This window comes from Leptodactylus fuscus, chromosome 1 (assembly GCF_031893055.1).
Source record: "Leptodactylus fuscus isolate aLepFus1 chromosome 1, aLepFus1.hap2, whole genome shotgun sequence".
NCBI lineage: Eukaryota > Metazoa > Chordata > Amphibia > Anura > Leptodactylidae > Leptodactylus > Leptodactylus fuscus.
Genome location: NC_134265.1, coordinates 292,123,091 through 292,195,179, shown reverse-complemented (window position 1 = coordinate 292,195,179; position 72,089 = coordinate 292,123,091).

Here is a 72,089-nt window from a genome sequence, read left to right as displayed (position 1 = left end):
AAAGCCAGGTCAGGGCATTGTCTCGGCGGCTCAGCGGATAGCAACGCAGCCTAGCGCCGCCGCCACCCTGGGTTCGAATCCCGGCAAGGCGTTTGCGACGAAAGTATGTTTTGGCAAAATCCATCCGTTTACCCAACAGACTTGGAACTTTATTTTTCGCCCTTCAGAATCTCGGATGCCGGTCCTGGACATGACCATAGACATGAAAAAGTAAATCTTAAGACAAGCAATAATCTCTCATAGCTCCACAGCTCAGGGTCGAGGGGATCGGTAGGGAAGCAGACTGAATCAGTAATGCATGCATAACGGAAAGCCAGGTCAGGGCATTGTCTCGGCGGCTCAGCGGATAGCAACGCAGCCTAGCGCCGCCGCCACCCTGGGTTCGAAGCCCGGCAAGGCGTTTGCGACGAAAGTGTGTTTTGGCAAAATCCATCCGTTTACCCAACAGACTTGGAACTTTATTTTTCGCCCTTCAGAATCTCGGATGCCGGTCCTGGACATGACCATAGACATGAAAAAGTAAATCTTAAGACAAGCAATAATCTCTCATAGCTCCACAGCTCAGGGTCGAGTGGATCGGTAGGGAAGCAGACTGAATCAGTAGGGCAGCACACGGGCAGGCTGCATCAGCACGGTGGTTCGGTGGCTCAGCGGATAGCAATGCAGCCTTGCGGTAACGTCATTCTGGGTTCGAATCCCGCCATGGGTTGATGATTTAATGGTCCGTTCTGACGTTGAAGATGATCTCCTGCATGGCCGTATACCTCTTGTTCAACCGTCAGACTTTTAACTTTCCTTTACACCCATTACAAACATTTGTCCTAACTATACAGGTCAGAGCAGCACCGAGAAGTAGTCAGCTAGCACGGTGGCTCAGTGGATAACAGCGCAGCCTTACAACGCTGGGGTCGTGAGTTCGAATCCCGCCGTGGGGAGCGGTTCGGTAAGTTGATGTCGGTACAGGGAAGCGCTCTGACTGTAAGAGGGGTCGATGGAGTGGTTCGATGGGCATTGTCTGAAGAGTTGGGTGCCTTAGAGGCGCTCATTGGGAGCAGCCAGTAAGATGGGGGGGTGGGTCTATAGGGGTTCAGACGTGGCGAGAGGACTGTAAGAAGGTACCCTGTGACATAGAAGCGAACCTTGGGGCGTAGCCTGTGTGGAAGGGGTAAATTGTGGGGAGAAGCCAGGAAGGTAGGCTAAGCCGTAGGGGTGTGGACGCGACGGAGGTGGCCCATAGCAACGAGGACTGGGACATGTGGGTAAGACAGAGGACGGCTATGGGTGGGGAGTGAGAAGGCACCCTGTGAGATAGAGGAGAAGCTTGGGTGAATGGTCGGAAGTAGCCTGTAAAATAGGCTGAGCCGTCAGGGTGTAGATGCCGTAATGGAGATGGCCAAGAGGAAGGCACTGTGTGAGATAGAGGAGGACCTTGGAAGATAGGGAGCAGGAGCAAGCGTGGGAGCAGACTGTAAAAGAGGCTGGTCTGGGACAGAAGTACTGAGTGTACAATGGGGAAGCCTTGTTCACGCCCCCGTCACAGGATCATCGTCAATCACGCCGCCCTACAGACTCAGCCCCCTCGACTATTTTCCTCTATCGCTGACTCAGCCACGTCGCCAACCTCACCACCCGCCCACACTATTGCCTTCTAGCGCTCCCTTCCGGACTACGCCGCATCTCTTAGCTCAACCACGTTGCTCACCCACACCATGGTCCCCTATCGTTCTCCCCACCTCCACCACCCTACCTCAGGAACATCGCCAACCTAATCTCCCCCTAATTTTTCCTCTCCCCTATCGCTTCCCCCAGACCGGGCACATCATCTTTCACTTACTTTTTCTCATGGAACGTTCTTAGTGTCTCTCCACCCAATTTGTCGCTCTTTCACGCAGTAGTCTCCTTGGCGGGATTCGAACTCAGGACGCCGGCGTTGTAAGACGGAGCTGCTATCCTCTGAGCCACCGCGCTAGCTGAGGAATCTTCTGGACAAGACAATATACATCAAAAAAGTCCTATACAAGCAATAGTCTATCCGAACTATCCAGCTCAGGGATCAGTAGGGCAGCTCATTGAATCAGTAGCTCAGCACATTGACTAAGGAAAGGAGAAAGGCACAGCGGTTTAGTGGCTCGGTGGACAGCAGCGCAGCTCAGCTGCGACGGGGTCTTTGGTTCGAAACCCAGCCCACAAACCACCTGCCAACCATCAGACTTTGAACTTTATTTTTAGCCCTTCACAATCTCAGATGCCGGTCCTGGACATGACCATAGACATGAAAAAGTAAATCTTAAGACAAGCAATAATCTATCATAACTCGACAGCTCAGGGTCGAGTGGATCGGTAGGGAAGCAGACCGAATCGGTAGGGAAGCAAACTGAATCAGTAGGGCAGCACACGGGCAGGTAGCACCAGCACGGTGGCTCGGCGGCTCAGCGGATAGCAACGCAGCCTAGCGACGCCGCCATCCTGGGTTCGAATCCCGGCAAGGCGTTTGCGCCGAAAGTGTATTTTGGCAAAATCCATCCGTTTACCCATCAGACTTGGAACTTTATTTTTAGCCCTTCAGAATCTCGGATGCCGGTCCTGGACATGACCATAGACATGAAAAAGTAAATCTTAAGACAAGCAATAATCTCTCATAGCTCCACAGCTCAGGGTCGAGTGGATCGGTAAGGAAGCAGACTGAATCAGTAATGCATGCATAACGGAAACCCAGGTCAGGGCATTGTCTCGGCGGCTCAGCGGATAGCAGCGCAGCCTAGCGCCGCCGCCAACCTGGGTTCGAATCCCGGCAATGCGTTTGCGACGAAAGTGTGTTTTGGCAAAATCCATCCGTTTACCCAACAGACTTGGAACTTTATTTTTCGCCCTTCAGAATCTCGGATGCCGGTCCTGGACATGACCATAGACATGAAAAAGTAAATCTTAAGACAAGCAATAATCTCTCATAGCTCCCCAGCTCAGGGTCGAGTGGATCGGTAGGGAAGCAGACTGAATCAGTAATGCATGCATAACGGAAAGCCAGGTCAGGGCATTGTCTCGGCGGCTCAGCGGATAGCAACGCAGCCTAGCGCCGCCGCCACCCTGGGTTCGAATCCCGGCAAGGCGTTTGCGACGAAAGTATGTTTTGGCAAAATCCATCCGTTTACCCAACAGACTTGGAACTTTATTTTTCGCCCTTCAGAATCTCGGATGCCGGTCCTGGACATGACCATAGACATGAAAAAGTAAATCTTAAGACAAGCAATAATCTCTCATAGCTCCACAGCTCAGGGTCGAGGGGATCGGTAGGGAAGCAGACTGAATCAGTAATGCATGCATAACGGAAAGCCAGGTCAGGGCATTGTCTCGGCGGCTCAGCGGATAGCAACGCAGCCTAGCGCCGCCGCCACCCTGGGTTCGAAGCCCGGCAAGGCGTTTGCGACGAAAGTGTGTTTTGGCAAAATCCATCCGTTTACCCAACAGACTTGGAACTTTATTTTTCGCCCTTCAGAATCTCGGATGCCGGTCCTGGACATGACCATAGACATGAAAAAGTAAATCTTAAGACAAGCAATAATCTCTCATAGCTCCACAGCTCAGGGTCGAGTGGATCGGTAGGGAAGCAGACTGAATCAGTAGGGCAGCACACGGGCAGGCTGCATCAGCACGGTGGTTCGGTGGCTCAGCGGATAGCAATGCAGCCTTGCGGTAACGTCATTCTGGGTTCGAATCCCGCCATGGGTTGATGATTTAATGGTCCGTTCTGACGTTGAAGATGATCTCCTGCATGGCCGTATACCTCTTGTTCAACCGTCAGACTTTTAACTTTCCTTTACACCCATTACAAACATTTGTCCTAACTATACAGGTCAGAGCAGCACCGAGAAGTAGTCAGCTAGCACGGTGGCTCAGTGGATAACAGCGCAGCCTTACAACGCTGGGGTCGTGAGTTCGAATCCCGCCGTGGGGAGCGGTTCGGTAAGTTGATGTCGGTACAGGGAAGCGCTCTGACTGTAAGAGGGGTCGATGGAGTGGTTCGATGGGCATTGTCTGAAGAGTTGGGTGCCTTAGAGGCGCTCATTGGGAGCAGCCAGTAAGATGGGGGGGTGGGTCTATAGGGGTTCAGACGTGGCGAGAGGACTGTAAGAAGGTACCCTGTGACATAGAAGCGAACCTTGGGGCGTAGCCTGTGTGGAAGGGGTAAATTGTGGGGAGAAGCCAGGAAGGTAGGCTAAGCCGTAGGGGTGTGGACGCGACGGAGGTGGCCCATAGCAACGAGGACTGGGACATGTGGGTAAGACAGAGGACGGCTATGGGTGGGGAGTGAGAAGGCACCCTGTGAGATAGAGGAGAAGCTTGGGTGAATGGTCGGAAGTAGCCTGTAAAATAGGCTGAGCCGTCAGGGTGTAGATGCCGTAATGGAGATGGCCAAGAGGAAGGCACTGTGTGAGATAGAGGAGGACCTTGGAAGATAGGGAGCAGGAGCAAGCGTGGGAGCAGACTGTAAAAGAGGCTGGTCTGGGACAGAAGTACTGAGTGTACAATGGGGAAGCCTTGTTCACGCCCCCGTCACAGGATCATCGTCAATCACGCCGCCCTACAGACTCAGCCCCCTCGACTATTTTCCTCTATCGCTGACTCAGCCACGTCGCCAACCTCACCACCCGCCCACACTATTGCCTTCTAGCGCTCCCTTCCGGACTACGCCGCATCTCTTAGCTCAACCACGTTGCTCACCCACACCATGGTCCCCTATCGTTCTCCCCACCTCCACCACCCTACCTCAGGAACATCGCCAACCTAATCTCCCCCTAATTTTTCCTCTCCCCTATCGCTTCCCCCAGACCGGGCACATCATCTTTCACTTACTTTTTCTCATGGAACGTTCTTAGTGTCTCTCCACCCAATTTGTCGCTCTTTCACGCAGTAGTCTCCTTGGCGGGATTCGAACTCAGGACGCCGGCGTTGTAAGACGGAGCTGCTATCCTCTGAGCCACCGCGCTAGCTGAGGAATCTTCTGGACAAGACAATATACATCAAAAAAGTCCTATACAAGCAATAGTCTATCCGAACTATCCAGCTCAGGGATCAGTAGGGCAGCTCATTGAATCAGTAGCTCAGCACATTGACTAAGGAAAGGAGAAAGGCACAGCGGTTTAGTGGCTCGGTGGACAGCAGCGCAGCTCAGCTGCGACGGGGTCTTTGGTTCGAAACCCAGCCCACAAACCACCTGCCAACCATCAGACTTTGAACTTTATTTTTAGCCCTTCACAATCTCAGATGCCGGTCCTGGACATGACCATAGACATGAAAAAGTAAATCTTAAGACAAGCAATAATCTATCATAACTCGACAGCTCAGGGTCGAGTGGATCGGTAGGGAAGCAGACCGAATCGGTAGGGAAGCAAACTGAATCAGTAGGGCAGCACACGGGCAGGTAGCACCAGCACGGTGGCTCGGCGGCTCAGCGGATAGCAACGCAGCCTAGCGACGCCGCCATCCTGGGTTCGAATCCCGGCAAGGCGTTTGCGCCGAAAGTGTATTTTGGCAAAATCCATCCGTTTACCCATCAGACTTGGAACTTTATTTTTAGCCCTTCAGAATCTCGGATGCCGGTCCTGGACATGACCATAGACATGAAAAAGTAAATCTTAAGACAAGCAATAATCTCTCATAGCTCCACAGCTCAGGGTCGAGTGGATCGGTAAGGAAGCAGACTGAATCAGTAATGCATGCATAACGGAAACCCAGGTCAGGGCATTGTCTCGGCGGCTCAGCGGATAGCAGCGCAGCCTAGCGCCGCCGCCAACCTGGGTTCGAATCCCGGCAATGCGTTTGCGACGAAAGTGTGTTTTGGCAAAATCCATCCGTTTACCCAACAGACTTGGAACTTTATTTTTCGCCCTTCAGAATCTCGGATGCCGGTCCTGGACATGACCATAGACATGAAAAAGTAAATCTTAAGACAAGCAATAATCTCTCATAGCTCCCCAGCTCAGGGTCGAGTGGATCGGTAGGGAAGCAGACTGAATCAGTAATGCATGCATAACGGAAAGCCAGGTCAGGGCATTGTCTCGGCGGCTCAGCGGATAGCAACGCAGCCTAGCGCCGCCGCCACCCTGGGTTCGAATCCCGGCAAGGCGTTTGCGACGAAAGTATGTTTTGGCAAAATCCATCCGTTTACCCAACAGACTTGGAACTTTATTTTTCGCCCTTCAGAATCTCGGATGCCGGTCCTGGACATGACCATAGACATGAAAAAGTAAATCTTAAGACAAGCAATAATCTCTCATAGCTCCACAGCTCAGGGTCGAGGGGATCGGTAGGGAAGCAGACTGAATCAGTAATGCATGCATAACGGAAAGCCAGGTCAGGGCATTGTCTCGGCGGCTCAGCGGATAGCAACGCAGCCTAGCGCCGCCGCCACCCTGGGTTCGAAGCCCGGCAAGGCGTTTGCGACGAAAGTGTGTTTTGGCAAAATCCATCCGTTTACCCAACAGACTTGGAACTTTATTTTTCGCCCTTCAGAATCTCGGATGCCGGTCCTGGACATGACCATAGACATGAAAAAGTAAATCTTAAGACAAGCAATAATCTCTCATAGCTCCACAGCTCAGGGTCGAGTGGATCGGTAGGGAAGCAGACTGAATCAGTAGGGCAGCACACGGGCAGGCTGCATCAGCACGGTGGTTCGGTGGCTCAGCGGATAGCAATGCAGCCTTGCGGTAACGTCATTCTGGGTTCGAATCCCGCCATGGGTTGATGATTTAATGGTCCGTTCTGACGTTGAAGATGATCTCCTGCATGGCCGTATACCTCTTGTTCAACCGTCAGACTTTTAACTTTCCTTTACACCCATTACAAACATTTGTCCTAACTATACAGGTCAGAGCAGCACCGAGAAGTAGTCAGCTAGCACGGTGGCTCAGTGGATAACAGCGCAGCCTTACAACGCTGGGGTCGTGAGTTCGAATCCCGCCGTGGGGAGCGGTTCGGTAAGTTGATGTCGGTACAGGGAAGCGCTCTGACTGTAAGAGGGGTCGATGGAGTGGTTCGATGGGCATTGTCTGAAGAGTTGGGTGCCTTAGAGGCGCTCATTGGGAGCAGCCAGTAAGATGGGGGGGTGGGTCTATAGGGGTTCAGACGTGGCGAGAGGACTGTAAGAAGGTACCCTGTGACATAGAAGCGAACCTTGGGGCGTAGCCTGTGTGGAAGGGGTAAATTGTGGGGAGAAGCCAGGAAGGTAGGCTAAGCCGTAGGGGTGTGGACGCGACGGAGGTGGCCCATAGCAACGAGGACTGGGACATGTGGGTAAGACAGAGGACGGCTATGGGTGGGGAGTGAGAAGGCACCCTGTGAGATAGAGGAGAAGCTTGGGTGAATGGTCGGAAGTAGCCTGTAAAATAGGCTGAGCCGTCAGGGTGTAGATGCCGTAATGGAGATGGCCAAGAGGAAGGCACTGTGTGAGATAGAGGAGGACCTTGGAAGATAGGGAGCAGGAGCAAGCGTGGGAGCAGACTGTAAAAGAGGCTGGTCTGGGACAGAAGTACTGAGTGTACAATGGGGAAGCCTTGTTCACGCCCCCGTCACAGGATCATCGTCAATCACGCCGCCCTACAGACTCAGCCCCCTCGACTATTTTCCTCTATCGCTGACTCAGCCACGTCGCCAACCTCACCACCCGCCCACACTATTGCCTTCTAGCGCTCCCTTCCGGACTACGCCGCATCTCTTAGCTCAACCACGTTGCTCACCCACACCATGGTCCCCTATCGTTCTCCCCACCTCCACCACCCTACCTCAGGAACATCGCCAACCTAATCTCCCCCTAATTTTTCCTCTCCCCTATCGCTTCCCCCAGACCGGGCACATCATCTTTCACTTACTTTTTCTCATGGAACGTTCTTAGTGTCTCTCCACCCAATTTGTCGCTCTTTCACGCAGTAGTCTCCTTGGCGGGATTCGAACTCAGGACGCCGGCGTTGTAAGACGGAGCTGCTATCCTCTGAGCCACCGCGCTAGCTGAGGAATCTTCTGGACAAGACAATATACATCAAAAAAGTCCTATACAAGCAATAGTCTATCCGAACTATCCAGCTCAGGGATCAGTAGGGCAGCTCATTGAATCAGTAGCTCAGCACATTGACTAAGGAAAGGAGAAAGGCACAGCGGTTTAGTGGCTCGGTGGACAGCAGCGCAGCTCAGCTGCGACGGGGTCTTTGGTTCGAAACCCAGCCCGCCAACCATCAGACTTTGAACTTTATTTTTAGCCCTTCACAATCTCAGATGCCGGTCCTGGACATGACCATAGACATGAAAAAGTAAATCTTAAGACAAGCAATAATCTATCATAACTCGACAGCTCAGGGTCGAGTGGATCGGTAGGGAAGCAGACCGAATCGGTAGGGAAGCAAACTGAATCAGTAGGGCAGCACACGGGCAGGTAGCACCAGCACGGTGGCTCGGCGGCTCAGCGGATAGCAACGCAGCCTAGCGACGCCGCCATCCTGGGTTCGAATCCCGGCAAGGCGTTTGCGCCGAAAGTGTATTTTGGCAAAATCCATCCGTTTACCCATCAGACTTGGAACTTTATTTTTAGCCCTTCAGAATCTCGGATGCCGGTCCTGGACATGACCATAGACATGAAAAAGTAAATCTTAAGACAAGCAATAATCTCTCATAGCTCCACAGCTCAGGGTCGAGTGGATCGGTAAGGAAGCAGACTGAATCAGTAATGCATGCATAACGGAAACCCAGGTCAGGGCATTGTCTCGGCGGCTCAGCGGATAGCAGCGCAGCCTAGCGCCGCCGCCAACCTGGGTTCGAATCCCGGCAATGCGTTTGCGACGAAAGTGTGTTTTGGCAAAATCCATCCGTTTACCCAACAGACTTGGAACTTTATTTTTCGCCCTTCAGAATCTCGGATGCCGGTCCTGGACATGACCATAGACATGAAAAAGTAAATCTTAAGACAAGCAATAATCTCTCATAGCTCCCCAGCTCAGGGTCGAGTGGATCGGTAGGGAAGCAGACTGAATCAGTAATGCATGCATAACGGAAAGCCAGGTCAGGGCATTGTCTCGGCGGCTCAGCGGATAGCAACGCAGCCTAGCGCCGCCGCCACCCTGGGTTCGAATCCCGGCAAGGCGTTTGCGACGAAAGTATGTTTTGGCAAAATCCATCCGTTTACCCAACAGACTTGGAACTTTATTTTTCGCCCTTCAGAATCTCGGATGCCGGTCCTGGACATGACCATAGACATGAAAAAGTAAATCTTAAGACAAGCAATAATCTCTCATAGCTCCACAGCTCAGGGTCGAGGGGATCGGTAGGGAAGCAGACTGAATCAGTAATGCATGCATAACGGAAAGCCAGGTCAGGGCATTGTCTCGGCGGCTCAGCGGATAGCAACGCAGCCTAGCGCCGCCGCCACCCTGGGTTCGAATCCCGGCAAGGCGTTTGCGACGAAAGTGTGTTTTGGCAAAATCCATCCGTTTACCCAACAGACTTGGAACTTTATTTTTCGCCCTTCAGAATCTCGGATGCCGGTCCTGGACATGACCATAGACATGAAAAAGTAAATCTTAAGACAAGCAATAATCTCTCATAGCTCCACAGCTCAGGGTCGAGTGGATCGGTAGGGAAGCAGACTGAATCAGTAGGGCAGCACACGGGCAGGCTGCATCAGCACGGTGGTTCGGTGGCTCAGCGGATAGCAATGCAGCCTTGCGGTAACGTCATTCTGGGTTCGAATCCCGCCATGGGTTGATGATTTAATGGTCCGTTCTGACGTTGAAGATGATCTCCTGCATGGCCGTATACCTCTTGTTCAACCGTCAGACTTTTAACTTTCCTTTACACCCATTACAAACATTTGTCCTAACTATACAGGTCAGAGCAGCACCGAGAAGTAGTCAGCTAGCACGGTGGCTCAGTGGATAACAGCGCAGCCTTACAACGCTGGGGTCGTGAGTTCGAATCCCGCCGTGGGGAGCGGTTCGGTAAGTTGATGTCGGTACAGGGAAGCGCTCTGACTGTAAGAGGGGTCGATGGAGTGGTTCGATGGGCATTGTCTGAAGAGTTGGGTGCCTTAGAGGCGCTCATTGGGAGCAGCCAGTAAGATGGGGGGGTGGGTCTATAGGGGTTCAGACGTGGCGAGAGGACTGTAAGAAGGTACCCTGTGACATAGAAGCGAACCTTGGGGCGTAGCCTGTGTGGAAGGGGTAAATTGTGGGGAGAAGCCAGGAAGGTAGGCTAAGCCGTAGGGGTGTGGACGCGACGGAGGTGGCCCATAGCAACGAGGACTGGGACATGTGGGTAAGACAGAGGACGGCTATGGGTGGGGAGTGAGAAGGCACCCTGTGAGATAGAGGAGAAGCTTGGGTGAATGGTCGGAAGTAGCCTGTAAAATAGGCTGAGCCGTCAGGGTGTAGATGCCGTAATGGAGATGGCCAAGAGGAAGGCACTGTGTGAGATAGAGGAGGACCTTGGAAGATAGGGAGCAGGAGCAAGCGTGGGAGCAGACTGTAAAAGAGGCTGGTCTGGGACAGAAGTACTGAGTGTACAATGGGGAAGCCTTGTTCACGCCCCCGTCACAGGATCATCGTCAATCACGCCGCCCTACAGACTCAGCCCCCTCGACTATTTTCCTCTATCGCTGACTCAGCCACGTCGCCAACCTCACCACCCGCCCACACTATTGCCTTCTAGCGCTCCCTTCCGGACTACGCCGCATCTCTTAGCTCAACCACGTTGCTCACCCACACCATGGTCCCCTATCGTTCTCCCCACCTCCACCACCCTACCTCAGGAACATCGCCAACCTAATCTCCCCCTAATTTTTCCTCTCCCCTATCGCTTCCCCCAGACCGGGCACATCATCTTTCACTTACTTTTTCTCATGGAACGTTCTTAGTGTCTCTCCACCCAATTTGTCGCTCTTTCACGCAGTAGTCTCCTTGGCGGGATTCGAACTCAGGACGCCGGCGTTGTAAGACGGAGCTGCTATCCTCTGAGCCACCGCGCTAGCTGAGGAATCTTCTGGACAAGACAATATACATCAAAAAAGTCCTATACAAGCAATAGTCTATCCGAACTATCCAGCTCAGGGATCAGTAGGGCAGCTCATTGAATCAGTAGCTCAGCACATTGACTAAGGAAAGGAGAAAGGCACAGCGGTTTAGTGGCTCGGTGGACAGCAGCGCAGCTCAGCTGCGACGGGGTCTTTGGTTCGAAACCCAGCCCACAAACCACCTGCCAACCATCAGACTTTGAACTTTATTTTTAGCCCTTCACAATCTCAGATGCCGGTCCTGGACATGACCATAGACATGAAAAAGTAAATCTTAAGACAAGCAATAATCTATCATAACTCGACAGCTCAGGGTCGAGTGGATCGGTAGGGAAGCAGACCGAATCGGTAGGGAAGCAAACTGAATCAGTAGGGCAGCACACGGGCAGGTAGCACCAGCACGGTGGCTCGGCGGCTCAGCGGATAGCAACGCAGCCTAGCGACGCCGCCATCCTGGGTTCGAATCCCGGCAAGGCGTTTGCGCCGAAAGTGTATTTTGGCAAAATCCATCCGTTTACCCATCAGACTTGGAACTTTATTTTTAGCCCTTCAGAATCTCGGATGCCGGTCCTGGACATGACCATAGACATGAAAAAGTAAATCTTAAGACAAGCAATAATCTCTCATAGCTCCACAGCTCAGGGTCGAGTGGATCGGTAAGGAAGCAGACTGAATCAGTAATGCATGCATAACGGAAACCCAGGTCAGGGCATTGTCTCGGCGGCTCAGCGGATAGCAGCGCAGCCTAGCGCCGCCGCCAACCTGGGTTCGAATCCCGGCAATGCGTTTGCGACGAAAGTGTGTTTTGGCAAAATCCATCCGTTTACCCAACAGACTTGGAACTTTATTTTTCGCCCTTCAGAATCTCGGATGCCGGTCCTGGACATGACCATAGACATGAAAAAGTAAATCTTAAGACAAGCAATAATCTCTCATAGCTCCCCAGCTCAGGGTCGAGTGGATCGGTAGGGAAGCAGACTGAATCAGTAATGCATGCATAACGGAAAGCCAGGTCAGGGCATTGTCTCGGCGGCTCAGCGGATAGCAACGCAGCCTAGCGCCGCCGCCACCCTGGGTTCGAATCCCGGCAAGGCGTTTGCGACGAAAGTATGTTTTGGCAAAATCCATCCGTTTACCCAACAGACTTGGAACTTTATTTTTCGCCCTTCAGAATCTCGGATGCCGGTCCTGGACATGACCATAGACATGAAAAAGTAAATCTTAAGACAAGCAATAATCTCTCATAGCTCCACAGCTCAGGGTCGAGGGGATCGGTAGGGAAGCAGACTGAATCAGTAATGCATGCATAACGGAAAGCCAGGTCAGGGCATTGTCTCGGCGGCTCAGCGGATAGCAACGCAGCCTAGCGCCGCCGCCACCCTGGGTTCGAAGCCCGGCAAGGCGTTTGCGACGAAAGTGTGTTTTGGCAAAATCCATCCGTTTACCCAACAGACTTGGAACTTTATTTTTCGCCCTTCAGAATCTCGGATGCCGGTCCTGGACATGACCATAGACATGAAAAAGTAAATCTTAAGACAAGCAATAATCTCTCATAGCTCCACAGCTCAGGGTCGAGTGGATCGGTAGGGAAGCAGACTGAATCAGTAGGGCAGCACACGGGCAGGCTGCATCAGCACGGTGGTTCGGTGGCTCAGCGGATAGCAATGCAGCCTTGCGGTAACGTCATTCTGGGTTCGAATCCCGCCATGGGTTGATGATTTAATGGTCCGTTCTGACGTTGAAGATGATCTCCTGCATGGCCGTATACCTCTTGTTCAACCGTCAGACTTTTAACTTTCCTTTACACCCATTACAAACATTTGTCCTAACTATACAGGTCAGAGCAGCACCGAGAAGTAGTCAGCTAGCACGGTGGCTCAGTGGATAACAGCGCAGCCTTACAACGCTGGGGTCGTGAGTTCGAATCCCGCCGTGGGGAGCGGTTCGGTAAGTTGATGTCGGTACAGGGAAGCGCTCTGACTGTAAGAGGGGTCGATGGAGTGGTTCGATGGGCATTGTCTGAAGAGTTGGGTGCCTTAGAGGCGCTCATTGGGAGCAGCCAGTAAGATGGGGGGGTGGGTCTATAGGGGTTCAGACGTGGCGAGAGGACTGTAAGAAGGTACCCTGTGACATAGAAGCGAACCTTGGGGCGTAGCCTGTGTGGAAGGGGTAAATTGTGGGGAGAAGCCAGGAAGGTAGGCTAAGCCGTAGGGGTGTGGACGCGACGGAGGTGGCCCATAGCAACGAGGACTGGGACATGTGGGTAAGACAGAGGACGGCTATGGGTGGGGAGTGAGAAGGCACCCTGTGAGATAGAGGAGAAGCTTGGGTGAATGGTCGGAAGTAGCCTGTAAAATAGGCTGAGCCGTCAGGGTGTAGATGCCGTAATGGAGATGGCCAAGAGGAAGGCACTGTGTGAGATAGAGGAGGACCTTGGAAGATAGGGAGCAGGAGCAAGCGTGGGAGCAGACTGTAAAAGAGGCTGGTCTGGGACAGAAGTACTGAGTGTACAATGGGGAAGCCTTGTTCACGCCCCCGTCACAGGATCATCGTCAATCACGCCGCCCTACAGACTCAGCCCCCTCGACTATTTTCCTCTATCGCTGACTCAGCCACGTCGCCAACCTCACCACCCGCCCACACTATTGCCTTCTAGCGCTCCCTTCCGGACTACGCCGCATCTCTTAGCTCAACCACGTTGCTCACCCACACCATGGTCCCCTATCGTTCTCCCCACCTCCACCACCCTACCTCAGGAACATCGCCAACCTAATCTCCCCCTAATTTTTCCTCTCCCCTATCGCTTCCCCCAGACCAGGCACATCATCTTTCACTTACTTTTTCTCATGGAACGTTCTTAGTGTCTCTCCACCCAATTTGTCGCTCTTTCACGCAGTAGTCTCCTTGGCGGGATTCGAACTCAGGACGCCGGCGTTGTAAGACGGAGCTGCTATCCTCTGAGCCACCGCGCTAGCTGAGGAATCTTCTGGACAAGACAATATACATCAAAAAAGTCCTATACAAGCAATAGTCTATCCGAACTATCCAGCTCAGGGATCAGTAGGGCAGCTCATTGAATCAGTAGCTCAGCACATTGACTAAGGAAAGGAGAAAGGCACAGCGGTTTAGTGGCTCGGTGGACAGCAGCGCAGCTCAGCTGCGACGGGGTCTTTGGTTCGAAACCCAGCCCACAAACCACCTGCCAACCATCAGACTTTGAACTTTATTTTTAGCCCTTCACAATCTCAGATGCCGGTCCTGGACATGACCATAGACATGAAAAAGTAAATCTTAAGACAAGCAATAATCTATCATAACTCGACAGCTCAGGGTCGAGTGGATCGGTAGGGAAGCAGACCGAATCGGTAGGGAAGCAAACTGAATCAGTAGGGCAGCACACGGGCAGGTAGCACCAGCACGGTGGCTCGGCGGCTCAGCGGATAGCAACGCAGCCTAGCGACGCCGCCATCCTGGGTTCGAATCCCGGCAAGGCGTTTGCGCCGAAAGTGTATTTTGGCAAAATCCATCCGTTTACCCATCAGACTTGGAACTTTATTTTTAGCCCTTCAGAATCTCGGATGCCGGTCCTGGACATGACCATAGACATGAAAAAGTAAATCTTAAGACAAGCAATAATCTCTCATAGCTCCACAGCTCAGGGTCGAGTGGATCGGTAAGGAAGCAGACTGAATCAGTAATGCATGCATAACGGAAACCCAGGTCAGGGCATTGTCTCGGCGGCTCAGCGGATAGCAGCGCAGCCTAGCGCCGCCGCCAACCTGGGTTCGAATCCCGGCAATGCGTTTGCGACGAAAGTGTGTTTTGGCAAAATCCATCCGTTTACCCAACAGACTTGGAACTTTATTTTTCGCCCTTCAGAATCTCGGATGCCGGTCCTGGACATGACCATAGACATGAAAAAGTAAATCTTAAGACAAGCAATAATCTCTCATAGCTCCCCAGCTCAGGGTCGAGTGGATCGGTAGGGAAGCAGACTGAATCAGTAATGCATGCATAACGGAAAGCCAGGTCAGGGCATTGTCTCGGCGGCTCAGCGGATAGCAACGCAGCCTAGCGCCGCCGCCACCCTGGGTTCGAATCCCGGCAAGGCGTTTGCGACGAAAGTATGTTTTGGCAAAATCCATCCGTTTACCCAACAGACTTGGAACTTTATTTTTCGCCCTTCAGAATCTCGGATGCCGGTCCTGGACATGACCATAGACATGAAAAAGTAAATCTTAAGACAAGCAATAATCTCTCATAGCTCCACAGCTCAGGGTCGAGGGGATCGGTAGGGAAGCAGACTGAATCAGTAATGCATGCATAACGGAAAGCCAGGTCAGGGCATTGTCTCGGCGGCTCAGCGGATAGCAACGCAGCCTAGCGCCGCCGCCACCCTGGGTTCGAATCCCGGCAAGGCGTTTGCGACGAAAGTGTGTTTTGGCAAAATCCATCCGTTTACCCAACAGACTTGGAACTTTATTTTTCGCCCTTCAGAATCTCGGATGCCGGTCCTGGACATGACCATAGACATGAAAAAGTAAATCTTAAGACAAGCAATAATCTCTCATAGCTCCACAGCTCAGGGTCGAGTGGATCGGTAGGGAAGCAGACTGAATCAGTAGGGCAGCACACGGGCAGGCTGCATCAGCACGGTGGTTCGGTGGCTCAGCGGATAGCAATGCAGCCTTGCGGTAACGTCATTCTGGGTTCGAATCCCGCCATGGGTTGATGATTTAATGGTCCGTTCTGACGTTGAAGATGATCTCCTGCATGGCCGTATACCTCTTGTTCAACCGTCAGACTTTTAACTTTCCTTTACACCCATTACAAACATTTGTCCTAACTATACAGGTCAGAGCAGCACCGAGAAGTAGTCAGCTAGCACGGTGGCTCAGTGGATAACAGCGCAGCCTTACAACGCTGGGGTCGTGAGTTCGAATCCCGCCGTGGGGAGCGGTTCGGTAAGTTGATGTCGGTACAGGGAAGCGCTCTGACTGTAAGAGGGGTCGATGGAGTGGTTCGATGGGCATTGTCTGAAGAGTTGGGTGCCTTAGAGGCGCTCATTGGGAGCAGCCAGTAAGATGGGGGGGTGGGTCTATAGGGGTTCAGACGTGGCGAGAGGACTGTAAGAAGGTACCCTGTGACATAGAAGCGAACCTTGGGGCGTAGCCTGTGTGGAAGGGGTAAATTGTGGGGAGAAGCCAGGAAGGTAGGCTAAGCCGTAGGGGTGTGGACGCGACGGAGGTGGCCCATAGCAACGAGGACTGGGACATGTGGGTAAGACAGAGGACGGCTATGGGTGGGGAGTGAGAAGGCACCCTGTGAGATAGAGGAGAAGCTTGGGTGAATGGTCGGAAGTAGCCTGTAAAATAGGCTGAGCCGTCAGGGTGTAGATGCCGTAATGGAGATGGCCAAGAGGAAGGCACTGTGTGAGATAGAGGAGGACCTTGGAAGATAGGGAGCAGGAGCAAGCGTGGGAGCAGACTGTAAAAGAGGCTGGTCTGGGACAGAAGTACTGAGTGTACAATGGGGAAGCCTTGTTCACGCCCCCGTCACAGGATCATCGTCAATCACGCCGCCCTACAGACTCAGCCCCCTCGACTATTTTCCTCTATCGCTGACTCAGCCACGTCGCCAACCTCACCACCCGCCCACACTATTGCCTTCTAGCGCTCCCTTCCGGACTACGCCGCATCTCTTAGCTCAACCACGTTGCTCACCCACACCATGGTCCCCTATCGTTCTCCCCACCTCCACCACCCTACCTCAGGAACATCGCCAACCTAATCTCCCCCTAATTTTTCCTCTCCCCTATCGCTTCCCCCAGACCAGGCACATCATCTTTCACTTACTTTTTCTCATGGAACGTTCTTAGTGTCTCTCCACCCAATTTGTCGCTCTTTCACGCAGTAGTCTCCTTGGCGGGATTCGAACTCAGGACGCCGGCGTTGTAAGACGGAGCTGCTATCCTCTGAGCCACCGCGCTAGCTGAGGAATCTTCTGGACAAGACAATATACATCAAAAAAGTCCTATACAAGCAATAGTCTATCCGAACTATCCAGCTCAGGGATCAGTAGGGCAGCTCATTGAATCAGTAGCTCAGCACATTGACTAAGGAAAGGAGAAAGGCACAGCGGTTTAGTGGCTCGGTGGACAGCAGCGCAGCTCAGCTGCGACGGGGTCTTTGGTTCGAAACCCAGCCCACAAACCACCTGCCAACCATCAGACTTTGAACTTTATTTTTAGCCCTTCACAATCTCAGATGCCGGTCCTGGACATGACCATAGACATGAAAAAGTAAATCTTAAGACAAGCAATAATCTATCATAACTCGACAGCTCAGGGTCGAGTGGATCGGTAGGGAAGCAGACCGAATCGGTAGGGAAGCAAACTGAATCAGTAGGGCAGCACACGGGCAGGTAGCACCAGCACGGTGGCTCGGCGGCTCAGCGGATAGCAACGCAGCCTAGCGACGCCGCCATCCTGGGTTCGAATCCCGGCAAGGCGTTTGCGCCGAAAGTGTATTTTGGCAAAATCCATCCGTTTACCCATCAGACTTGGAACTTTATTTTTAGCCCTTCAGAATCTCGGATGCCGGTCCTGGACATGACCATAGACATGAAAAAGTAAATCTTAAGACAAGCAATAATCTCTCATAGCTCCACAGCTCAGGGTCGAGTGGATCGGTAAGGAAGCAGACTGAATCAGTAATGCATGCATAACGGAAACCCAGGTCAGGGCATTGTCTCGGCGGCTCAGCGGATAGCAGCGCAGCCTAGCGCCGCCGCCAACCTGGGTTCGAATCCCGGCAATGCGTTTGCGACGAAAGTGTGTTTTGGCAAAATCCATCCGTTTACCCAACAGACTTGGAACTTTATTTTTCGCCCTTCAGAATCTCGGATGCCGGTCCTGGACATGACCATAGACATGAAAAAGTAAATCTTAAGACAAGCAATAATCTCTCATAGCTCCCCAGCTCAGGGTCGAGTGGATCGGTAGGGAAGCAGACTGAATCAGTAATGCATGCATAACGGAAAGCCAGGTCAGGGCATTGTCTCGGCGGCTCAGCGGATAGCAACGCAGCCTAGCGCCGCCGCCACCCTGGGTTCGAATCCCGGCAAGGCGTTTGCGACGAAAGTATGTTTTGGCAAAATCCATCCGTTTACCCAACAGACTTGGAACTTTATTTTTCGCCCTTCAGAATCTCGGATGCCGGTCCTGGACATGACCATAGACATGAAAAAGTAAATCTTAAGACAAGCAATAATCTCTCATAGCTCCCCAGCTCAGGGTCGAGGGGATCGGTAGGGAAGCAGACTGAATCAGTAATGCATGCATAACGGAAAGCCAGGTCAGGGCATTGTCTCGGCGGCTCAGCGGATAGCAACGCAGCCTAGCGCCGCCGCCACCCTGGGTTCGAATCCCGGCAAGGCGTTTGCGACGACAGTGTGTTTTGGCAAAATCCATCCGTTTACCCAACAGACTTGGAACTTTATTTTTCGCCCTTCAGAATCTCGGATGCCGGTCCTGGACATGACCATAGACATGAAAAAGTAATCTTAAGACAAGCAATAATCTCTCATAGCTCCACAGCTCAGGGTCGAGTGGATCGGTAGGGAAGCAGACTGAATCAGTAGGGCAGCACACGGGCAGGCTGCATCAGCACGGTGGTTCGGTGGCTCAGCGGATAGCAATGCAGCCTTGCGGTAACGTCATTCTGGGTTCGAATCCCGCCATGGGTTGATGATTTAATGGTCCGTTCTGACGTTGAAGATGATCTCCTGCATGGCCGTATACCTCTTGTTCAACCGTCAGACTTTTAACTTTCCTTTACACCCATTACAAACATTTGTCCTAACTATACAGGTCAGAGCAGCACCGAGAAGTAGTCAGCTAGCACGGTGGCTCAGTGGATAACAGCGCAGCCTTACAACGCTGGGGTCGTGAGTTCGAATCCCGCCGTGGGGAGCGGTTCGGTAAGTTGATGTCGGTACAGGGAAGCGCTCTGACTGTAAGAGGGGTCGATGGAGTGGTTCGATGGGCATTGTCTGAAGAGTTGGGTGCCTTAGAGGCGCTCATTGGGAGCAGCCAGTAAGATGGGGGGGTGGGTCTATAGGGGTTCAGACGTGGCGAGAGGACTGTAAGAAGGTACCCTGTGACATAGAAGCGAACCTTGGGGCGTAGCCTGTGTGGAAGGGGTAAATTGTGGGGAGAAGCCAGGAAGGTAGGCTAAGCCGTAGGGGTGTGGACGCGACGGAGGTGGCCCATAGCAACGAGGACTGGGACATGTGGGTAAGACAGAGGACGGCTATGGGTGGGGAGTGAGAAGGCACCCTGTGAGATAGAGGAGAAGCTTGGGTGAATGGTCGGAAGTAGCCTGTAAAATAGGCTGAGCCGTCAGGGTGTAGATGCCGTAATGGAGATGGCCAAGAGGAAGGCACTGTGTGAGATAGAGGAGGACCTTGGAAGATAGGGAGCAGGAGCAAGCGTGGGAGCAGACTGTAAAAGAGGCTGGTCTGGGACAGAAGTACTGAGTGTACAATGGGGAAGCCTTGTTCACGCCCCCATCACAGGATCATCGTCAATCACGCCGCCCTACAGACTCAGCCTCCTCGACTATTTTCCTCGATCGCTGACTCAGCCACGTCGCCAACCTCACCACCCGCCCACACTATTGCCTTCTAGCGCTCCCTTCCGGACTACGCCGCATCTCTTAGCTCAACCACGTTGCTCACCCACACCATGGTCCCCTATCGTTCTCCCCACCTCCACCACCCTACCTCAGGAACATCGCCAACCTAATCTCCCCCTAATTTTTCCTCTCCCCTATCGCTTCCCCCAGACCAGGCACATCATCTTTCACTTACTTTTTCTCATGGAACGTTCTTAGTGTCTCTCCACCCAATTTGTCGCTCTTTCACGCAGTAGTCTCCTTGGCGGGATTCGAACTCAGGACGCCGGCGTTGTAAGACAGAGCTGCTATCCTCTGAGCCACCGCGCTAGCTGAGGAATCTTCTGGACAAGACAATATACATCAAAAAAGTCCTATACAAGCAATAGTCTATCCGAACTATCCAGCTCAGGGATCAGTAGGGCAGCTCATTGAATCAGTAGCTCAGCACATTGACTAAGGAAAGGAGAAAGGCACAGCGGTTTAGTGGCTCGGTGGACAGCAGCGCAGCTCAGCTGCGACGGGGTCTTTGGTTCGAAACCCAGCCCACAAACCACCTGCCAACCATCAGACTTTGAACTTTATTTTTAGCCCTTCACAATCTCAGATGCCGGTCCTGGACATGACCATAGACATGAAAAAGTAAATCTTAAGACAAGCAATAATCTATCATAACTCGACAGCTCAGGGTCGAGTGGATCGGTAGGGAAGCAGACCGAATCGGTAGGGAAGCAAACTGAATCAGTAGGGCAGCACACGGGCAGGTAGCACCAGCACGGTGGCTCGGCGGCTCAGCGGATAGCAACGCAGCCTAGCGACGCCGCCATCCTGGGTTCGAATCCCGGCAAGGCGTTTGCGACGAAAGTGTATTTTGGCAAAATCCATCCGTTTACCCATCAGACTTGGAACTTTATTTTTAGCCCTTCAGAATCTCGGATGCCGGTCCTGGACATGACCATAGACATGAAAAAGTAAATCTTAAGACAAGCAATAATCTCTCATAGCTCCACAGCTCAGGGTCGAGTGGATCGGTAAGGAAGCAGACTGAATCAGTAATGCATGCATAACGGAAACCCAGGTCAGGGCATTGTCTCGGCGGCTCAGCGGATAGCAGCGCAGCCTAGCGCCGCCGCCAACCTGGGTTCGAATCCCGGCAATGCGTTTGCGACGAAAGTGTGTTTTGGCAAAATCCATCCGTTTACCCAACAGACTTGGAACTTTATTTTTCGCCCTTCAGAATCTCGGATGCCGGTCCTGGACATGACCATAGACATGAAAAAGTAAATCTTAAGACAAGCAATAATCTCTCATAGCTCCCCAGCTCAGGGTCGAGTGGATCGGTAGGGAAGCAGACTGAATCAGTAATGCATGCATAACGGAAAGCCAGGTCAGGGCATTGTCTCGGCGGCTCAGCGGATAGCAACGCAGCCTAGCGCCGCCGCCACCCTGGGTTCGAATCCCGGCAAGGCGTTTGCGACGAAAGTATGTTTTGGCAAAATCCATCCGTTTACCCAACAGACTTGGAACTTTATTTTTCGCCCTTCAGAATCTCGGATGCCGGTCCTGGACATGACCATAGACATGAAAAAGTAAATCTTAAGACAAGCAATAATCTCTCATAGCTCCCCAGCTCAGGGTCGAGGGGATCGGTAGGGAAGCAGACTGAATCAGTAATGCATGCATAACGGAAAGCCAGGTCAGGGCATTGTCTCGGCGGCTCAGCGGATAGCAACGCAGCCTAGCGCCGCAGCCACCCTGGGTTCGAATCCCGGCAAGGCGTTTGCGACGACAGTGTGTTTTGGCAAAATCCATCCGTTTACCCAACAGACTTGGAACTTTATTTTTCGCCCTTCAGAATCTCGGATGCCGGTCCTGGACATGACCATAGACATGAAAAAGTAAATCTTAAGACAAGCAATAATCTCTCATAGCTCCACAGCTCAGGGTCGAGTGGATCGTTAGGGAAGCAGACTGAATCAGTAGGGCAGCACACGGGCAGGCTGCATCAGCACGGTGGTTCGGTGGCTCAGCGGATAGCAATGCAGCCTTGCGGTAACGTCATTCTGGGTTCGAATCCCGCCATGGGTTGATGATTTAATGGTCCGTTCTGACGTTGAAGATGATCTCCTGCATGGCCGTATACCTCTTGTTCAACCGTCAGACTTTTAACTTTCCTTTACACCCATTACAAACATTTGTCCTAACTATACAGGTCAGAGCAGCACCGAGAAGTAGTCAGCTAGCACGGTGGCTCAGTGGATAACAGCGCAGCCTTACAACGCTGGGGTCGTGAGTTCGAATCCCGCCGTGGGGAGCGGTTCGGTAAGTTGATGTCGGTACAGGGAAGCGCTCTGACTGTAAGAGGGGTCGATGGAGTGGTTCGATGGGCATTGTCTGAAGAGTTGGGTGCCTTAGAGGCGCTCATTGGGAGCAGCCAGTAAGATGGGGGGGTGGGTCTATAGGGGTTCAGACGTGGCGAGAGGACTGTAAGAAGGTACCCTGTGACATAGAAGCGAACCTTGGGGCGTAGCCTGTGTGGAAGGGGTAAATTGTGGGGAGAAGCCAGGAAGGTAGGCTAAGCCGTAGGGGTGTGGACGCGACGGAGGTGGCCCATAGCAACGAGGACTGGGACATGTGGGTAAGACAGAGGACGGCTATGGGTGGGGAGTGAGAAGGCACCCTGTGAGATAGAGGAGAAGCTTGGGTGAATGGTCGGAAGTAGCCTGTAAAATAGGCTGAGCCGTCAGGGTGTAGATGCCGTAATGGAGATGGCCAAGAGGAAGGCACTGTGTGAGATAGAGGAGGACCTTGGAAGATAGGGAGCAGGAGCAAGCGTGGGAGCAGACTGTAAAAGAGGCTGGTCTGGGACAGAAGTACTGAGTGTACAATGGGGAAGCCTTGTTCACGCCCCCGTCACAGGATCATCGTCAATCACGCCGCCCTACAGACTCAGCCTCCTCGACTATTTTCCTCGATCGCTGACTCAGCCACGTCGCCAACCTCACCACCCGCCCACACTATTGCCTTCTAGCGCTCCCTTCCGGACTACGCCGCATCTCTTAGCTCAACCACGTTGCTCACCCACACCATGGTCCCCTATCGTTCTCCCCACCTCCACCACCCTACCTCAGGAACATCGCCAACCTAATCTCCCCCTAATTTTTCCTCTCCCCTATCGCTTCCCCCAGACCAGGCACATCATCTTTCACTTACTTTTTCTCATGGAACGTTCTTAGTGTCTCTCCACCCAATTTGTCGCTCTTTCACGCAGTAGTCTCCTTGGCGGGATTCGAACTCAGGACGCCGGCGTTGTAAGACGGAGCTGCTATCCTCTGAGCCACCGCGCTAGCTGAGGAATCTTCTGGACAAGACAATATACATCAAAAAAGTCCTATACAAGCAATAGTCTATCCGAACTATCCAGCTCAGGGATCAGTAGGGCAGCTCATTGAATCAGTAGCTCAGCACATTGACTAAGGAAAGGAGAAAGGCACAGCGGTTTAGTGGCTCGGTGGACAGCAGCGCAGCTCAGCTGCGACGGGGTCTTTGGTTCGAAACCCAGCCCACAAACCACCTGCCAACCATCAGACTTTGAACTTTATTTTTAGCCCTTCACAATCTCAGATGCCGGTCCTGGACATGACCATAGACATGAAAAAGTAAATCTTAAGACAAGCAATAATCTATCATAACTCGACAGCTCAGGGTCGAGTGGATCGGTAGGGAAGCAGACCGAATCGGTAGGGAAGCAAACTGAATCAGTAGGGCAGCACACGGGCAGGTAGCACCAGCACGGTGGCTCGGCGGCTCGGCGGCTCAGCGGATAGCAACGCAGCCTAGCGACGCCGCCATCCTGGGTTCGAATCCCGGCAAGGCGTTTGCGACGAAAGTGTATTTTGGCAAAATCCATCCGTTTACCCATCAGACTTGGAACTTTATTTTTAGCCCTTCAGAATCTCGGATGCCGGTCCTGGACATGACCATAGACATGAAAAAGTAAATCTTAAGACAAGCAATAATCTCTCATAGCTCCACAGCTCAGGGTCGAGTGGATCGGTAAGGAAGCAGACTGAATCAGTAATGCATGCATAACGGAAACCCAGGTCAGGGCATTGTCTCGGCGGCTCAGCGGATAGCAGCGCAGCCTAGCGCCGCCGCCAACCTGGGTTCGAATCCCGGCAATGCGTTTGCGACGAAAGTGTGTTTTGGCAAAATCCATCCGTTTACCCAACAGACTTGGAACTTTATTTTTCGCCCTTCAGAATCTCGGATGCCGGTCCTGGACATGACCATAGACATGAAAAAGTAAATCTTAAGACAAGCAATAATCTCTCATAGCTCCCCAGCTCAGGGTCGAGTGGATCGGTAGGGAAGCAGACTGAATCAGTAATGCATGCATAACGGAAAGCCAGGTCAGGGCATTGTCTCGGCGGCTCAGCGGATAGCAACGCAGCCTAGCGCCGCCGCCACCCTGGGTTCGAATCCCGGCAAGGCGTTTGCGACGAAAGTATGTTTTGGCAAAATCCATCCGTTTACCCAACAGACTTGGAACTTTATTTTTCGCCCTTCAGAATCTCGGATGCCGGTCCTGGACATGACCATAGACATGAAAAAGTAAATCTTAAGACAAGCAATAATCTCTCATAGCTCCCCAGCTCAGGGTCGAGGGGATCGGTAGGGAAGCAGACTGAATCAGTAATGCATGCATAACGGAAAGCCAGGTCAGGGCATTGTCTCGGCGGCTCAGCGGATAGCAACGCAGCCTAGCGCCGCCGCCACCCTGGGTTCGAATCCCGGCAAGGCGTTTGCGACGACAGTGTGTTTTGGCAAAATCCATCCGTTTACCCAACAGACTTGGAACTTTATTTTTCGCCCTTCAGAATCTCGGATGCCGGTCCTGGACATGACCATAGACATGAAAAAGTAAATCTTAAGACAAGCAATAATCTCTCATAGCTCCACAGCTCAGGGTCGAGTGGATCGGTAGGGAAGCAGACTGAATCAGTAGGGCAGCACACGGGCAGGCTGCATCAGCACGGTGGTTCGGTGGCTCAGCGGATAGCAATGCAGCCTTGCGGTAACGTCATTCTGGGTTCGAATCCCGCCATGGGTTGATGATTTAATGGTCCGTTCTGACGTTGAAGATGATCTCCTGCATGGCCGTATACCTCTTGTTCAACCGTCAGACTTTTAACTTTCCTTTACACCCATTACAAACATTTGTCCTAACTATACAGGTCAGAGCAGCACCGAGAAGTAGTCAGCTAGCACGGTGGCTCAGTGGATAACAGCGCAGCCTTACAACGCTGGGGTCGTGAGTTCGAATCCCGCCGTGGGGAGCGGTTCGGTAAGTTGATGTCGGTACAGGGAAGCGCTCTGACTGTAAGAGGGGTCGATGGAGTGGTTCGATGGGCATTGTCTGAAGAGTTGGGTGCCTTAGAGGCGCTCATTGGGAGCAGCCAGTAAGATGGGGGGGTGGGTCTATAGGGGTTCAGACGTGGCGAGAGGACTGTAAGAAGGTACCCTGTGACATAGAAGCGAACCTTGGGGCGTAGCCTGTGTGGAAGGGGTAAATTGTGGGGAGAAGCCAGGAAGGTAGGCTAAGCCGTAGGGGTGTGGACGCGACGGAGGTGGCCCATAGCAACGAGGACTGGGACATGTGGGTAAGACAGAGGACGGCTATGGGTGGGGAGTGAGAAGGCACCCTGTGAGATAGAGGAGAAGCTTGGGTGAATGGTCGGAAGTAGCCTGTAAAATAGGCTGAGCCGTCAGGGTGTAGATGCCGTAATGGAGATGGCCAAGAGGAAGGCACTGTGTGAGATAGAGGAGGACCTTGGAAGATAGGGAGCAGGAGCAAGCGTGGGAGCAGACTGTAAAAGAGGCTGGTCTGGGACAGAAGTACTGAGTGTACAATGGGGAAGCCTTGTTCACGCCCCCGTCACAGGATCATCGTCAATCACGCCGCCCTACAGACTCAGCCTCCTCGATCGCTGACTCAGCCACGTCGCCAACCTCACCACCCGCCCACACTATTGCCTTCTAGCGCTCCCTTCCGGACTACGCCGCATCTCTTAGCTCAACCACGTTGCTCACCCACACCATGGTCCCCTATCGTTCTCCCCACCTCCACCACCCTACCTCAGGAACATCGCCAACCTAATCTCCCCCTAATTTTTCCTCTCCCCTATCGCTTCCCCCAGACCAGGCACATCATCTTTCACTTACTTTTTCTCATGGAACGTTCTTAGTGTCTCTCCACCCAATTTGTCGCTCTTTCACGCAGTAGTCTCCTTGGCGGGATTCGAACTCAGGACGCCGGCGTTGTAAGACGGAGCTGCTATCCTCTGAGCCACCGCGCTAGCTGAGGAATCTTCTGGACAAGACAATATACATCAAAAAAGTCCTATACAAGCAATAGTCTATCCGAACTATCCAGCTCAGGGATCAGTAGGGCAGCTCATTGAATCAGTAGCTCAGCACATTGACTAAGGAAAGGAGAAAGGCACAGCGGTTTAGTGGCTCGGTGGACAGCAGCGCAGCTCAGCTGCGACGGGGTCTTTGGTTCGAAACCCAGCCCACAAACCACCTGCCAACCATCAGACTTTGAGCTTTATTTTTAGCCCTTCACAATCTCAGATGCCGGTCCTGGACATGACCATAGACATGAAAAAGTAAATCTTAAGACAAGCAATAATCTATCATAACTCGACAGCTCAGGGTCGAGTGGATCGGTAGGGAAGCAGACCGAATCGGTAGGGAAGCAAACTGAATCAGTAGGGCAGCACACGGGCAGGTAGCACCAGCACGGTGGCTCGGCGGCTCGGCGGCTCAGCGGATAGCAACGCAGCCTAGCGACGCCGCCATCCTGGGTTCGAATCCCGGCAAGGCGTTTGCGACGAAAGTGTATTTTGGCAAAATCCATCCGTTTACCCATCAGACTTGGAACTTTATTTTTAGCCCTTCAGAATCTCGGATGCCGGTCCTGGACATGACCATAGACATGAAAAAGTAAATCTTAAGACAAGCAATAATCTCTCATAGCTCCACAGCTCAGGGTCGAGTGGATCGGTAAGGAAGCAGACTGAATCAGTAATGCATGCATAACGGAAACCCAGGTCAGGGCATTGTCTCGGCGGCTCAGCGGATAGCAGCGCAGCCTAGCGCCGCCGCCAACCTGGGTTCGAATCCCGGCAATGCGTTTGCGACGAAAGTGTGTTTTGGCAAAATCCATCCGTTTACCCAACAGACTTGGAACTTTATTTTTCGCCCTTCAGAATCTCGGATGCCGGTCCTGGACATGACCATAGACATGAAAAAGTAAATCTTAAGACAAGCAATAATCTCTCATAGCTCCCCAGCTCAGGGTCGAGTGGATCGGTAGGGAAGCAGACTGAATCAGTAATGCATGCATAACGGAAAGCCAGGTCAGGGCATTGTCTCGGCGGCTCAGCGGATAGCAACGCAGCCTAGCGCCGCCGCCACCCTGGGTTCGAATCCCGGCAAGGCGTTTGCGACGAAAGTATGTTTTGGCAAAATCCATCCGTTTACCCAACAGACTTGGAACTTTATTTTTCGCCCTTCAGAATCTCGGATGCCGGTCCTGGACATGACCATAGACATGAAAAAGTAAATCTTAAGACAAGCAATAATCTCTCATAGCTCCCCAGCTCAGGGTCGAGGGGATCGGTAGGGAAGCAGACTGAATCAGTAATGCATGCATAACGGAAAGCCAGGTCAGGGCATTGTCTCGGCGGCTCAGCGGATAGCAACGCAGCCTAGCGCCGCCGCCACCCTGGGTTCGAATCCCGGCAAGGCGTTTGCGACGACAGTGTGTTTTGGCAAAATCCATCCGTTTACCCAACAGACTTGGAACTTTATTTTTCGCCCTTCAGAATCTCGGATGCCGGTCCTGGACATGACCATAGACATGAAAAAGTAAATCTTAAGACAAGCAATAATCTCTCATAGCTCCACAGCTCAGGGTCGAGTGGATCGGTAGGGAAGCAGACTGAATCAGTAGGGCAGCACACGGGCAGGCTGCATCAGCACGGTGGTTCGGTGGCTCAGCGGATAGCAATGCAGCCTTGCGGTAACGTCATTCTGGGTTCGAATCCCGCCATGGGTTGATGATTTAATGGTCCGTTCTGACGTTGAAGATGATCTCCTGCATGGCCGTATACCTCTTGTTCAACCGTCAGACTTTTAACTTTCCTTTACACCCATTACAAACATTTGTCCTAACTATACAGGTCAGAGCAGCACCGAGAAGTAGTCAGCTAGCACGGTGGCTCAGTGGATAACAGCGCAGCCTTACAACGCTGGGGTCGTGAGTTCGAATCCCGCCGTGGGGAGCGGTTCGGTAAGTTGATGTCGGTACAGGGAAGCGCTCTGACTGTAAGAGGGGTCGATGGAGTGGTTCGATGGGCATTGTCTGAAGAGTTGGGTGCCTTAGAGGCGCTCATTGGGAGCAGCCAGTAAGATGGGGGGGTGGGTCTATAGGGGTTCAGACGTGGCGAGAGGACTGTAAGAAGGTACCCTGTGACATAGAAGCGAACCTTGGGGCGTAGCCTGTGTGGAAGGGGTAAATTGTGGGGAGAAGCCAGGAAGGTAGGCTAAGCCGTAGGGGTGTGGACGCGACGGAGGTGGCCCATAGCAACGAGGACTGGGACATGTGGGTAAGACAGAGGACGGCTATGGGTGGGGAGTGAGAAGGCACCCTGTGAGATAGAGGAGAAGCTTGGGTGAATGGTCGGAAGTAGCCTGTAAAATAGGCTGAGCCGTCAGGGTGTAGATGCCGTAATGGAGATGGCCAAGAGGAAGGCACTGTGTGAGATAGAGGAGGACCTTGGAAGATAGGGAGCAGGAGCAAGCGTGGGAGCAGACTGTAAAAGAGGCTGGTCTGGGACAGAAGTACTGAGTGTACAATGGGGAAGCCTTGTTCACGCCCCCGTCACAGGATCATCGTCAATCACGCCGCCCTACAGACTCAGCCTCCTCGACTATTTTCCTCGATCGCTGACTCAGCCACGTCGCCAACCTCACCACCCGCCCACACTATTGCCTTCTAGCGCTCCCTTCCGGACTACGCCGCATCTCTTAGCTCAACCACGTTGCTCACCCACACCATGGTCCCCTATCGTTCTCCCCACCTCCACCACCCTACCTCAGGAACATCGCCAACCTAATCTCCCCCTAATTTTTCCTCTCCCCTATCGCTTCCCCCAGACCAGGCACATCATCTTTCACTTACTTTTTCTCATGGAACGTTCTTAGTGTCTCTCCACCCAATTTGTCGCTCTTTCACGCAGTAGTCTCCTTGGCGGGATTCGAACTCAGGACGCCGGCGTTGTAAGACGGAGCTGCTATCCTCTGAGCCACCGCGCTAGCTGAGGAATCTTCTGGACAAGACAATATACATCAAAAAAGTCCTATACAAGCAATAGTCTATCCGAACTATCCAGCTCAGGGATCAGTAGGGCAGCTCATTGAATCAGTAGCTCAGCACATTGACTAAGGAAAGGAGAAAGGCACAGCGGTTTAGTGGCTCGGTGGACAGCAGCGCAGCTCAGCTGCGACGGGGTCTTTGGTTCGAAACCCAGCCCACAAACCACCTGCCAACCATCAGACTTTGAACTTTATTTTTAGCCCTTCACAATCTCAGATGCCGGTCCTGGACATGACCATAGACATGAAAAAATAAATCTTAAGACAAGCAATAATCTATCATAACTCGACAGCTCAGGGTCGAGTGGATCGGTAGGGAAGCAGACCGAATCGGTAGGGAAGCAAACTGAATCAGTAGGGCAGCACACGGGCAGGTAGCACCAGCACGGTGGCTCGGCGGCTCAGCGGATAGCAACGCAGCCTAGCGACGCCGCCATCCTGGGTTCGAATCCCGGCAAGGCGTTTGCGCCGAAAGTGTATTTTGGCAAAATCCATCCGTTTACCCATCAGACTTGGAACTTTATTTTTAGCCCTTCAGAATCTCGGATGCCGGTCCTGGACATGACCATAGACATGAAAAAGTAAATCTTAAGACAAGCAATAATCTCTCATAGCTCCACAGCTCAGGGTCGAGTGGATCGGTAAGGAAGCAGACTGAATCAGTAATGCATGCATAACGGAAACCCAGGTCAGGGCATTGTCTCGGCGGCTCAGCGGATAGCAGCGCAGCCTAGCGCCGCCGCCAACCTGGGTTCGAATCCCGGCAATGCGTTTGCGACGAAAGTGTGTTTTGGCAAAATCCATCCGTTTACCCAACAGACTTGGAACTTTATTTTTCGCCCTTCAGAATCTCGGATGCCGGTCCTGGACATGACCATAGACATGAAAAAGTAAATCTTAAGACAAGCAATAATCTCTCATAGCTCCCCAGCTCAGGGTCGAGTGGATCGGTAGGGAAGCAGACTGAATCAGTAATGCATGCATAACGGAAAGCCAGGTCAGGGCATTGTCTCGGCGGCTCAGCGGATAGCAACGCAGCCTAGCGCCGCCGCCACCCTGGGTTCGAATCCCGGCAAGGCGTTTGCGACGAAAGTATGTTTTGGCAAAATCCATCCGTTTACCCAACAGACTTGGAACTTTATTTTTCGCCCTTCAGAATCTCGGATGCCGGTCCTGGACATGACCATAGACATGAAAAAGTAAATCTTAAGACAAGCAATAATCTCTCATAGCTCCCCAGCTCAGGGTCGAGGGGATCGGTAGGGAAGCAGACTGAATCAGTAATGCATGCATAACGGAAAGCCAGGTCAGGGCATTGTCTCGGCGGCTCAGCGGATAGCAACGCAGCCTAGCGCCGCCGCCACCCTGGGTTCGAATCCCGGCAAGGCGTTTGCGACGACAGTGTGTTTTGGCAAAATCCATCCGTTTACCCAACAGACTTGGAACTTTATTTTTCGCCCTTCAGAATCTCGGATGCCGGTCCTGGACATGACCATAGACATGAAAAAGTAAATCTTAAGACAAGCAATAATCTCTCATAGCTCCACAGCTCAGGGTCGAGTGGATCGGTAGGGAAGCAGACTGAATCAGTAGGGCAGCACACGGGCAGGCTGCATCAGCACGGTGGTTCGGTGGCTCAGCGGATAGCAATGCAGCCTTGCGGTAACGTCATTCTGGGTTCGAATCCCGCCATGGGTTGATGATTTAATGGTCCGTTCTGACGTTGAAGATGATCTCCTGCATGGCCGTATACCTCTTGTTCAACCGTCAGACTTTTAACTTTCCTTTACACCCATTACAAACATTTGTCCTAACTATACAGGTCAGAGCAGCACCGAGAAGTAGTCAGCTAGCACGGTGGCTCAGTGGATAACAGCGCAGCCTTACAACGCTGGGGTCGTGAGTTCGAATCCCGCCGTGGGGAGCGGTTCGGTAAGTTGATGTCGGTACAGGGAAGCGCTCTGACTGTAAGAGGGGTCGATGGAGTGGTTCGATGGGCATTGTCTGAAGAGTTGGGTGCCTTAGAGGCGCTCATTGGGAGCAGCCAGTAAGATGGGGGGGTGGGTCTATAGGGGTTCAGACGTGGCGAGAGGACTGTAAGAAGGTACCCTGTGACATAGAAGCGAACCTTGGGGCGTAGCCTGTGTGGAAGGGGTAAATTGTGGGGAGAAGCCAGGAAGGTAGGCTAAGCCGTAGGGGTGTGGACGCGACGGAGGTGGCCCATAGCAACGAGGACTGGGACATGTGGGTAAGACAGAGGACGGCTATGGGTGGGGAGTGAGAAGGCCTGTAAAATAGGCTGAGCCGTCAGGGTGTAGATGCCGTAATGGAGATGGCCAAGAGGAAGGCACTGTGTGAGATAGGGAGCAGGAGCAAGCGTGGGAGCAGACTGTAAAAGAGGCTGGTCTGGGACAGAAGTACTGAGTGTACAATGGGGAAGCCTTGTTCACGCCCCCGTCACAGGATCATCGTCAATCACACCACCCTACAGACTCAGCCTCCTCGACTATTTTCCTCTATCGCTGACTCAGCCACGTCGCCAACCTCACCACCCGCCCACACTATTGCCTTCTAGCGCTCCCTTCCGGACTACGCCGCATCTCTTAGCTCAACCACGTTGCTCACCCACACCATGGTCCCCTATCGTTCTCCCCACCTCCACCACCCTACCTCAGGAACATCGCCAACCTAATCTCCCCCTAATTTTTCCTCTCCCCTATCGCTTCCCCCAGACCAGGCACATCATCTTTCACTTACTTTTTCTCATGGAACGTTCTTAGTGTCTCTCCACCCAATTTGTCGCTCTTTCACGCAGTAGTCTCCTTGGCGGGATTCGAACTCAGGACGCCGGCGTTGTAAGACGGAGCTGCTATCCTCTGAGCCACCGCGCTAGCTGAGGAATCTTCTGGACAAGACAATATACATCAAAAAAGTCCTATACAAGCAATAGTCTATCCGAACTATCCAGCTCAGGGATCAGTAGGGCAGCTCATTGAATCAGTAGCTCAGCACATTGACTAAGGAAAGGAGAAAGGCACAGCGGTTTAGTGGCTCGGTGGACAGCAGCGCAGCTCAGCTGCGACGGGGTCTTTGGTTCGAAACCCAGCCCACAAACCACCTGCCAACCATCAGACTTTGAACTTTATTTTTAGCCCTTCACAATCTCAGATGCCGGTCCTGGACATGACCATAGACATGAAAAAGTAAATCTTAAGACAAGCAATAATCTATCATAACTCGACAGCTCAGGGTCGAGTGGATCGGTAGGGAAGCAGACCGAATCGGTAGGGAAGCAAACTGAATCAGTAGGGCAGCACACGGGCAGGTAGCACCAGCACGGTGGCTCGGCGGCTCAGCGGATAGCAACGCAGCCTAGCGACGCCGCCATCCTGGGTTCGAATCCCGGCAAGGCGTTTGCGACGAAAGTGTATTTTGGCAAAATCCATCCGTTTACCCATCAGACTTGGAACTTTATTTTTAGCCCTTCAGAATCTCGGATGCCGGTCCTGGACATGACCATAGACATGAAAAAGTAAATCTTAAGACAAGCAATAATCTCTCATAGCTCCACAGCTCAGGGTCGAGTGGATCGGTAAGGAAGCAGACTGAATCAGTAATGCATGCATAACGGAAACCCAGGTCAGGGCATTGTCTCGGCGGCTCAGCGGATAGCAGCGCAGCCTAGCGCCGCCGCCAACCTGGGTTCGAATCCCGGCAATGCGTTTGCGACGAAAGTGTGTTTTGGCAAAATCCATCCGTTTACCCAACAGACTTGGAACTTTATTTTTCGCCCTTCAGAATCTCGGATGCCGGTCCTGGACATGACCATAGACATGAAAAAGTAAATCTTAAGACAAGCAATAATCTCTCATAGCTCCCCAGCTCAGGGTCGAGTGGATCGGTAGGGAAGCAGACTGAATCAGTAATGCATGCATAACGGAAAGCCAGGTCAGGGCATTGTCTCGGCGGCTCAGCGGATAGCAACGCAGCCTAGCGCCGCCGCCACCCTGGGTTCGAATCCCGGCAAGGCGTTTGCGACGAAAGTATGTTTTGGCAAAATCCATCCGTTTACCCAACAGACTTGGAACTTTATTTTTCGCCCTTCAGAATCTCGGATGCCGGTCCTGGACATGACCATAGACATGAAAAAGTAAATCTTAAGACAAGCAATAATCTCTCATAGCTCCCCAGCTCAGGGTCGAGGGGATCGGTAGGGAAGCAGACTGAATCAGTAATGCATGCATAACGGAAAGCCAGGTCAGGGCATTGTCTCGGCGGCTCAGCGGATAGCAACGCAGCCTAGCGCCGCCGCCACCCTGGGTTCGAATCCCGGCAAGGCGTTTGCGACGACAGTGTGTTTTGGCAAAATCCATCCGTTTACCCAACAGACTTGGAACTTTATTTTTCGCCCTTCAGAATCTCGGATGCCGGTCCTGGACATGACCATAGACATGAAAAAGTAAATCTTAAGACAAGCAATAATCTCTCATAGCTCCACAGCTCAGGGTCGAGTGGATCGGTAGGGAAGCAGACTGAATCAGTAGGGCAGCACACGGGCAGGCTGCATCAGCACGGTGGTTCGGTGGCTCAGCGGATAGCAATGCAGCCTTGCGGTAACGTCATTCTGGGTTCGAATCCCGCCATGGGTTGATGATTTAATGGTCCGTTCTGACGTTGAAGATGATCTCCTGCATGGCCGTATACCTCTTGTTCAACCGTCAGACTTTTAACTTTCCTTTACACCCATTACAAACATTTGTCCTAACTATACAGGTCAGAGCAGCACCGAGAAGTAGTCAGCTAGCACGGTGGCTCAGTGGATAACAGCGCAGCCTTACAACGCTGGGGTCGTGAGTTCGAATCCCGCCGTGGGGAGCGGTTCGGTAAGTTGATGTCGGTACAGGGAAGCGCTCTGACTGTAAGAGGGGTCGATGGAGTGGTTCGATGGGCATTGTCTGAAGAGTTGGGTGCCTTAGAGGCGCTCATTGGGAGCAGCCAGTAAGATGGGGGGGTGGGTCTATAGGGGTTCAGACGTGGCGAGAGGACTGTAAGAAGGTACCCTGTGACATAGAAGCGAACCTTGGGGCGTAGCCTGTGTGGAAGGGGTAAATTGTGGGGAGAAGCCAGGAAGGTAGGCTAAGCCGTAGGGGTGTGGACGCGACGGAGGTGGCCCATAGCAACGAGGACTGGGACATGTGGGTAAGACAGAGGACGGCTATGGGTGGGGAGTGAGAAGGCACCCTGTGAGATAGAGGAGAAGCTTGGGTGAATGGTCGGAAGTAGCCTGTAAAATAGGCTGAGCCGTCAGGGTGTAGATGCCGTAATGGAGATGGCCAAGAGGAAGGCACTGTGTGAGATAGAGGAGGACCTTGGAAGATAGGGAGCAGGAGCAAGCGTGGGAGCAGACTGTAAAAGAGGCTGGTCTGGGACAGAAGTACTGAGTGTACAATGGGGAAGCCTTGTTCACGCCCCCGTCACAGGATCATCGTCAATCACGCCGCCCTACAGACTCAGCCTCCTCGACTATTTTCCTCGATCGCTGACTAAGCCACGTCGCCAACCTCACCACCCGCCCACACTATTGCCTTCTAGCGCTCCCTTCCGGACTACGCCGCATCTCTTAGCTCAACCACGTTGCTCACCCACACCATGGTCCCCTATCGTTCTCCCCACCTCCACCACCCTACCTCAGGAACATCGCCAACCTAATCTCCCCCTAATTTTTCCTCTCCCCTATCGCTTCCCCCAGACCAGGCACATCATCTTTCACTTACTTTTTCTCATGGAACGTTCTTAGTGTCTCTCCACCCAATTTGTCGCTCTTTCACGCAGTAGTCTCCTTGGCGGGATTCGAACTCAGGACGCCGGCGTTGTAAGACGGAGCTGCTATCCTCTGAGCCACCGCGCTAGCTGAGGAATCTTCTGGACAAGACAATATACATCAAAAAAGTCCTATACAAGCAATAGTCTATCCGAACTATCCAGCTCAGGGATCAGTAGGGCAGCTCATTGAATCAGTAGCTCAGCACATTGACTAAGGAAAGGAGAAAGGCACAGCGGTTTAGTGGCTCGGTGGACAGCAGCGCAGCTCAGCTGCGACGGGGTCTTTGGTTCGAAACCCAGCCCACAAACCACCTGCCAACCATCAGACTTTGAACTTTATTTTTAGCCCTTCACAATCTCAGATGCCGGTCCTGGACATGACCATAGACATGAAAAAGTAAATCTTAAGACAAGCAATAATCTATCATAACTCGACAGCTCAGGGTCGAGTGGATCGGTAGGGAAGCAGACCGAATCGGTAGGGAAGCAAACTGAATCAGTAGGGCAGCACACGGGCAGGTAGCACCAGCACGGTGGCTCGGCGGCTCGGCGGCTCAGCGGATAGCAACGCAGCCTAGCGACGCCGCCATCCTGGGTTCGAATCCCGGCAAGGCGTTTGCGCCGAAAGTGTATTTTGGCAAAATCCATCCGTTTACCCATCAGACTTGGAACTTTATTTTTAGCCCTTCAGAATCTCGGATGCCGGTCCTGGACATGACCATAGACATGAAAAAGTAAATCTTAAGACAAGCAATAATCTCTCATAGCTCCACAGCTCAGGGTCGAGTGGATCGGTAAGGAAGCAGACTGAATCAGTAATGCATGCATAACGGAAACCCAGGTCAGGGCATTGTCTCGGCGGCTCAGCGGATAGCAGCGCAGCCTAGCGCCGCCGCCAACCTGGGTTCGAATCCCGGCAATGCGTTTGCGACGAAAGTGTGTTTTGGCAAAATCCATCCGTTTACCCAACAGACTTGGAACTTTATTTTTCGCCCTTCAGAATCTCGGATGCCGGTCCTGGACATGACCATAGACATGAAAAAGTAAATCTTAAGACAAGCAATAATCTCTCATAGCTCCCCAGCTCAGGGTCGAGTGGATCGGTAGGGAAGCAGACTGAATCAGTAATGCATGCATAACGGAAAGCCAGGTCAGGGCATTGTCTCGGCGGCTCAGCGGATAGCAACGCAGCCTAGCGCCGCCGCCACCCTGGGTTCGAATCCCGGCAAGGCGTTTGCGACGAAAGTATGTTTTGGCAAAATCCATCCGTTTACCCAACAGACTTGGAACTTTATTTTTCGCCCTTCAGAATCTCGGATGCCGGTCCTGGACATGACCATAGACATGAAAAAGTAAATCTTAAGACAAGCAATAATCTCTCATAGCTCCCCAGCTCAGGGTCGAGGGGATCGGTAGGGAAGCAGACTGAATCAGTAATGCATGCATAACGGAAAGCCAGGTCAGGGCATTGTCTCGGCGGCTCAGCGGATAGCAACGCAGCCTAGCGCCGCCGCCACCCTGGGTTCGAATCCCGGCAAGGCGTTTGCGACGACAGTGTGTTTTGGCAAAATCCATCCGTTTACCCAACAGACTTGGAACTTTATTTTTCGCCCTTCAGAATCTCGGATGCCGGTCCTGGACATGACCATAGACATGAAAAAGTAAATCTTAAGACAAGCAATAATCTCTCATAGCTCCACAGCTCAGGGTCGAGTGGATCGGTAGGGAAGCAGACTGAATCAGTAGGGCAGCACACGGGCAGGCTGCATCAGCACGGTGGTTCGGTGGCTCAGCGGATAGCAATGCAGCCTTGCGGTAACGTCATTCTGGGTTCGAATCCCGCCATGGGTTGATGATTTAATGGTCCGTTCTGACGTTGAAGATGATCTCCTGCATGGCCGTATACCTCTTGTTCAACCGTCAGACTTTTAACTTTCCTTTACACCCATTACAAACATTTGTCCTAACTATACAGGTCAGAGCAGCACCGAGAAGTAGTCAGCTAGCACGGTGGCTCAGTGGATAACAGCGCAGCCTTACAACGCTGGGGTCGTGAGTTCGAATCCCGCCGTGGGGAGCGGTTCGGTAAGTTGATGTCGGTACAGGGAAGCGCTCTGACTGTAAGAGGGGTCGATGGAGTGGTTCGATGGGCATTGTCTGAAGAGTTGGGTGCCTTAGAGGCGCTCATTGGGAGCAGCCAGTAAGATGGGGGGGTGGGTCTATAGGGGTTCAGACGTGGCGAGAGGACTGTAAGAAGGTACCCTGTGACATAGAAGCGAACCTTGGGGCGTAGCCTGTGTGGAAGGGGTAAATTGTGGGGAGAAGCCAGGAAGGTAGGCTAAGCCGTAGGGGTGTGGACGCGACGGAGGTGGCCCATAGCAACGAGGACTGGGACATGTGGGTAAGACAGAGGACGGCTATGGGTGGGGAGTGAGAAGGCCTGTAAAATAGGCTGAGCCGTCAGGGTGTAGATGCCGTAATGGAGATGGCCAAGAGGAAGGCACTGTGTGAGATAGGGAGCAGGAGCAAGCGTGGGAGCAGACTGTAAAAGAGGCTGGTCTGGGACAGAAGTACTGAGTGTACAATGGGGAAGCCTTGTTCACGCCCCCGTCACAGGATCATCGTCAATCACACCACCCTACAGACTCAGCCTCCTCGACTATTTTCCTCTATCGCTGACTCAGCCACGTCGCCAACCTCACCATCCGCCCACACTATTGCCTTCTAGCGCTCCCTTCCGGACTACGCCGCATCTCTTAGCTCAACCACGTTGCTCACCCACACCATGGTCCCCTATCGTTCTCCCCACCTCCACCACCCTACCTCAGGAACATCGCCAACCTAATCTCCCCCTAATTTTTCCTCTCCCCTATCGCTTCCCCCAGACCAGGCACATCATCTTTCACTTACTTTTTCTCATGGAACGTTCTTAGTGTCTCTCCACCCAATTTGTCGCTCTTTCACGCAGTAGTCTCCTTGGCGGGATTCGAACTCAGGACGCCGGCGTTGTAAGACGGAGCTGCTATCCTCTGAGCCACCGCGCTAGCTGAGGAATCTTCTGGACAAGACAATATACATCAAAAAAGTCCTATACAAGCAATAGTCTATCCGAACTATCCAGCTCAGGGATCAGTAGGGCAGCTCATTGAATCAGTAGCTCAGCACATTGACTAAGGAAAGGAGAAAGGCACAGCGGTTTAGTGGCTCGGTGGACAGCAGCGCAGCTCAGCTGCGACGGGGTCTTTGGTTCGAAACCCAGCCCACAAACCACCTGCCAACCATCAGACTTTGAACTTTATTTTTAGCCCTTCACAATCTCAGATGCCGGTCCTGGACATGACCATAGACATGAAAAAGTAAATCTTAAGACAAGCAATAATCTATCATAACTCGACAGCTCAGGGTCGAGTGGATCGGTAGGGAAGCAGACCGAATCGGTAGGGAAGCAAACTGAATCAGTAGGGCAGCACACGGGCAGGTAGCACCAGCACGGTGGCTCGGCGGCTCAGCGGATAGCAACGCAGCCTAGCGACGCCGCCATCCTGGGTTCGAATCCCGGCAAGGCGTTTGCGCCGAAAGTGTATTTTGGCAAAATCCATCCGTTTACCCATCAGACTTGGAACTTTATTTTTAGCCCTTCAGAATCTCGGATGCCGGTCCTGGACATGACCATAGACATGAAAAAGTAAATCTTAAGACAAGCAATAATCTCTCATAGCTCCACAGCTCAGGGTCGAGTGGATCGGTAAGGAAGCAGACTGAATCAGTAATGCATGCATAACGGAAACCCAGGTCAGGGCATTGTCTCGGCGGCTCAGCGGATAGCAGCGCAGCCTAGCGCCGCCGCCAACCTGGGTTCGAATCCCGGCAATGCGTTTGCGACGAAAGTGTGTTTTGGCAAAATCCATCCGTTTACCCAACAGACTTGGAACTTTATTTTTCGCCCTTCAGAATCTCGGATGCCGGTCCTGGACATGACCATAGACATGAAAAAGTAAATCTTAAGACAAGCAATAATCTCTCATAGCTCCCCAGCTCAGGGTCGAGTGGATCGGTAGGGAAGCAGACTGAATCAGTAATGCATGCATAACGGAAAGCCAGGTCAGGGCATTGTCTCGGCGGCTCAGCGGATAGCAACGCAGCCTAGCGCCGCCGCCACCCTGGGTTCGAATCCCGGCAAGGCGTTTGCGACGAAAGTATGTTTTGGCAAAATCCATCCGTTTACCCAACAGACTTGGAACTTTATTTTTCGCCCTTCAGAATCTCGGATGCCGGTCCTGGACATGACCATAGACATGAAAAAGTAAATCTTAAGACAAGCAATAATCTCTCATAGCTCCCCAGCTCAGGGTCGAGGGGATCGGTAGGGAAGCAGACTGAATCAGTAATGCATGCATAACGGATACCCAGGTCAGGGCATTGTCTCGGCGGCTCAGCGGATAGCAACGCAGCCTAGCGCCGCCGCCACCCTGGGTTCGAATCCCGGCAAGGCGTTTGCGACGACAGTGTGTTTTGGCAAAATCCATCCGTTTACCCAACAGACTTGGAACTTTATTTTTCGCCCTTCAGAATCTCGGATGCCGGTCCTGGACATGACCATAGACATGAAAAAGTAAATCTTAAGACAAGCAATAATCTCTCATAGCTCCACAGCTCAGGGTCGAGTGGATCGGTAGGGAAGCAGACTGAATCAGTAGGGCAGCACACGGGCAGGCTGCATCAGCACGGTGGTTCGGTGGCTCAGCGGATAGCAATGCAGCCTTGCGGTAACGTCATTCTGGGTTCAAATCCCGCCATGGGTTGATGATTTAATGGTCCGTTCTGACGTTGAAGATGATCTCCTGCATGGCCGTATACCTCTTGTTCAACCGTCAGACTTTTAACTTTCCTTTACACCCATTACAAACATTTGTCCTAACTATACAGGTCAGAGCAGCACCGAGAAGTAGTCAGCTAGCACGGTGGCTCAGTGGATAACAGCGCAGCCTTACAACGCTGGGGTCGTGAGTTCGAATCCCGCCGTGGGGAGCGGTTCGGTAAGTTGATGTCGGTACAGGGAAGCGCTCTGACTGTAAGAGGGGTCGATGGAGTGGTTCGATGGGCATTGTCTGAAGAGTTGGGTGCCTTAGAGGCGCTCATTGGGAGCAGCCAGTAAGATGGGGGGGTGGGTCTATAGGGGTTCAGACGTGGCGAGAGGACTGTAAGAAGGTACCCTGTGACATAGAAGCGAACCTTGGGGCGTAGCCTGTGTGGAAGGGGTAAATTGTGGGGAGAAGCCAGGAAGGTAGGCTAAGCCGTAGGGGTGTGGACGCGACGGAGGTGGCCCATAGCAACGAGGACTGGGACATGTGGGTAAGACAGAGGACGGCTATGGGTGGGGAGTGAGAAGGCACCCTGTGAGATAGAGGAGAAGCTTGGGTGAATGGTCGGAAGTAGCCTGTAAAATAGGCTGAGCCGTCAGGGTGTAGATGCCGTAATGGAGATGGCCAAGAGGAAGGCACTGTGTGAGATAGAGGAGGACCTTGGAAGATAGGGAGCAGGAGCAAGCGTGGGAGCAGACTGTAAAAGAGGCTGGTCTGGGACAGAAGTACTGAGTGTACAATGGGGAAGCCTTGTTCACGCCCCCGTCACAGGATCATCGTCAATCACGCCGCCCTACAGACTCAGCCTCCTCGACTATTTTCCTCTATCGCTGACTCAGCCACGTCGCCAACCTCACCACCCGCCCACACTATTGCCTTCTAGCGCTCCCTTCCGGACTACGCCGCATCTCTTAGCTCAACCACGTTGCTCACCCACACCATGGTCCCCTATCGTTCTCCCCACCTCCACCACCCTACCTCAGGAACATCGCCAACCTAATCTCCCCCTAATTTTTCCTCTCCCCTATCGCTTCCCCCAGACCAGGCACATCATCTTTCACTTACTTTTTCTCATGGAACGTTCTTAGTGTCTCTCCACCCAATTTGTCGCTCTTTCACGCAGTAGTCTCCTTGGCGGGATTCGAACTCAGGACGCTGGCGTTGTAAGACGGAGCTGCTATCCTCTGAGCCACCGCGCTAGCTGAGGAATCTTCTGGACAAGACAATATACATCAAAAAAGTCCTATACAAGCAATAGTCTATCCGAACTATCCAGCTCAGGGATCAGTAGGGCAGCTCATTGAATCAGTAGCTCAGCACATTGACTAAGGAAAGGAGAAAGGCACAGCGGTTTAGTGGCTCGGTGGACAGCAGCGCAGCTCAGCTGCGACGGGGTCTTTGGTTCGAAACCCAGCCCACAAACCACCTGCCAACCATCAGACTTTGAGCTTTATTTTTAGCCCTTCACAATCTCAGATGCCGGTCCTGGACATGACCATAGACATGAAAAAGTAAATCTTAAGACAAGCAATAATCTATCATAACTCGACAGCTCAGGGTCGAGTGGATCGGTAGGGAAGCAGACCGAATCGGTAGGGAAGCAAACTGAATCAGTAGGGCAGCACACGGGCAGGTAGCACCAGCACGGTGGCTCGGCGGCTCAGCGGATAGCAACGCAGCCTAGCGACGCCGCCATCCTGGGTTCGAATCCCGGCAAGGCGTTTGCGACGAAAGTGTATTTTGGCAAAATCCATCCGTTTACCCATCAGACTTGGAACTTTATTTTTAGCCCTTCAGAATCTCGGATGCCGGTCCTGGACATGACCATAGACATGAAAAAGTAAATCTTAAGACAAGCAATAATCTCTCATAGCTCCACAGCTCAGGGTCGAGTGGATCGGTAAGGAAGCAGACTGAATCAGTAATGCATGCATAACGGAAACCCAGGTCAGGGCATTGTCTCGGCGGCTCAGCGGATAGCAGCGCAGCCTAGCGCCGCCGCCAACCTGGGTTCGAATCCCGGCAATGCGTTTGCGACGAAAGTGTGTTTTGGCAAAATCCATCCGTTTACCCAACAGACTTGGAACTTTATTTTTCGCCCTTCAGAATCTCGGATGCCGGTCCTGGACATGACCATAGACATGAAAAAGTAAATCTTAAGACAAGCAATAATCTCTCATAGCTCCCCAGCTCAGGGTCGAGTGGATCGGTAGGGAAGCAGACTGAATCAGTAATGCATGCATAACGGAAAGCCAGGTCAGGGCATTGTCTCGGCGGCTCAGCGGATAGCAACGCAGCCTAGCGCCGCCGCCACCCTGGGTTCGAATCCCGGCAAGGCGTTTGCGACGAAAGTATGTTTTGGCAAAATCCATCCGTTTACCCAACAGACTTGGAACTTTATTTTTCGCCCTTCAGAATCTCGGATGCCGGTCCTGGACATGACCATAGACATGAAAAAGTAAATCTTAAGACAAGCAATAATCTCTCATAGCTCCACAGCTCAGGGTCGAGGGGATCGGTAGGGAAGCAGACTGAATCAGTAATGCATGCATAACGGAAAGCCAGGTCAGGGCATTGTCTCGGCGGCTCAGCGGATAGCAACGCAGCCTAGCGCCGCCGCCACCCTGGGTTCGAATCCCGGCAAGGCGTTTGCGACGAAAGTGTGTTTTGGCAAAATCCATCCGTTTACCCAACAGACTTGGAACTTTATTTTTCGCCCTTCAGAATCTCGGATGCCGGTCCTGGACATGACCATAGACATGAAAAAGTAAATCTTAAGACAAGCAATAATCTCTCATAGCTCCACAGCTCAGGGTCGAGTGGATCGGTAGGGAAGCAGACTGAATCAGTAGGGCAGCACACGGGCAGGCTGCATCAGCACGGTGGTTCGGTGGCTCAGCGGATAGCAATGCAGCCTTGCGGTAACGTCATTCTGGGTTCGAATCCCGCCATGGGTTGATGATTTAATGGTCCGTTCTGACGTTGAAGATGATCTCCTGCATGGCCGTATACCTCTTGTTCAACCGTCAGACTTTTAACTTTCCTTTACACCCATTACAAACATTTGTCCTAACTATACAGGTCAGAGCAGCACCGAGAAGTAGTCAGCTAGCACGGTGGCTCAGTGGATAACAGCGCAGCCTTACAACGCTGGGGTCGTGAGTTCGAATCCCGCCGTGGGGAGCGGTTCGGTAAGTTGATGTCGGTACAGGGAAGCGCTCTGACTGTAAGAGGGGTCGATGGAGTGGTTCGATGGGCATTGTCTGAAGAGTTGGGTGCCTTAGAGGCGCTCATTGGGAGCAGCCAGTAAGATGGGGGGGTGGGTCTATAGGGGTTCAGACGTGGCGAGAGGACTGTAAGAAGGTACCCTGTGACATAGAAGCGAACCTTGGGGCGTAGCCTGTGTGGAAGGGGTAAATTGTGGGGAGAAGCCAGGAAGGTAGGCTAAGCCGTAGGGGTGTGGACGCGACGGAGGTGGCCCATAGCAACGAGGACTGGGACATGTGGGTAAGACAGAGGACGGCTATGGGTGGGGAGTGAGAAGGCACCCTGTGAGATAGAGGAGAAGCTTGGGTGAATGGTCGGAAGTAGCCTGTAAAATAGGCTGAGCCGTCAGGGTGTAGATGCCGTAATGGAGATGGCCAAGAGGAAGGCACTGTGTGAGATAGAGGAGGACCTTGGAAGATAGGGAGCAGGAGCAAGCGTGGGAGCAGACTGTAAAAGAGGCTGGTCTGGGACAGAAGTACTGAGTGTACAATGGGGAAGCCTTGTTCACGCCCCCGTCACAGGATCATCGTCAATCACGCCGCCCTACAGACTCAGCCTCCTCGACTATTTTCCTCTATCGCTGACTCAGCCACGTCGCCAACCTCACCCCCCGCCCACACTATTGCCTTCTAGCGCTCCCTTCCGGACTACGCCGCATCTCTTAGCTCAACCACGTTGCTCACCCACACCATGGTCCCCTATCGTTCTCCCCACCTCCACCACCCTACCTCAGGAACATCGCCAACCTAATCTCCCCCTAATTTTTCCTCTCCCCTATCGCTTCCCCCAGACCAGGCACATCATCTTTCACTTACTTTTTCTCATGGAACGTTCTTAGTGTCTCTCCACCCAATTTGTCGCTCTTTCACGCAGTAGTCTCCTTGGCGGGATTCGAACTCAGGACGCCGGCGTTGTAAGACGGAGCTGCTATCCTCTGAGCCACCGCGCTAGCTGAGGAATCTTCTGGACAAGACAATATACATCAAAAAAGTCCTATACAAGCAATAGTCTATCCGAACTATCCAGCTCAGGGATCAGTAGGGCAGCTCATTGAATCAGTAGCTCAGCACATTGACTAAGGAAAGGAGAAAGGCACAGCGGTTTAGTGGCTCGGTGGACAGCAGCGCAGCTCAGCTGCGACGGGGTCTTTGGTTCGAAACCCAGCCCACAAACCACCTGCCAACCATCAGACTTTGAACTTTATTTTTAGCCCTTCACAATCTCAGATGCCGGTCCTGGACATGACCATAGACATGAAAAAGTAAATCTTAAGACAAGCAATAATCTATCATAACTCGACAGCTCAGGGTCGAGTGGATCGGTAGGGAAGCAGACCGAATCGGTAGGGAAGCAAACTGAATCAGTAGGGCAGCACACGGGCAGGTAGCACCAGCACGGTGGCTCGGCGGCTCAGCGGATAGCAACGCAGCCTAGCGACGCCGCCATCCTGGGTTCGAATCCCGGCAAGGCGTTTGCGACGAAAGTGTATTTTGGCAAAATCCATCCGTTTACCCATCAGACTTGGAACTTTATTTTTAGCCCTTCAGAATCTCGGATGCCGGTCCTGGACATGACCATAGACATGAAAAAGTAAATCTTAAGACAAGCAATAATCTCTCATAGCTCCCCAGCTCAGGGTCGAGTGGATCGGTAGGGAAGCAGACTGAATCAGTAATGCATGCATAACGGAAAGCCAGGTCAGGGCATTGTCTCGGCGGCTCAGCGGATAGCAACGCAGCCTAGCGCCGCCGCCACCCTGGGTTCGAATCCCGGCAAGGCGTTTGCGACGAAAGTATGTTTTGGCAAAATCCATCCGTTTACCCAACAGACTTGGAACTTTATTTTTCGCCCTTCAGAATCTCGGATGCCGGTCCTGGACATGACCATAGACATGAAAAAGTAAATCTTAAGACAAGCAATAATCTCTCATAGCTCCACAGCTCAGGGTCGAGGGGATCGGTAGGGAAGCAGACTGAATCAGTAATGCATGCATAACGGAAAGCCAGGTCAGGGCATTGTCTCGGCGGCTCAGCGGATAGCAACGCAGCCTAGCGCCGCCGCCACCCTGGGTTCGAATCCCGGCAAGGCGTTTGCGACGAAAGTGTGTTTTGGCAAAATCCATCCGTTTACCCAACAGACTTGGAACTTTATTTTTCGCCCTTCAGAATCTCGGATGCCGGTCCTGGACATGACCATAGACATGAAAAAGTAAATCTTAAGACAAGCAATAATCTCTCATAGCTCCACAGCTCAGGGTCGAGTGGATCGGTAGGGAAGCAGACTGAATCAGTAGGGCAGCACACGGGCAGGCTGCATCAGCACGGTGGTTCGGTGGCTCAGCGGATAGCAATGCAGCCTTGCGGTAACGTCATTCTGGGTTCGAATCCCGCCATGGGTTGATGATTTAATGGTCCGTTCTGACGTTGAAGATGATCTCCTGCATGGCCGTATACCTCTTGTTCAACCGTCAGACTTTTAACTTTCCTTTACACCCATTACAAACATTTGTCCTAACTATACAGGTCAGAGCAGCACCGAGAAGTAGTCAGCTAGCACGGTGGCTCAGTGGATAACAGCGCAGCCTTACAACGCTGGGGTCGTGAGTTCGAATCCCGCCGTGGGGAGCGGTTCGGTAAGTTGATGTCGGTACAGGGAAGCGCTCTGACTGTAAGAGGGGTTGATGGAGTGGTTCGATGGGCATTGTCTGAAGAGTTGGGTGCCTTAGAGGCGCTCATTGGGAGCAGCCAGTAAGATGGGGGGGTGGGTCTATAGGGGTTCAGACGTGGCGAGAGGACTGTAAGAAGGTACCCTGTGACATAGAAGCGAACCTTGGGGCGTAGCCTGTGTGGAAGGGGTAAATTGTGGGGAGAAGCCAGGAAGGTAGGCTAAGCCGTAGGGGTGTGGACGCGACGGAGGTGGCCCATAGCAACGAGGACTGGGACATGTGGGTAAGACAGAGGACGGCTATGGCTGGGGAGTGAGAAGGCACCCTGTGAGATAGAGGAGAAGCTTGGGTGAATGGTCGGAAGTAGCCTGTAAAATAGGCTGAGCCGTCAGGGTGTAGATGCCGTAATGGAGATGGCCAAGAGGAAGGCACTGTGTGAGATAGAGGAGGACCTTGGAAGATAGGGAGCAGGAGCAAGCGTGGGAGCAGACTGTAAAAGAGGCTGGTCTGGGACAGAAGTACTGAGTGTACAATGGGGAAGCCTTGTTCACGCCCCCGTCACAGGATCATCGTCAATCACGCCGCCCTACAGACTCAGCCTCCTCGACTATTTTCCTCTATCGCTGACTCAGCCACGTCGCCAACCTCACCACCCGCCCACACTATTGCCTTCTAGCGCTCCCTTCCGGACTACGCCGCATCTCTTAGCTCAACCACGTTGCTCACCCACACCATGGTCCCCTATCGTTCTCCCCACCTCCACCACCCTACCTCAGGAACATCGCCAACCTAATCTCCCCCTAATTTTTCCTCTCCCCTATCGCTTCCCCCAGACCAGGCACATCATCTTTCACTTACTTTTTCTCATGGAACGTTCTTAGTGTCTCTCCACCCAATTTGTCGCTCTTTCACGCAGTAGTCTCCTTGGCGGGATTCGAACTCAGGACGCCGGCGTTGTAAGACGGAGCTGCTATCCTCTGAGCCACCGCGCTAGCTGAGGAATCTTCTGGACAAGACAATATACATCAAAAAAGTCCTATACAAGCAATAGTCTATCCGAACTATCCAGCTCAGGGATCAGTAGGGCAGCTCATTGAATCAGTAGCTCAGCACATTGACTAAGGAAAGGAGAAAGGCACAGCGGTTTAGTGGCTCGGTGGACAGCAGCGCAGCTCAGCTGCGACGGGGTCTTTGGTTCGAAACCCAGCCCACAAACCACCTGCCAACCATCAGACTTTGAGCTTTATTTTTAGCCCTTCACAATCTCAGATGCCGGTCCTGGACATGACCATAGACATGAAAAAGTAAATCTTAAGACAAGCAATAATCTCTCATAACTCGACAGCTCAGGGTCGAGTGGATCGGTAGGGAAGCAGACCGAATCGGTAGGGAAGCAAACTGAATCAGTAGGGCAGCACACGGGCAGGTAGCACCAGCACGGTGGCTCGGCGGCTCAGCGGATAGCAACGCAGCCTAGCGACGCCGCCATCCTGGGTTCGAATCCCGGCAAGGCGTTTGCGACGAAAGTGTATTTTGGCAAAATCCATCCGTTTACCCATCAGACTTGGAACTTTATTTTTAGCCCTTCAGAATCTCGGATGCCGGTCCTGGACATGACCATAGACATGAAAAAGTAAATCTTAAGACAAGCAATAATCTCTCATAGCTCCACAGCTCAGGGTCGAGTGGATCGGTAAGGAAGCAGACTGAATCAGTAATGCATGCATAACGGAAACCCAGGTCAGGGCATTGTCTCGGCGGCTCAGCGGATAGCTGCGCAGCCTAGCGCCGCCGCCAACCTGGGTTCGAATCCCGGCAATGCGTTTGCGACGAAAGTGTGTTTTGGCAAAATCCATCCGTTTACCCAACAGACTTGGAACTTTATTTTTCGCCCTTCAGAATCTCGGATGCCGGTCCTGGACATGACCATAGACATGAAAAAGTAAATCTTAAGACAAGCAATAATCTCTCATAGCTCCCCAGCTCAGGGTCGAGTGGATCGGTAGGGAAGCAGACTGAATCAGTAATGCATGCATAACGGAAAGCCAGGTCAGGGCATTGTCTCGGCGGCTCAGCGGATAGCAACGCAGCCTAGCGCCGCCGCCACGCTGGGTTCGAATCCCGGCAAGGCGTTTGCGACGAAAGTATGTTTTGGCAAAATCCATCCGTTTACCCAACAGACTTGGAACTTTATTTTTCGCCCTTCAGAATCTCGGATGCCGGTCCTGGACATGACCATAGACATGAAAAAGTAAATCTTAAGACAAGCAATAATCTCTCATAGCTCCACAGCTCAGGGTCGAGGGGATCGGTAGGGAAGCAGACTGAATCAGTAATGCATGCATAACGGAAAGCCAGGTCAGGGCATTGTCTCGGCGGCTCAGCGGATAGCAACGCAGCCTAGCGCCGCCGCCACCCTGGGTTCGAATCCCGGCAAGGCGTTTGCGACGAAAGTGTGTTTTGGCAAAATCCATCCGTTTACCCAACAGACTTGGAACTTTATTTTTCGCCCTTCAGAATCTCGGATGCCGGTCCTGGACATGACCATAGACATGAAAAAGTAAATCTTAAGACAAGCAATAATCTCTCATAGCTCCCCAGCTCAGGGTCGAGTGGATCGGTAGGGAAGCAGACTGAATCAGTAGGGCAGCACACGGGCAGGCTGCATCAGCACGGTGGTTCGGTGGCTCAGCGGATAGCAATGCAGCCTTGCGGTAACGTCATTCTGGGTTCGAATCCCGCCATGGGTTGATGATTTAATGGTCCGTTCTGACGTTGAAGATGATCTCCTGCATGGCCGTATACCTCTTGTTCAACCGTCAGACTTTTAACTTTCCTTTACACCCATTACAAACATTTGTCCTAACTATACAGGTCAGAGCAGCACCGAGAAGTAGTCAGCTAGCACGGTGGCTCAGTGGATAACAGCGCAGCCTTACAACGCTGGGGTCGTGAGTTCGAATCCCGCCGTGGGGAGCGGTTCGGTAAGTTGATGTCGGTACAGGGAAGCGCTCTGACTGTAAGAGGGGTCGATGGAGTGGTTCGATGGGCATTGTCTGAAGAGTTGGGTGCCTTAGAGGCGCTCATTGGGAGCAGCCAGTAAGATGGGGGGGTGGGTCTATAGGGGTTCAGACGTGGCGAGAGGACTGTAAGAAGGTACCCTGTGACATAGAAGCGAACCTTGGGGCGTAGCCTGTGTGGAAGGGGTAAATTGTGGGGAGAAGCCAGGAAGGTAGGCTAAGCCGTAGGGGTGTGGACGCGACGGAGGTGGCCCATAGCAACGAGGACTGGGACATGTGGGTAAGACAGAGGACGGCTATGGGTGGGGAGTGAGAAGGCACCCTGTGAGATAGAGGAGAAGCTTGGGTGAATGGTCGGAAGTAGCCTGTAAAATAGGCTGAGCCGTCAGGGTGTAGATGCCGTAATGGAGATGGCCAAGAGGAAGGCACTGTGTGAGATAGAGGAGGACCTTGGAAGATAGGGAGCAGGAGCAAGCGTGGGAGCAGACTGTAAAAGAGGCTGGTCTGGGACAGAAGTACTGAGTGTACAATGGGGAAGCCTTGTTCACGCCCCCGTCACAGGATCATCGTCAATCACGCCGCCCTACAGACTCAGCCTCCTCGACTATTTTCCTCTATCGCTGACTCAGCCACGTCGCCAACCTCACCACCCGCCCACACTATTGCCTTCTAGCGCTCCCTTCCGGACTACGCCGCATCTCTTAGCTCAACCACATTGCTCACCCACACCATGGTCCCCTATCGTTCTCCCCACCTCCACCACCCTACCTCAGGAACATCGCCAACCTAATCTCCCCCTAATTTTTCCTCTCCCCTATCGCTTCCCCCAGACCAGGCACATCATCTTTCACTTACTTTTTCTCATGGAACGTTCTTAGTGTCTCTCCACCCAATTTGTCGCTCTTTCACGCAGTAGTCTCCTTGGCGGGATTCGAACTCAGGACGCCGGCGTTGTAAGATGGAGCTGCTATCCTCTGAGCCACCGCGCTAGCTGAGGAATCTTCTGGACAAGACAATATACATCAAAAAAGTCCTATACAAGCAATAGTCTATCCGAACTATCCAGCTCAGGGATCAGTAGGGCAGCTCATTGAATCAGTAGCTCAGCACATTGACTAAGGAAAGGAGAAAGGCACAGCGGTTTAGTGGCTCGGTGGACAGCAGCGCAGCTCAGCTGCGACGGGGTCTTTGGTTCGAAACCCAGCCCACAAACCACCTGCCAACCATCAGACTTTGAGCTTTATTTTTAGCCCTTCACAATCTCAGATGCCGGTCCTGGACATGACCATAGACATGAAAAAGTAAATCTTAAGACAAGCAATAATCTATCATAACTCGACAGCTCAGGGTCGAGTGGATCGGTAGGGAAGCAGACCGAATCGGTAGGGAAGCAAACTGAATCAGTAGGGCAGCACACGGGCAGGTAGCACCAGCACGGTGGCTCGGCGGCTCAGCGGATAGCAACGCAGCCTAGCGACGCCGCCATCCTGGGTTCGAATCCCGGCAAGGCGTTTGCGACGAAAGTGTATTTTGGCAAAATCCATCCGTTTACCCATCAGACTTGGAACTTTATTTTTAGCCCTTCAGAATCTCGGATGCCGGTCCTGGACATGACCATAGACATGAAAAAGTAAATCTTAAGACAAGCAATAATCTCTCATAGCTCCACAGCTCAGGGTCGAGTGGATCGGTAAGGAAGCAGACTGAATCAGTAATGCATGCATAACGGAAACCCAGGTCAGGGCATTGTCTCGGCGGCTCAGCGGATAGCAGCGCAGCCTAGCGCTGCCGCCAACCTGGGTTCGAATCCCGGCAATGCGTTTGCGACGAAAGTGTGTTTTGGCAAAATCCATCCGTTTACCCAACAGACTTGGAACTTTATTTTTCGCCCTTCAGAATCTCGGATGCCGGTCCTGGACATGACCATAGACATGAAAAAGTAAATCTTAAGACAAGCAATAATCTCTCATAGCTCCCCAGCTCAGGGTCGAGTGGATCGGTAGGGAAGCAGACTGAATCAGTAATGCATGCATAACGGAAACCCAGGTCAGGGCATTGTCTCGGCGGCTCAGCGGATAGCAACGCAGCCTAGCGCCGCCGCCACCCTGGGTTCGAATCCCGGCAAGGCGTTTGCGACGAAAGTATGTTTTGGCAAAATCCATCCGTTTACCCAACAGACTTGGAACTTTATTTTTCGCCCTTCAGAATCTCAGATGCCGGTCCTGGACATGACCATAGACATGAAAAAGTAAATCTTAAGACAAGCAATAATCTCTCATAGCTCCACAGCTCAGGGTCGAGGGGATCGGTAGGGAAGCAGACTGAATCAGTAATGCATGCATAACGGAAAGCCAGGTCAGGGCATTGTCTCGGCGGCTCAGCGGATAGCAACGCAGCCTAGCGCCGCCGCCACCCTGGGTTCGAATCCCGGCAAGGCGTTTGCGACGAAAGTGTGTTTTGGCAAAATCCATCCGTTTACCCAACAGACTTGGAACTTTATTTTTCGCCCTTCAGAATCTCGGATGCCGGTCCTGGACATGACCATAGACATGAAAAAGTAAATCTTAAGACAAGCAATAATCTCTCATAGCTCCACAGCTCAGGGTCGAGTGGATCGGTAGGGAAGCAGACTGAATCAGTAGGGCAGCACACGGGCAGGCTGCATCAGCACGGTGGTTCGGTGGCTCAGCGGATAGCAATGCAGCCTTGCGGTAACGTCATTCTGGGTTCGAATCCCGCCATGGGTTGATGATTTAATGGTCCGTTCTGACGTTGAAGATGATCTCCTGCATGGCCGTATACCTCTTGTTCAACCGTCAGACTTTTAACTTTCCTTTACACCCATTACAAACATTTGTCCTAACTATACAGGTCAGAGCAGCACCGAGAAGTAGTCAGCTAGCACGGTGGCTCAGTGGATAACAGCGCAGCCTTACAACGCTGGGGTCGTGAGTTCGAATCCCGCCGTGGGGAGCGGTTCGGTAAGTTGATGTCGGTACAGGGAAGCGCTCTGACTGTAAGAGGGGTCGATGGAGTGGTTCGATGGGCATTGTCTGAAGAGTTGGGTGCCTTAGAGGCGCTCATTGGGAGCAGCCAGTAAGATGGGGGGGTGGGTCTATAGGGGTTCAGACGTGGCGAGAGGACTGTAAGAAGGTACCCTGTGACATAGAAGCGAACCTTGGGGCGTAGCCTGTGTGGAAGGGGTAAATTGTGGGGAGAAGCCGGGAAGGTAGGCTAAGCCGTAGGGGTGTGGACGCGACGGAGGTGGCCCATAGCAACGAGGACTGGGACATGTGGGTAAGACAGAGGACGGCTATGGGTGGGGAGTGAGAAGGCACCCTGTGAGATAGAGGAGAAGCTTGGGTGAATGGTCGGAAGTAGCCTGTAAAATAGGCTGAGCCGTCAGGGTGTAGATGCCGTAATGGAGATGGCCAAGAGGAAGGCACTGTGTGAGATAGAGGAGGACCTTGGAAGATAGGGAGCAGGAGCAAGCGTGGGAGCAGACTGTAAAAGAGGCTGGTCTGGGACAGAAGTACTGAGTGTACAATGGGGAAGCCTTGTTCACGCCCCCGTCACAGGATCATCGTCAATCACGCCGCCCTACAGACTCAGCCTCCTCGACTATTTTCCTCTATCGCTGACTCAGCCACGTCGCCAACCTCACCACCCGCCCACACTATTGCCTTCTAGCGCTCCCTTCCGGACTACGCCGCATCTCTTAGCTCAACCACGTTGCTCACCCACACCATGGTCCCCTATCGTTCTCCCCACCTCCACCACCCTACCTCAGGAACATCGCCAACCTAATCTCCCCCTAATTTTTCCTCTCCCCTATCGCTTCCCCCAGACCAGGCACATCATCTTTCACTTACTTTTTCTCATGGAACGTTCTTAGTGTCTCTCCACCCAATTTGTCGCTCTTTCACGCAGTAGTCTCCTTGGCGGGATTCGAACTCAGGACGCCGGCGTTGTAAGACGGAGCTGCTATCCTCTGAGCCACCGCGCTAGCTGAGGAATCTTCTGGACAAGACAATATACATCAAAAAAGTCCTATACAAGCAATAGTCTATCCGAACTATCCAGCTCAGGGATCAGTAGGGCAGCTCATTGAATCAGTAGCTCAGCACATTGACTAAGGAAAGGAGAAAGGCACAGCGGTTTAGTGGCTCGGTGGACAGCAGCGCAGCTCAGCTGCGACGGGGTCTTTGGTTCGAAACCCAGCCCACAAACCACCTGCCAACCATCAGACTTTGAGCTTTATTTTTAGCCCTTCACAATCTCAGATGCCGGTCCTGGACATGACCATAGACATGAAAAAGTAAATCTTAAGACAAGCAATAATCTATCATAACTCGACAGCTCAGGGTCGAGTGGATCGGTAGGGAAGCAGACCGAATCGGTAGGGAAGCAAACTGAATCAGTAGGGCAGCACACGGGCAGGTAGCACCAGCACGGTGGCTCGGCGGCTCAGCGGATAGCAACGCAGCCTACCGACGCCGCCATCCTGGGTTCGAATCCCGGCAAGGCGTTTGCGACGAAAGTGTATTTTGGCAAAATCCATCCGTTTACCCATCAGACTTGGAACTTTATTTTTAGCCCTTCAGAATCTCGGATGCCGGTCCTGGACATGACCATAGACATGAAAAAGTAAATCTTAAGACAAGCAATAATCTCTCATAGCTCCACAGCTCAGGGTCGAGTGGATCGGTAAGGAAGCAGACTGAATCAGTAATGCATGCATAACGGAAACCCAGGTCAGGGCATTGTCTCGGCGGCTCAGCGGATAGCAGCGCAGCCTAGCGCCGCCGCCAACCTGGGTTCGAATCCCGGCAATGCGTTTGCGACGAAAGTGTGTTTTGGCAAAATCCATCCGTTTACCCAACAGACTTGGAACTTTATTTTTCGCCCTTCAGAATCTCGGATGCCGGTCCTGGACATGACCATAGACATGAAAAAGTAAATCTTAAGACAAGCAATAATCTCTCATAGCTCCCCAGCTCAGGGTCGAGTGGATCGGTAGGGAAGCAGACTGAATCAGTAATGCATGCATAACGGAAACCCAGGTCAGGGCATTGTCTCGGCGGCTCAGCGGATAGCAACGCAGCCTAGCGCCGCCGCCACCCTGGGTTCGAATCCCGGCAAGGCGTTTGCGACGAAAGTATGTTTTGGCAAAATCCATCCGTTTACCCAACAGACTTGGAACTTTATTTTTCGCCCTTCAGAATCTCGGATGCCGGTCCTGGACATGACCATAGACATGAAAAAGTAAATCTTAAGACAAGCAATAATCTCTCATAGCTCCACAGCTCAGGGTCGAGGGGATCGGTAGGGAAGCAGACTGAATCAGTAATGCATGCATAACGGAAAGCCAGGTCAGGGCATTGTCTCGGCGGCTCAGCGGATAGCAACGCAGCCTAGCGCCGCCGCCACCCTGGGTTCGAATCCCGGCAAGGCGTTTGCGACGAAAGTGTGTTTTGGCAAAATCCATCCGTTTACCCAACAGACTTGGAACTTTATTTTTCGCCCTTCAGAATCTCGGATGCCGGTCCTGGACATGACCATAGACATGAAAAAGTAAATCTTAAGACAAGCAATAATCTCTCATAGCTCCACAGCTCAGGGTCGAGTGGATCGGTAGGGAAGCAGACTGAATCAGTAGGGCAGCACACGGGCAGGCTGCATCAGCACGGTGGTTCGGTGGCTCAGCGGATAGCAATGCAGCCTTGCGGTAACGTCATTCTGGGTTCGAATCCCGCCATGGGTTGATGATTTAATGGTCCGTTCTGACGTTGAAGATGATCTCCTGCATGGCCGTATACCTCTTGTTCAACCGTCAGACTTTTAACTTTCCTTTACACCCATTACAAACATTTGTCCTAACTATACAGGTCAGAGCAGCACCGAGAAGTAGTCAGCTAGCACGGTGGCTCAGTGGATAACAGCGCAGCCTTACAACGCTGGGGTCGTGAGTTCGAATCCCGCCGTGGGGAGCGGTTCGGTAAGTTGATGTCGGTACAGGGAAGCGCTCTGACTGTAAGAGGGGTCGATGGAGTGGTTCGATGGGCATTGTCTGAAGAGTTGGGTGCCTTAGAGGCGCTCATTGGGAGCAGCCAGTAAGATGGGGGGGTGGGTCTATAGGGGTTCAGACGTGGCGAGAGGACTGTAAGAAGGTACCCTGTGACATAGAAGCGAACCTTGGGGCGTAGCCTGTGTGGAAGGGGTAAATTGTGGGGAGAAGCCAGGAAGGTAGGCTAAGCCGTAGGGGTGTGGACGCGACGGAGGTGGCCCATAGCAACGAGGACTGGGACATGTGGGTAAGACAGAGGACGGCTATGGGTGGGGAGTGAGAAGGCACCCTGTGAGATAGAGGAGAAGCTTGGGTGAATGGTCGGAAGTAGCCTGTAAAATAGGCTGAGCCGTCAGGGTGTAGATGCCGTAATGGAGATGGCCAAGAGGAAGGCACTGTGTGAGATAGAGGAGGACCTTGGAAGATAGGGAGCAGGAGCAAGCGTGGGAGCAGACTGTAAAAGAGGCTGGTCTGGGACAGAAGTACTGAGTGTACAATGGGGAAGCCTTGTTCACGCCCCCGTCACAGGATCATCGTCAATCACGCCGCCCTACAGACTCAGCCTCCTCGACTATTTTCCTCTATCGCTGACTCAGCCACGTCGCCAACCTCACCACCCGCCCACACTATTGCCTTCTAGCGCTCCCTTCCGGACTACGCCGCATCTCTTAGCTCAACCACGTTGCTCACCCACACCATGGTCAGGAACATCGCCAACCTAATCTCCCCCTAATTTTTCCTCTCCCCTATCGCTTCCCCCAGACCAGGCACATCATCTTTCACTTACTTTTTCTCATGGAACGTTCTTAGTGTCTCTCCACCCAATTTGTCGCTCTTTCACGCAGTAGTCTCCTTGGCGGGATTCGAACTCAGGACGCCGGCGTTGTAAGACGGAGCTGCTATCCTCTGAGCCACCGCGCTAGCTGAGGAATCTTCTGGACAAGACAATATACATCAAAAAAGTCCTATACAAGCAATAGTCTATCCGAACTATCCAGCTCAGGGATCAGTAGGGCAGCTCATTGAATCAGTAGCTCAGCACATTGACTAAGGAAAGGAGAAAGGCACAGCGGTTTAGTGGCTCGGTGGACAGCAGCGCAGCTCAGCTGCGACGGGGTCTTTGGTTCGAAACCCAGCCCACAAACCACCTGCCAACCATCAGACTTTGAGCTTTATTTTTAGCCCTTCACAATCTCAGATGCCGGTCCTGGACATGACCATAGACATGAAAAAGTAAATCTTAAGACAAGCAATAATCTATCATAACTCGACAGCTCAGGGTCGAGTGGATCGGTAGGGAAGCAGACCGAATCGGTAGGGAAGCAAACTGAATCAGTAGGGCAGCACACGGGCAGGTAGCACCAGCACGGTGGCTCGGCGGCTCAGCGGATAGCAACGCAGCCTAGCGACGCCGCCATCCTGGGTTCGAATCCCGGCAAGGCGTTTGCGACGAAAGTGTATTTTGGCAAAATCCATCCGTTTACCCATCAGACTTGGAACTTTATTTTTAGCCCTTCAGAATCTCGGATGCCGGTCCTGGACATGACCATAGACATGAAAAAGTAAATCTTAAGACAAGCAATAATCTCTCATAGCTCCACAGCTCAGGGTCGAGTGGATCGGTAAGGAAGCAGACTGAATCAGTAATGCATGCATAACGGAAACCCAGGTCAGGGCATTGTCTCGGCGGCTCAGCGGATAGCAGCGCAGCCTAGCGCCGCCGCCAACCTGGGTTCGAATCCCGGCAATGCGTTTGCGACGAAAGTGTGTTTTGGCAAAATCCATCCGTTTACCCAACAGACTTGGAACTTTATTTTTCGCCCTTCAGAATCTCGGATGCCGGTCCTGGACATGACCATAGACATGAAAAAGTAAATCTTAAGACAAGCAATAATCTCTCATAGCTCCCCAGCTCAGGGTCGAGTGGATCGGTAGGGAAGCAGACTGAATCAGTAATGCATGCATAACGGAAACCCAGATCAGGGCATTGTCTCGGCGGCTCAGCGGATAGCAACGCAGCCTAGCGCCGCCGCCACCCTGGGTTCGAATCCCGGCAAGGCATTTGCGACGAAAGTATGTTTTGGCAAAATCCATCCGTTTACCCAACAGACTTGGAACTTTATTTTTCGCCCTTCAGAATCTCGGATGCCGGTCCTGGACATGACCATAGACATGAAAAAGTAAATCTTAAGACAAGCAATAATCTCTCATAGCTCCACAGCTCAGGGTCGAGGGGATCGGTAGGGAAGCAGACTGAATCAGTAATGCATGCATAACGGAAAGCCAGGTCAGGGCATTGTCTCGGCGGCTCAGCGGATAGCAACGCAGCCTAGCGCCGCCGCCACCCTGGGTTCGAATCCCGGCAAGGCGTTTGCGACGAAAGTGTGTTTTGGCAAAATCCATCCGTTTACCCAACAGACTTGGAACTTTATTTTTCGCCCTTCAGAATCTCGGATGCCGGTCCTGGACATGACCATAGACATGAAAAAGTAAATCTTAAGACAAGCAATAATCTCTCATAGCTCCACAGCTCAGGGTCGAGTGGATCGGTAGGGAAGCAGACTGAATCAGTAGGGCAGCACACGGGCAGGCTGCATCAGCACGGTGGTTCGGTGGCTCAGCGGATAGCAATGCAGCCTTGCGGTAACGTCATTCTGGGTTCGAATCCCGCCATGGGTTGATGATTTAATGGTCCGTTCTGACGTTGAAGATGATCTCCTGCATGGCCGTATACCTCTTGTTCAACCGTCAGACTTTTAACTTTCCTTTACACCCATTACAAACATTTGTCCTAACTATACAGGTCAGAGCAGCACCAAGAAGTAGTCAGCTAGCACGGTGGCTCAGTGGATAACAGCGCAGCCTTACAACGCTGGGGTCGTGAGTTCGAATCCCGCCGTGGGGAGCGGTTCGGTAAGTTGATGTCGGTACAGGGAAGCGCTCTGACTGTAAGAGGGGTCGATGGAGTGGTTCGATGGGCATTGTCTGAAGAGTTGGGTGCCTTAGAGGCGCTCATTGGGAGCAGCCAGTAAGATGGGGGGGTGGGTCTATAGGGGTTCAGACGTGGCGAGAGGACTGTAAGAAGGTACCCTGTGACATAGAAGCGAACCTTGGGGCGTAGCCTGTGTGGAAGGGGTAAATTGTGGGGAGAAGCCGGGAAGGTAGGCTAAGCCGTAGGGGTGTGGACGCGACGGAGGTGGCCCATAGCAACGAGGACTGGGACATGTGGGTAAGACAGAGGACGGCTATGGGTGGGGAGTGAGAAGGCACCCTGTGAGATAGAGGAGAAGCTTGGGTGAATGGTCGGAAGTAGCCTGTAAAATAGGCTGAGCCGTCAGGGTGTAGATGCCGTAATGGAGATGGCCAAGAGGAAGGCACTGTGTGAGATAGAGGAGGACCTTGGAAGATAGGGAGCAGGAGCAAGCGTGGGAGCAGACTGTAAAAGAGGCTGGTCTGGGACAGAAGTACTGAGTGTACAATGGGGAAGCCTTGTTCACGCCCCCGTCACAGGATCATCGTCAATCACGCCGCCCTACAGACTCAGCCTCCTCGACTATTTTCCTCTATCGCTGACTCAGCCACGTCGCCAACCTCACCACCCGCCCACACTATTGCCTTCTAGCGCTCCCTTCCGGACTACGCCGCATCTCTTAGCTCAACCACGTTGCTCACCCACACCATGGTCCCCTATCGTTCTCCCCACCTCCACCACCCTACCTCAGGAACATCGCCAACCTAATCTCCCCCTAATTTTTCCTCTCCCCTATCGCTTCCCCCAGACCAGGCACATCATCTTTCACTTACTTTTTCTCATGGAACGTTCTTAGTGTCTCTCCACCCAATTTGTCGCTCTTTCACGCAGTAGTCTCCTTGGCGGGATTCGAACTCAGGACGCCGGCGTTGTAAGACAGAGCTGCTATCCTCTGAGCCACCGCGCTAGCTGAGGAATCTTCTGGACAAGACAATATACATCAAAAAAGTCCTATACAAGCAATAGTCTATCCGAACTATCCAGCTCAGGGATCAGTAGGGCAGCTCATTGAATCAGTAGCTCAGCACATTGACTAAGGAAAGGAGAAAGGCACAGCGGTTTAGTGGCTCGGTGGACAGCAGCGCAGCTCAGCTGCGACGGGGTCTTTGGTTCGAAACCCAGCCCACAAACCACCTGCCAACCATCAGACTTTGAGCTTTATTTTTAGCCCTTCACAATCTCAGATGCCGGTCCTGGACATGACCATAGACATGAAAAAGTAAATCTTAAGACAAGCAATAATCTATCATAACTCGACAGCTCAGGGTCGAGTGGATCGGTAGGGAAGCAGACCGAATCGGTAGGGAAGCAAACTGAATCAGTAGGGCAGCACACGGGCAGGTAGCACCAGCACGGTGGCTCGGCGGCTCAGCGGATAGCAACGCAGCCTAGCGACGCCGCCATCCTGGGTTCGAATCCCGGCAAGGCGTTTGCGACGAAAGTGTATTTTGGCAAAATCCATCCGTTTACCCATCAGACTTGGAACTTTATTTTTAGCCCTTCAGAATCTCGGATGCCGGTCCTGGACATGACCATAGACATGAAAAAGTAAATCTTAAGACAAGCAATAATCTCTCATAGCTCCACAGCTCAGGGTCGAGTGGATCGGTAAGGAAGCAGACTGAATCAGTAATGCATGCATAACGGAAACTCAGGTCAGGGCATTGTCTCGGCGGCTCAGCGGCTAGCAGCGCAGCCTAGCGCCGCCGCCAACCTGGGTTCGAATCCCGGCAATGCGTTTGCGACGAAAGTGTGTTTTGGCAAAATCCATCCGTTTACCCAACAGACTTGGAACTTTATTTTTCGCCCTTCAGAATCTCGGATGCCGGTCCTGGACATGACCATAGACATGAAAAAGTAAATCTTAAGACAAGCAATAATCTCTCATAGCTCCCCAGCTCAGGGTCGAGTGGATCGGTAGGGAAGCAGACTGAATCAGTAATGCATGCATAACGGAAAGCCAGGTCAGGGCATTGTCTCGGCGGCTCAGCGGATAGCAACGCAGCCTAGCGCCGCCGCCACCCTGGGTTCGAATCCCGGCAAGGCGTTTGCGACGAAAGTATGTTTTGGCAAAATCCATCCGTTTACCCAACAGACTTGGAACTTTATTTTTCGCCCTTCAGAATCTCGGATGCCGGTCCTGGACATGACCATAGACATGAAAAAGTAAATCTTAAGACAAGCAATAATCTCTCATAGCTCCACAGCTCAGGGTCGAGGGGATCGGTAGGGAAGCAGACTGAATCAGTAATGCATGCATAACGGAAAGCCAGGTCAGGGCATTGTCTCGGCGGCTCAGCGGATAGCAACGCAGCCTAGCGCCGCCGCCACCCTGGGTTCGAATCCCGGCAAGGCGTTTGCGACGAAAGTGTGTTTTGGCAAAATCCATCCGTTTACCCAACAGACTTGGAACTTTATTTTTCGCCCTTCAGAATCTCGGATGCCGGTCCTGGACATGACCATAGACATGAAAAAGTAAATCTTAAGACAAGCAATAATCTCTCATAGCTCCACAGCTCAGGGTCGAGTGGATCGGTAGGGAAGCAGACTGAATCAGTAGGGCAGCACACGGGCAGGCTGCATCAGCACGGTGGTTCGGTGGCTCAGCGGATAGCAATGCAGCCTTGCGGTAACGTCATTCTGGGTTCGAATCCCGCCATGGGTTGATGATTTAATGGTCCGTTCTGACGTTGAAGATGATCTCCTGCATGGCCGTATACCTCTTGTTCAACCGTCAGACTTTTAACTTTCCTTTACACCCATTACAAACATTTGTCCTAACTATACAGGTCAGAGCAGCACCGAGAAGTAGTCAGCTAGCACGGTGGCTCAGTGGATAACAGCGCAGCCTTACAACGCTGGGGTCGTGAGTTCGAATCCCGCCGTGGGGAGCGGTTCGGTAAGTTGATGTCGGTACAGGGAAGCGCTCTGACTGTAAGAGGGGTCGATGGAGTGGTTCGATGGGCATTGTCTGAAGAGTTGGGTGCCTTAGAGGCGCTCATTGGGAGCAGCCAGTAAGATGGGGGGGTGGGTCTATAGGGGTTCAGACGTGGCGAGAGGACTGTAAGAAGGTACCCTGTGACATAGAAGCGAACCTTGGGGCGTAGCCTGTGTGGAAGGGGTAAATTGTGGGGAGAAGCCAGGAAGGTAGGCTAAGCCGTAGGGGTGTGGACGCGACGGAGGTGGCCCATAGCAACGAGGACTGGGACATGTGGGTAAGACAGAGGACGGCTATGGGTGGGGAGTGAGAAGGCACCCTGTGAGATAGAGGAGAAGCTTGGGTGAATGGTCGGAAGTAGCCTGTAAAATAGGCTGAGCCGTCAGGGTGTAGATGCCGTAATGGAGATGGCCAAGAGGAAGGCACTGTGTGAGATAGAGGAGGACCTTGGAAGATAGGGAGCAGGAGCAAGCGTGGGAGCAGACTGTAAAAGAGGCTGGTCTGGGACAGAAGTACTGAGTGTACAATGGGGAAGCCTTGTTCACGCCCCCGTCACAGGATCATCGTCAATCACGCCGCGCTACAGACTCAGCCTCCTCGACTATTTTCCTCTATCGCTGACTCAGCCACGTCGCCAACCTCACCACCCGCCCACACTATTGCCTTCTAGCGCTCCCTTCCGGACTACGCCGCATCTCTTAGCTCAACCACGTTGCTCACCCACACCATGGTCCCCTATCGTTCTCCCCACCTCCACCACCCTACCTCAGGAACATCGCCAACCTAATCTCCCCCTAATTTTTCCTCTCCCCTATCGCTTCCCCCAGACCAGGCACATCATCTTTCACTTACTTTTTCTCATGGAACGTTCTTAGTGTCTCTCCACCCAATTTGTCGCTCTTTCACGCAGTAGTCTCCTTGGCGGGATTCGAACTCAGGACGCCGGCGTTGTAAGACGGAGCTGCTATCCTCTGAGCCACCGCGCTAGCTGAGGAATCTTCTGGACAAGACAATATACATCAAAAAAGTCCTATACAAGCAATAGTCTATCCGAACTATCCAGCTCAGGGATCAGTAGGGCAGCTCATTGAATCAGTAGCTCAGCACATTGACTAAGGAAAGGAGAAAGGCACAGCGGTTTAGTGGCTCGGTGGACAGCAGCGCAGCTCAGCTGCGACGGGGTCTTTGGTTCGAAACCCAGCCCACAAACCACCTGCCAACCATCAGACTTTGAACTTTATTTTTAGCCCTTCACAATCTCAGATGCCGGTCCTGGACATGACCATAGACATGAAAAAGTAAATCTTAAGACAAGCAATAATCTATCATAACTCGACAGCTCAGGGTCGAGTGGATCGGTAGGGAAGCAGACCGAATCGGTAGGGAAGCAAACTGAATCAGTAGGGCAGCACACGGGCAGGTAGCACCAGCACGGTGGCTCGGCGGCTCAGCGGATAGCAACGCAGCCTAGCGACGCCGCCATCCTGGGTTCGAATCCCGGCAAGGCGTTTGCGACGAAAGTGTATTTTGGCAAAATCCATCCGTTTACCCATCAGACTTGGAACTTTATTTTTAGCCCTTCAGAATCTCGGATGCCGGTCCTGGACATGACCATAGACATGAAAAAGTAAATCTTAAGACAAGCAATAATCTCTCATAGCTCCACAGCTCAGGGTCGAGTGGATCGGTAAGGAAGCAGACTGAATCAGTAATGCATGCATAACGGAAACCCAGGTCAGGGCATTGTCTCGGCGGCTCAGCGGATAGCAGCGCAGCCTAGCGCCGCCGCCAACCTGGGTTCGAATCCCGGCAATGCGTTTGCGACGAAAGTGTGTTTTGGCAAAATCCATCCGTTTACCCAACAGACTTGGAACTTTATTTTTCGCCCTTCAGAATCTCGGATGCCGGTCCTGGACATGACCATAGACATGAAAAAGTAAATCTTAAGACAAGCAATAATCTCTCATAGCTCCCCAGCTCAGGGTCGAGTGGATCGGTAGGGAAGCAGACTGAATCAGTAATGCATGCATAACGGAAAGCCAGGTCAGGGCATTGTCTCGGCGGCTCAGCGGATAGCAACGCAGCCTAGCGCCGCCGCCACCCTGGGTTCGAATCCCGGCAAGGCGTTTGCGACGAAAGTATGTTTTGGCAAAATCCATCCGTTTACCCAACAGACTTGGAACTTTATTTTTCGCCCTTCAGAATCTCGGATGCCGGTCCTGGACATGACCATAGACATGAAAAAGTAAATCTTAAGACAAGCAATAATCTCTCATAGCTCCACAGCTCAGGGTCGAGTGGATCGGTAGGGAAGCAGACTGAATCAGTAGGGCAGCACACGGGCAGGCTGCATCAGCACGGTGGTTCGGTGGCTCAGCGGATAGCAATGCAGCCTTGCGGTAACGTCATTCTGGGTTCGAATCCCGCCATGGGTTGATGATTTAATGGTCCGTTCTGACGTTGAAGATGATCTCCTGCATGGCCGTATACCTCTTGTTCAACCGTCAGACTTTTAACTTTCCTTTACACCCATTACAAACATTTGTCCTAACTATACAGGTCAGAGCAGCACCGAGAAGTAGTCAGCTAGCACGGTGGCTCAGTGGATAACAGCGCAGCCTTACAACGCTGGGGTCGTGAGTTCGAATCCCGCCGTGGGGAGCGGTTCGGTAAGTTGATGTCGGTACAGGGAAGCGCTCTGACTGTAAGAGGGGTCGATGGAGTGGTTCGATGGGCATTGTCTGAAGAGTTGGGTGCCTTAGAGGCGCTCATTGGGAGCAGCCAGTAAGATGGGGGGGTGGGTCTATAGGGGTTCAGACGTGGCGAGAGGACTGTAAGAAGGTACCCTGTGACATAGAAGCGAACCTTGGGGCGTAGCCTGTGTGGAAGGGGTAAATTGTGGGGAGAAGCCAGGAAGGTAGGCTAAGCCGTAGGGGTGTGGACGCGACGGAGGTGGCCCATAGCAACGAGGACTGGGACATGTGGGTAAGACAGAGGACGGCTATGGGTGGGGAGTGAGAAGGCACCCTGTGAGATAGAGGAGAAGCTTGGGTGAATGGTCGGAAGTAGCCTGTAAAATAGGCTGAGCCGTCAGGGTGTAGATGCCGTAATGGAGATGGCCAAGAGGAAGGCACTGTGTGAGATAGAGGAGGACCTTGGAAGATAGGGAGCAGGAGCAAGCGTGGGAGCAGACTGTAAAAGAGGCTGGTCTGGGACAGAAGTACTGAGTGTACAATGGGGAAGCCTTGTTCACGCCCCCGTCACAGGATCATCGTCAATCACGCCGCCCTACAGACTCAGCCTCCTCGACTATTTTCCTCTATCGCTGACTCAGCCACGTCGCCAACCTCACCACCCGCCCACACTATTGCCTTCTAGCGCTCCCTTCCGGACTACGCCGCATCTCTTAGCTCAACCACGTTGCTCACCCACACCATGGTCCCCTATCGTTCTCCCCACCTCCACCACCCTACCTCAGGAACATCGCCAACCTAATCTCCCCCTAATTTTTCCTCTCCCCTATCGCTTCCCCCAGACCAGGCACATCATCTTTCACTTACTTTTTCTCATGGAACGTTCTTAGTGTCTCTCCACCCAATTTGTCGCTCTTTCACGCAGTAGTCTCCTTGGCGGGATTCGAACTCAGGACGCCGGCGTTGTAAGACGGAGCTGCTATCCTCTGAGCCACCGCGCTAGCTGAGGAATCTTCTGGACAAGACAATATACATCAAAAAAGTCCTATACAAGCAATAGTCTATCCGAACTATCCAGCTCAGGGATCAGTAGGGCAGCTCATTGAATCAGTAGCTCAGCACATTGACTAAGGAAAGGAGAAAGGCACAGCGGTTTAGTGGCTCGGTGGACAGCAGCGCAGCTCAGCTGCGACGGGGTCTTTGGTTCGAAACCCAGCCCACAAACCACCTGCCAACCATCAGACTTTGAACTTTATTTTTAGCCCTTCACAATCTCAGATGCCGGTCCTGGACATGACCATAGACATGAAAAAGTAAATCTTAAGACAAGCAATAATCTATCATAACTCGACAGCTCAGGGTCGAGTGGATCGGTAGGGAAGCAGACCGAATCGGTAGGGAAGCAAACTGAATCAGTAGGGCAGCACACGGGCAGGTAGCACCAGCACGGTGGCTCGGCGGCTCAGCGGATAGCAACGCAGCCTAGCGACGCCGCCATCCTGGGTTCGAATCCCGGCAAGGCGTTTGCGACGAAAGTGTATTTTGGCAAAATCCATCCGTTTACCCATCAGACTTGGAACTTTATTTTTAGCCCTTCAGAATCTCGGATGCCGGTCCTGGACATGACCATAGACATGAAAAAGTAAATCTTAAGACAAGCAATAATCTCTCATAGCTCCACAGCTCAGGGTCGAGTGGATCGGTAAGGAAGCAGACTGAATCAGTAATGCATGCATAACGGAAACCCAGGTCAGGGCATTGTCTCGGCGGCTCAGCGGATAGCAGCGCAGCCTAGCGCCGCCGCCAACCTGGGTTCGAATCCCGGCAATGCGTTTGCGACGAAAGTGTGTTTTGGCAAAATCCATCCGTTTACCCAACAGACTTGGAACTTTATTTTTCGCCCTTCAGAATCTCGGATGCCGGTCCTGGACATGACCATAGACATGAAAAAGTAAATCTTAAGACAAGCAATAATCTCTCATAGCTCCCCAGCTCAGGGTCGAGTGGATCGGTAGGGAAGCAGACTGAATCAGTAATGCATGCATAACGGAAAGCCAGGTCAGGGCATTGTCTCGGCGGCTCAGCGGATAGCAACGCAGCCTAGCGCCGCCGCCACCCTGGGTTCGAATCCCGGCAAGGCGTTTGCGACGAAAGTATGTTTTGGCAAAATCCATCCGTTTACCCAACAGACTTGGAACTTTATTTTTCGCCCTTCAGAATCTCGGATGCCGGTCCTGGACATGACCATAGACATGAAAAAGTAAATCTTAAGACAAGCAATAATCTCTCATAGCTCCACAGCTCAGGGTCGAGGGGATCGGTAGGGAAGCAGACTGAATCAGTAATGCATGCATAACGGAAAGCCAGGTCAGGGCATTGTCTCGGCGGCTCAGCGGATAGCAACGCAGCCTAGCGCCGCCGCCACCCTGGGTTCGAATCCCGGCAAGGCGTTTGCGACGAAAGTGTGTTTTGGCAAAATCCATCCGTTTACCCAACAGACTTGGAACTTTATTTTTCGCCCTTCAGAATCTCGGATGCCGGTCCTGGACATGACCATAGACATGAAAAAGTAAATCTTAAGACAAGCAATAATCTCTCATAGCTCCACAGCTCAGGGTCGAGTGGATCGGTAGGGAAGCAGACTGAATCAGTAGGGCAGCACACGGGCAGGCTGCATCAGCACGGTGGTTCGGTGGCTCAGCGGATAGCAATGCAGCCTTGCGGTAACGTCATTCTGGGTTCGAATCCCGCCATGGGTTGATGATTTAATGGTCCGTTCTGACGTTGAAGATGATCTCCTGCATGGCCGTATACCTCTTGTTCAACCGTCAGACTTTTAACTTTCCTTTACACCCATTACAAACATTTGTCCTAACTATACAGGTCAGAGCAGCACCGAGAAGTAGTCAGCTAGCACGGTGGCTCAGTGGATAACAGCGCAGCCTTACAACGCTGGGGTCGTGAGTTCGAATCCCGCCGTGGGGAGCGGTTCGGTAAGTTGATGTCGGTACAGGGAAGCGCTCTGACTGTAAGAGGGGTCGATGGAGTGGTTCGATGGGCATTGTCTGAAGAGTTGGGTGCCTTAGAGGCGCTCATTGGGAGCAGCCAGTAAGATGGGGGGGTGGGTCTATAGGGGTTCAGACGTGGCGAGAGGACTGTAAGAAGGTACCCTGTGACATAGAAGCGAACCTTGGGGCGTAGCCTGTGTGGAAGGGGTAAATTGTGGGGAGAAGCCAGGAAGGTAGGCTAAGCCGTAGGGGTGTGGACGCGACGGAGGTGGCCCATAGCAACGAGGACTGGGACATGTGGGTAAGACAGAGGACGGCTATGGGTGGGGAGTGAGAAGGCACCCTGTGAGATAGAGGAGAAGCTTGGGTGAATGGTCGGAAGTAGCCTGTAAAATAGGCTGAGCCGTCAGGGTGTAGATGCCGTAATGGAGATGGCCAAGAGGAAGGCACTGTGTGAGATAGAGGAGGACCTTGGAAGATAGGGAGCAGGAGCAAGCGTGGGAGCAGACTGTAAAAGAGGCTGGTCTGGGACAGAAGTACTGAGTGTACAATGGGGAAGCCTTGTTCACGCCCCCGTCACAGGATCATCGTCAATCACGCCGCCCTACAGACTCAGCCTCCTCGACTATTTTCCTCTATCGCTGACTCAGCCACGTCGCCAACCTCACCACCCGCCCACACTATTGCCTTCTAGCGCTCCCTTCCGGACTACGCCGCATCTCTTAGCTCAACCACGTTGCTCACCCACACCATGGTCCCCTATCGTTCTCCCCACCTCCACCACCCTACCTCAGGAACATCGCCAACCTAATCTCCCCCTAATTTTTCCTCTCCCCTATCGCTTCCCCCAGACCAGGCACATCATCTTTCACTTACTTTTTCTCATGGAACGTTCTTAGTGTCTCTCCACCCAATTTGTCGCTCTTTCACGCAGTAGTCTCCTTGGCGGGATTCGAACTCAGGACGCCGGCGTTGTAAGACGGAGCTGCTATCCTCTGAGCCACCGCGCTAGCTGAGGAATCTTCTGGACAAGACAATATACATCAAAAAAGTCCTATACAAGCAATAGTCTATCCGAACTATCCAGCTCAGGGATCAGTAGGGCAGCTCATTGAATCAGTAGCTCAGCACATTGACTAAGGAAAGGAGAAAGGCACAGCGGTTTAGTGGCTCGGTGGACAGCAGCGCAGCTCAGCTGCGACGGGGTCTTTGGTTCGAAACCCAGCCCACAAACCACCTGCCAACCATCAGACTTTGAGCTTTATTTTTAGCCCTTCACAATCTCAGATGCCGGTCCTGGACATGACCATAGACATGAAAAAGTAAATCTTAAGACAAGCAATAATCTATCATAACTCGACAGCTCAGGGTCGAGTGGATCGGTAGGGAAGCAGACCGAATCGGTAGGGAAGCAAACTGAATCAGTAGGGCAGCACACGGGCAGGTAGCACCAGCACGGTGGCTCGGCGGCTCAGCGGATAGCAACGCAGCCTAGCGACGCCGCCATCCTGGGTTCGAATCCCGGCAAGGCGTTTGCGACGAAAGTGTATTTTGGCAAAATCCATCCGTTTACCCATCAGACTTGGAACTTTATTTTTAGCCCTTCAGAATCTCGGATGCCGGTCCTGGACATGACCATAGACATGAAAAAGTAAATCTTAAGACAAGCAATAATCTCTCATAGCTCCACAGCTCAGGGTCGAGTGGATCGGTAAGGAAGCAGACTGAATCAGTAATGCATGCATAACGGAAACCCAGGTCAGGGCATTGTCTCGGCGGCTCAGCGGATAGCAGCGCAGCCTAGCGCCGCCGCCAACCTGGGTTCGAATCCCGGCAATGCGTTTGCGACGAAAGTGTGTTTTGGCAAAATCCATCCGTTTACCCAACAGACTTGGAACTTTATTTTTCGCCCTTCAGAATCTCGGATGCCGGTCCTGGACATGACCATAGACATGAAAAAGTAAATCTTAAGACAAGCAATAATCTCTCATAGCTCCCCAGCTCAGGGTCGAGTGGATCGGTAGGGAAGCAGACTGAATCAGTAATGCATGCATAACGGAAAGCCAGGTCAGGGCATTGTCTCGGCGGCTCAGCGGATAGCAACGCAGCCTAGCGCCGCCGCCACCCTGGGTTCGAATCCCGGCAAGGCGTTTGCGACGAAAGTATGTTTTGGCAAAATCCATCCGTTTACCCAACAGACTTGGAACTTTATTTTTCGCCCTTCAGAATCTCGGATGCCGGTCCTGGACATGACCATAGACATGAAAAAGTAAATCTTAAGACAAGCAATAATCTCTCATAGCTCCACAGCTCAGGGTCGAGGGGATCGGTAGGGAAGCAGACTGAATCAGTAATGCATGCATAACGGAAAGCCAGGTCAGGGCATTGTCTCGGCGGCTCAGCGGATAGCAACGCAGCCTAGCGCCGCCGCCACCCTGGGTTCGAATCCCGGCAAGGCGTTTGCGACGAAAGTGTGTTTTGGCAAAATCCATCCGTTTACCCAACAGACTTGGAACTTTATTTTTCGCCCTTCAGAATCTCGGATGCCGGTCCTGGACATGACCATAGACATGAAAAAGTAAATCTTAAGACAAGCAATAATCTCTCATAGCTCCACAGCTCAGGGTCGAGTGGATCGGTAGGGAAGCAGACTGAATCAGTAGGGCAGCACACGGGCAGGCTGCATCAGCACGGTGGTTCGGTGGCTCAGCGGATAGCAATGCAGCCTTGCGGTAACGTCATTCTGGGTTCGAATCCCGCCATGGGTTGATGATTTAATGGTCCGTTCTGACGTTGAAGATGATCTCCTGCATGGCCGTATACCTCTTGTTCAACCGTCAGACTTTTAACTTTCCTTTACACCCATTACAAACATTTGTCCTAACTATACAGGTCAGAGCAGCACCGAGAAGTAGTCAGCTAGCACGGTGGCTCAGTGGATAACAGCGCAGCCTTACAACGCTGGGGTCGTGAGTTCGAATCCCGCCGTGGGGAGCGGTTCGGTAAGTTGATGTCGGTACAGGGAAGCGCTCTGACTGTAAGAGGGGTCGATGGAGTGGTTCGATGGGCATTGTCTGAAGAGTTGGGTGCCTTAGAGGCGCTCATTGGGAGCAGCCAGTAAGATGGGGGGGTGGGTCTATAGGGGTTCAGACGTGGCGAGAGGACTGTAAGAAGGTACCCTGTGACATAGAAGCGAACCTTGGGGCGTAGCCTGTGTGGAAGGGGTAAATTGTGGGGAGAAGCCAGGAAGGTAGGCTAAGCCGTAGGGGTGTGGACGCGACGGAGGTGGCCCATAGCAACGAGGACTGGGACATGTGGGTAAGACAGAGGACGGCTATGGGTGGGGAGTGAGAAGGCACCCTGTGAGATAGAGGAGAAGCTTGGGTGAATGGTCGGAAGTAGCCTGTAAAATAGGCTGAGCCGTCAGGGTGTAGATGCCGTAATGGAGATGGCCAAGAGGAAGGCACTGTGTGAGATAGAGGAGGACCTTGGAAGATAGGGAGCAGGAGCAAGCGTGGGAGCAGACTGTAAAAGAGGCTGGTCTGGGACAGAAGTACTGAGTGTACAATGGGGAAGCCTTGTTCACGCCCCCGTCACAGGATCATCGTCAATCACGCCGCCCTACAGACTCAGCCTCCTCGACTATTTTCCTCTATCGCTGACTCAGCCACGTCGCCAACCTCACCACCCGCCCACACTATTGCCTTCTAGCGCTCCCTTCCGGACTACGCCGCATCTCTTAGCTCAACCACGTTGCTCACCCACACCATGGTCCCCTATCGTTCTCCCCACCTCCACCACCCTACCTCAGGAACATCGCCAACCTAATCTCCCCCTAATTTTTCCTCTCCCCTATCGCTTCCCCCAGACCAGGCACATCATCTTTCACTTACTTTTTCTCATGGAACGTTCTTAGTGTCTCTCCACCCAATTTGTCGCTCTTTCACGCAGTAGTCTCCTTGGCGGGATTCGAACTCAGGACGCCGGCGTTGTAAGACGGAGCTGCTATCCTCTGAGCCACCGCGCTAGCTGAGGAATCTTCTGGACAAGACAATATACATCAAAAAAGTCCTATACAAGCAATAGTCTATCCGAACTATCCAGCTCAGGGATCAGTAGGGCAGCTCATTGAATCAGTAGCTCAGCACATTGACTAAGGAAAGGAGAAAGGCACAGCGGTTTAGTGGCTCGGTGGACAGCAGCGCAGCTCAGCTGCGACGGGGTCTTTGGTTCGAAACCCAGCCCACAAACCACCTGCCAACCATCAGACTTTGAACTTTATTTTTAGCCCTTCACAATCTCAGATGCCGGTCCTGGACATGACCATAGACATGAAAAAGTAAATCTTAAGACAAGCAATAATCTATCATAACTCGACAGCTCAGGGTCGAGTGGATCGGTAGGGAAGCAGACCGAATCGGTAGGGAAGCAAACTGAATCAGTAGGGCAGCACACGGGCAGGTAGCACCAGCACGGTGGCTCGGCGGCTCAGCGGATAGCAACGCAGCCTAGCGACGCCGCCATCCTGGGTTCGAATCCCGGCAAGGCGTTTGCGACGAAAGTGTATTTTGGCAAAATCCATCCGTTTACCCATCAGACTTGGAACTTTATTTTTAGCCCTTCAGAATCTCGGATGCCGGTCCTGGACATGACCATAGACATGAAAAAGTAAATCTTAAGACAAGCAATAATCTCTCATAGCTCCACAGCTCAGGGTCGAGTGGATCGGTAAGGAAGCAGACTGAATCAGTAATGCATGCATAACGGAAACCCAGGTCAGGGCATTGTCTCGGCGGCTCAGCGGATAGCAGCGCAGCCTAGCGCCGCCGCCAACCTGGGTTCGAATCCCGGCAATGCGTTTGCGACGAAAGTGTGTTTTGGCAAAATCCATCCGTTTACCCAACAGACTTGGAACTTTATTTTTCGCCCTTCAGAATCTCGGATGCCGGTCCTGGACATGACCATAGACATGAAAAAGTAAATCTTAAGACAAGCAATAATCTCTCATAGCTCCCCAGCTCAGGGTCGAGTGGATCGGTAGGGAAGCAGACTGAATCAGTAATGCATGCATAACGGAAAGCCAGGTCAGGGCATTGTCTCGGCGGCTCAGCGGATAGCAACGCAGCCTAGCGCCGCCGCCACCCTGGGTTCGAATCCCGGCAAGGCGTTTGCGACGAAAGTATGTTTTGGCAAAATCCATCCGTTTACCCAACAGACTTGGAACTTTATTTTTCGCCCTTCAGAATCTCGGATGCCGGTCCTGGACATGACCATAGACATGAAAAAGTAAATCTTAAGACAAGCAATAATCTCTCATAGCTCCACAGCTCAGGGTCGAGGGGATCGGTAGGGAAGCAGACTGAATCAGTAATGCATGCATAACGGAAAGCCAGGTCAGGGCATTGTCTCGGCGGCTCAGCGGATAGCAACGCAGCCTAGCGCCGCCGCCACCCTGGGTTCGAATCCCGGCAAGGCGTTTGCGACGAAAGTGTGTTTTGGCAAAATCCATCCGTTTACCCAACAGACTTGGAACTTTATTTTTC